The sequence below is a fragment of the Sus scrofa genome, chromosome 12 (genome assembly GCF_000003025.6).
Source record: "Sus scrofa isolate TJ Tabasco breed Duroc chromosome 12, Sscrofa11.1, whole genome shotgun sequence".
NCBI classification, from domain to species: domain Eukaryota; kingdom Metazoa; phylum Chordata; class Mammalia; order Artiodactyla; family Suidae; genus Sus; species Sus scrofa.
Window position 1 is genome coordinate 31,926,912 of NC_010454.4, and position 72,089 is coordinate 31,999,000.

At 39.1% G+C, this 72,089-nt stretch overlaps 1 long non-coding RNA gene across 1 annotated transcript; it reads right to left on the reverse strand.

Moving 5' to 3' along the window:
* Window positions 16,078-50,245, reverse strand: LOC110256030. Its single transcript, XR_002337188.1, has 3 exons — window positions 49,898-50,245; window positions 21,130-21,291; window positions 16,078-17,729 (listed from the first exon to the last, which is right to left on the reverse strand). It is a non-coding gene; the product is annotated as an uncharacterized LOC110256030 (long non-coding RNA).

The following is a 72,089-nucleotide window of genomic DNA, read 5'->3' on the forward strand; positions in this document are numbered from 1 at the left end:
TCTTTAGCCAGGCCCTAAAAGGAGTACCTGAGATTTATAAAAATGTTCAAGAAACTGCTTAGCATGACCTTTATGTCAACTCAAGTCAATGATCATGCTTCAGATTCCAGTTCAGTTGTTCCTTCCTCAGGGAAATCTTTCATGACCAGGTCAAGTTCTCCTCAAACAGCTCTGGGGACAACGTCTCTGTATCACTTACCCTGTTGCAGCCTTATGAGTATTTGGCTGGTGCCTTCCTGCTGCATAGAGTGTAAGCTCCTCAAAGCCATGACTGTTTACAAATCATCACTCTCTCAGATTCTAGTTTGGTCTATGGACCTGTGTAGGTTCTTAGTCATACTAATTCAATGGCTAATGCAACAATGAAAACATGTTTTGGTTTCTTAGATTCTTGTGTTTTCTGGTTCCTGGAATCTCTTCCTTGGCTTGGCCTCCTCACATTGATGGTCTGACTGCATATTTTGCTTGACTTTGATTTCATTTTCTACCCTAAAGACTGTCTTGGCTTTAAGGTTATATCTAATTAGATAGCAGCAGACACAGGAGCCACACAAGTAATGTGAGAACAAAGTACTTCAAAAACAAATAAAAAGGACCAGGTAAATTGATAAAAAAAATAAGGTGCTATCAACTGAATGTGTGTGTCTCCCCAAAAAATTTATGCTGAAACCTCTAGTATGAAAGAAATAGTAGATGTGGTCAATGGGAGGTGATTAGGTCATGAGGGTGGAATCCTCATGAACGGAATTGTGTCCTTATAAAAGACACCCTAGAGAGCTCTCTCCCTTTCTGCAATGTGAGGATATATCAAGAAGATGGCCTTCTATTAACCAGGGCGTGGGTTCTCACCAGACACAAATCTGCCAGCACTTTACCTTGGACATTCAGTCTTTAGAACTGTGAGAAATAAATGTTTGCTGTTTTAAGCCAACAAGTCTATGGTAATTTGTTATTGCAGCCTGAAGAGACTAAGACAATAAAATTAATTTTTATTGACATTTGGCTGGCTGTATTAATAAAGCATGGAGTTGAGGAAACTACAAGAGAAGATATTAAAGAATACCTTGAAATACTAAACACAATCATGCATGGTTGAGTCAAGGTGTTTGAGCTCATGAGTACACTTTATAACCTTAGACATTTATGACATCAGTGGCTTTGTTACATCTTACATTCCTTCTAGTTTGTTCTAAGCAGTGCCTCCAAGTTAATCTTCTAAAATACCTATTGGCAATGAAATTGCTTTCAACTCACACTCTTGCAGGACACACACAAAAAGGATATATATATTTTTTTTATAATTTTTTTATTTTCCCACTGTACAGCAAGGGGGTCAGGTTATCCTTACATGTATACATTACAATTACATTTTTCCCCCACCCTTTGTTCTGTTGCAACATGAGTATCTAGACAAAGTTCTCAATGCTACTCAGCAGGATCTCCTTGTAAATCTATTCTAGGTTGTGTCTGATAAGCCCAAGCTCCCGATCCCTCCCACTCCCTCCCCCTCCCATCAGGCAACCACAAGTCTCTTCTCCAAGTCCATGATTTTCTCTTCTGAGGAGATGTTCATTTGTGCTGGATATTAGATTCCAGTTATAAGTGATATCATATGGTATTTGTCTTTGTCTTTCTGGCTCATTTCACTCAGTATGAGATTCTCTAGTTCCAGATAATAACAGGAGACCATCCAACCAAAAAAAAAAAAAGAAAGGAAGGATATACATCTTTAATGGATCTTTGTGTTATATTTCCCATCTTGGTGTTTAATCTGGGATTAAATCATACAAATGTTGCTTATGGCTAGAGGGATGTAGACAAGATGGCAGAGTAGGAAGACCCTGAACTCACATCCTCCCATGGGAACACCAAAATTACAACTATTTATAGAGCAACTATCTGCAAGAACAACCTGAAGACTAGCAGAACATATTTCCAGAACTAAATATATAAAAAAGGGGCCACAATGAGATTAGTAGGGGGAATGAAGACACAGTATTTTCAAGACTCATACCCCCAGACAGGTGACCCACAAATGGGAGGATAACCACAAAGTGCAGAGGTCTCACTAAGAACCAAGGGGTCTGAGCCACCTATTGGGCTTCTAATCCTGGGAGGACAAGCCCCTGGAATGTCTTGTTTGAAGACCAGTAGGGCTTTCACACGAGAGAGCCAGAGGGCTATAGAAAACAGATAACCCGCTCTTAAAAGGCACATGCAAAGTCCCACATGCTCTAAGCCCCAGTTCAGGGACAGTAATTTGAAAGGAGCTTGGGTCACTTGCTGATATTGGAGAAATATCCCCCTCCTCCAGACAGTCAGTAGGCAAATGGGAATCCACATGGGGATATAGACATTGATGGAAGGTGTTTTAGGTAACTCGTACTAACATTAGGACACTGGTGCTGACGAGAACCAGTTTTGAGGCTCAGCGCCTGGCGCTTACCTGCCCACTGGAGGGATGCAACCAATCCTGAAGCCTCCTGGGCTGAGCAGCCAGCCATGTGGGGACCCAGCTCCTCACACCAGTGGGCCAGCAGGAACTGCATGAGACATGATCTAACAGCCAATCAGGCTGGGACTAGCCCTTACAGCATGCTTACAGTAGTTGGTCCTGCCACAACCAAAAGGCCCATAAAGCCACAAAGGGGGTATTCTGAGAGCATATAGTTCTTGTGCACAAAGGGGAGTGTGCTGCTGGGTCCCACAGGGACATATCCTACATTAGGCCACTTAATCAGACCAGGAAATGTAACTAACTTACCTGGCACATAGAACAGAAAGAGTCAAGTAAAGTGGGGTGACAGAGGAAAAGAATCCTAATATAATATTAAAGAGTCATAAAATCAGAAAGGAAGAGAATAAAAGAAGAAAGGAACAGAGAAGAACTACAAAACAACCAGAAAACAACAAAATAGCAATACCTATGGATAGCATACCTATCAATAATTTCTTTAAATGCAAGTGGGCTAAATGCACTGATTAAAAGAGTAACTAAGTACTCCTATTAAAAGTGACTGGATTAAAAATAAGATATCTATCTATCTATCTATCTATCTATCTATCTATCTATCTATCTATCATCTATCTATCTATCTATCTACAAGAGACTCACTTCAGACCCAAAGACATACACAGACTGAAAGTGAGGGGATAGAAATGGTATTTCACACAAATAGAAATGGAAAGAAAGCTGCAAAAGCAGTATTTATATCAAATGGATACTTTATGAGACCAGTGCTCTAACCCCTGAGCTACAGAGCATAAATGGATAGACTTTAAAACAAATCTATGAAGAGGCAATGCCTCTTATTAATCAAGAGGCATTACATAATTATAAAGGGATCAATCCAAAGAAGATATTATAATTGTAAATACATATGCATGCATATAGGAGCACCTAAATACATTAGGCAAATGTTCACAAATATTAAGGGAGAAATTGATAGTAATACGATAATAACAGGAGGTTTTTAACACCACATATATCAAGGGAAGATCTAGACAGAAAATTAATAAGGAGACATTGATCTTAAATGACACTTTAGACCACTGTGGCATCCCAAAGTGGCAGGATAGATATTCTTTTCAAGTGCATGTGGAACATGGATCCAGGATAGATGACATGGTGGTAGAGCACAAAACAATTTTCAATAAATTGAAGAAGATTGAAATCATATCAAGCATCTTTTCTGACCACAACAGTATAGAAATCAACTGCAAGAAAAAATTGCAAAAAACACAAACACATGGAGACTAAACAATACGCTACCAAATAACCAGTTGGTAACTGGAAAAAAATTGAAGAGGAATTAACAATTGAAAACAGGAACACAACAATCCAAAAATCTATGGGCTATAGCAAAAGCAGTTCTAACAGGGTATTTTACAGTGATATAAATTAGTTAGGAAACAAGAAAAATCTCAGATAAATAATCTCACCTTACACCTAAATGAACTAGAAAAGGACAAACAAAATCCAAAGTTAATAGAAAGAGGAGTTACCATTGTGGCTCAGTGGTAATGAACCCAACTAGTATCCATGAGGATGTGGGTTCAATCCCTGGCTTCATTCAGTGGGTTAAGGATCCAGCATTGCTGTGAGCTGTGGTGTAGTTTGCAGATGCAGATGTTGCTGTGGTTGTGTAGGCTGGCAAATACAGCTCTGATTTGACCCCTAGCCTGGGAACTTCCGTATGCCTCAGGTGTGGCCCTAAAAAGACAAACAAAACAAAACAAAACACCCCCAAAGTTAACAGAAAGGGAAAAAAATAAAGATCAAAGTAGAAATAAATGAAATAGAGATGAAAATAGAAAAGATCAGTGAAAATGAGTTAGTTTTTGAAAAGACTAACAAAATTGATCCATATTCATCAATAAATAAGGTCAGAAATGGAAAAGAAGTTACAACCAACACTATAGAAATACCCAGGATCATATGAGGTTACTATGAATGCTTGTGCACCAAAAAAAAAAAAAAAAAAAAAAATACAAACTAGAAGATATGGATTATTTCTAGAAATGTACAATCTTCCAAGATTCAATCAGGAAGAAATACAAAATATGGACAGACTGATTACCAGCAATAAAATTGAATCAGTAATTAAAAAACTCCCAACAAATGAAATTCCAGGACCAGATGACTTCCAGGTGAATTAAACCAAAATTTTAAAGAAGAGTTAAAACCTATCCTTTTCAAACTATCCAAAAAAGTGAAGAGGAAGAAATATTTTTGAACTCATTCTGTGAAGCAACCAATATCCTGATACCAAAACCAGACAAAGACACCACACAAAAATTATCCTAATCAATTGTCATTGATGAATATAGATGTAAAAATCCTTAACAAAATATTAGCAAACTGAATTCAACAATACATTAATAGGATTATACATCATGATCAAGTGGGGTTTTTCCAGGGATGTCAGAATGATTCGGTGTCTGCAAATCAATCAATACGATACATCACGTTAACAAAGTAAAGAATATAAATTATATGATCATATGAATAGAGCTGCTTTTGATAAAATTCAACATCCATTCATGATACAAACTTTCAACAAAAGTGGATATAGAAGGAACATATCCCAACATAATAAAGACCATATATGACAAAGCTATAGTAACATCACACTGATGTGAAAAACTGAAAACATTTCCTCTAAAGATCAGGAATAATACACTAATGCCCAATCTCACCACTTTTATTCAACGTAGTTTCGGAACTAGCCACAGTAATCATACAAAAAAAATCCAAATTGGACAGGAAGAAATAAAACTATCACTGTTTGCAGATTTCATGATAGTATATATATAAAATCCTAAAGACGTCACCAAAAAACTATTAGAAATTAAGAAGTAATTCAGTAAAGTTGCAGGATAAAAAATTAATGTATAGAAATCTGTTGCTTTTTGATATACTAGCAATGAACTTTCAGAAATTACATCAAAAAGAACAAAATACCTGGAAATAAATCTAATCAAGAGGTAAAAAACTTGTACTAAGAAAACTGTAAGACATCAGTGAAAGAAATGGAAGACAATACAGGAAAATGGAAATATATGCCACATTCATTGACTGGAAAACTTAGTATTGTTAAAACAACCAAACTATGCAAGGAAATCTATAAAATCAATGCAATCTCTATAAAAACACCAATGGCATGTTTCCAGAACTAGAATAATCCTAAAATTTGTATGGAACCACACAAGACTCCAAATAACTAAAACAATCTTGAGAAAGAAGAACAAAGTTGGAGACATCACATTTCATGATTTCAATCCGTACTACAACTACAGTAATCAAAACAATATTGATTGTTGTGTACTGACACAACATAGACACAAAACAGACACATTGATCAATGGAACAGAGAGCCCAGAAATAAATCTCCATTTACATGGCCAGTTAATCTAGGACAAAGGAGGCAAAATACACCATTGGGAAGACTCTTAATAAATATTTTTGTGAAAACTGGATAGCTCCATGCAAAAAAATGAAACCAGAACATTTTCTCACACCATATTAAAAAAACTCAAAATTGATCACAGACTTAAATATAAGATCTGAAACTTTAAAACTCCTTGAAGAAAATATATGCAGTATGCTCTTTGACGTTGGTCTTAGGAATGCTTTTCAGGTCTGTCTCCTCAGTCCAGGGAAACAAGCAAAAATAATCAAATGGGCTACATCAAATAAAAAGCTCTTGACATCAAAGGAAACTGTCAAAAAACAGAAAGCTGTCTACTGAATGGGAGAAGATATTTGTAAGTGATATATCCAGTAAGAGGTTAATATCCAAAATATACAAAGAACTCATACAGCTCAACATCAGAACCCCCAAAAACTTAATTTAAAAATGGGCAGAAGACTTGAGTAGACTTTTCAAAGACATACAAATGGCCAAAAGACACATGAAAACATGCTCAACATCACTAATCATCAGGAAAATATAAATCAAAACCACAGATATCACCTCCTTCTTATCAGAATGACTTATCAAGAACATCAAAACAAGCATTGGCGAGAATGCGGAAAAAATGGAACATTAGTTCACTGTTGGTGGGAATGTAAATTGGTATAGCCACTATGAAAAACAGTATAAATTTCCTCCAAAAAGTAAAAATAGAACTACCATATGATGCAGCAATTCCATTCTTGGGTGTTTTTCTGAAGAAAATGAAAATGCCAGTTAAAAAGGATATACGCATCACTATGTTCACTGTGATATTTTTACAATAGCCAAGATAGGGAAGCACCTTACATGCCCGTCAGTAGATGAATGGGTAAAGAAAGTGTGTGTGTGTGTGTGTGTGTGTGTGTGTGTGTGTGTGTGTGTGTTATGCGTGAACTTTTTTTTTGTTTTAATAGTATCAAAAACCCTAAAAAGAAACCAGGCACAAGAAAGTGCTATGAAAATTATAAAAGGTTATACCAGATTAAGACAGGGAGGGAACCCATTGTTAAGACTGTCACTCTTCAACTCAAAAAGGAATAAGGGTTGCGTATCAAAGTCATTAAGCAAAGTACCAATGACAAAGATTGTCTGACTACCTCATGGAGAAGTCAGAAGCTCCATGTAGTGCTGGTGGGAATGTAAAATGGTGCAGCTACTTTAGAAAAGAGTTTGACAGCTCCTCAAATGATTAATACAGAGTTACAGTATGACCCAGCAATTCCACTCCTTGGGAAAATACCCATGAGAAATGAAATCATATGTTCACACAAAAACTTGCACATGGATGTTTGGAATAAGATTATTCATAAAAAACAAAAGAGAAACAATCCACTTGATGTGCATTAGATTTCAAAAGAGGATTGCTGATTCCCCAAAATATTAAGAAACTCTGATTCAGATCTTTCAAAAAATTTCCTTCTTATAGACTTTTTTTTAAACCTAGTGAAAAAACGAAATGAATGATGTCCTTTATTCGGGAAAAGTACTTAAGAATTTGATTATGCAATTTATATTAAGAATATATTAAGAATAACTAAGTTCCAGTAGTGATAAATAGAATTTTTTTCTGAGAGGATGTAATAGAAAAAGAAATATGACATTAAATATGCCTGCAAGACTGGCATGGCATTTTTTCATTGCTCTAGGCTTATACAACATCTGTAGAAAATGTTAACAGCATGAGTTATTTATTTATAACATGGTTTGGGTTAACAATTATTTGTATTATTAAAGCACTAAATTCTTAGAAGACTGCTATGTTTCTATCTGCTGATTATACACATAATATTTATGAGTATGCCACAGTGAGTATACTTGGAAGAAATGAGTTCTTACCAATGCCTGTTATCTGAAACACAGGATTTTTTTTAAAGATTAGAAGACAGCAATTTTAAAGCATTCTGCTTAAAAGCAGAACTCATTTCTCAGTTTTAGAAATATTTTCACAAAATAAGGAAATCAAATTCTTAATTGGCAAGCTGGTAATTTAAGTAAAATTAGCAGAGTCATAGTAGTGCCATAGTATCATTTATACAAACATTCATTAAACATTTGTTTACTGAAGGTTGCTATGTCCTGGGCTGAGGGTAAAACAGTGAACAAATGAGAAGGGGCAGAGACTGCTCTAAATGGCGGTTCAAAAACCTGGTTTCTCTTCCCTTCCTTTGCTATTTACACAGAATCACCATGTCAAAAAGATTATTCTTTTTTCTTTTCTTTTTTTTGTCTTTTTGCCATTTTCTTGGGCCACTCCAGAGGCATATGGAGGTTCCCTGCATAGGGGTCGAATTGGAGCCGTAGCCACTGGCCTACGCCAGAGCCACAGCAACGCGGGATCTGAGCTGTGTCTGCAACCTACACCACAGCTCACGGCAATGCTGGATCCTTAACCCACTGAGCAAGGGCAGGGATCGAACCCACAACCTCATGGTTCCTAGTCGAATTCGTTAACCACTGAGCCATGACGGGAACTCCAAAAAGACTGTTATTTAGAGTTGTTCAAATTGATGTAACTGCATTGTAATTAGAAATACAAAATATGGAAGTTCTATGTATAGATTTCTAAGGTATCTCCAATGACCCCACAATCCCACTCTTGGGCATCTATCCAGACAAAACTCTACTTAAAAGAGACATGTGCACCTGCATGTTCATTGCAGCACTATTCACAATAGCCAAGACATGGAAACAACCCAAATGGCCATCGACAGATGATTGGATTCGGAAGATGTGGTATATATACACAATGGAATACTACTCAGCCATAAAAAAGAATGACATAATGCCATTTGCAGCAACATGGATGGAACTAGAGAATCTCATACTGAGTGAAATGAGCCAGAAAGACAAAGACAAATACCATATGATATCACTTATAACTGGAATCTAATATCCAGCACAAATGAACATCTCCTCAGAAAAGAAAATCATGGACTTGGAGAAGAGACTTGTGGCTGCTTGATGGGAGGGGGAGGGAGTGGGAGGGATCGGGAGCTTGGGCTTATCAGACACAACTTAGAATAGATTTACAAGGAGATCCTGCTGAATAGCATTGAGAACTATCTCTAGATACTCATGTTGCAACAGAAGAAAGGGTGGGGGAAAAATGTAATTGTAATGTATACATGTAAGGATAACCTGACCCCCTTGCTGTACAGTGGGAAAATAAAAAAAAAATAAAAAAAAAGAAATACAAAATAATACATTGGTGTTTAAATTTTGGAAAACCTTTGTATCACTGGTTCAGGGGGAAAAGAATTGACTTCTTGTTCCAATAAACAGGTGGTCAGTTTCAAATAAACGGCAGGCGGTTAGAACGCTTTAGCCTGTCTTCACCTCCCACTCAGGACACATTGTCAGAATAAGAATGTCATGCTCTCCTAGGAGAAATATAGCCTTGGAAGAGGATAGTGAAGATTAAGCATGTCCATCCATCTGAACTCAGAGTATTGGCAACAAGTAATGTATTTCCGTGCTCTGTGACATTCACCTTGTGACCCGGACTGGGGTCCTCCATGCAGTGTACTCTGCTGTGTGGATGATGTAGCTGGAAGAGATGGTACATGTCCCCAGAAAGACTGTGGGCTACTTTCTTATGACACTCAAACTTAAAACAGAGCATTGCAAGCGTCCCTTTGGGGGCTGGGGGCTGGATTCCTGTTCAGGACAGCAGCACATATATCAAGACATGCTCCTAATACAGTACCTTTGAAAGCATGTTCCAGACATCCCACATCTGCATCTGTCACCCTCTCCCCTCAAATGCTGCCAAGTCATGGCATGCCTCTGATAATATTTTCTTTCAGCTACTGTACATTGGTTGTTGATCCATCCACTCAGGAAGATTTGTCATGGCCTTTATAAAGGGACTAATTTGCCCACAGTTGCCTGCCTGCCATTATTGTGTTTTTTTTTTTCCAACAGTTTCCCAGGAGGCACCTCCAGGCTGAGTACCAACATGTGCCTTTTATCACCCTGCTTATACTCCTTCTTGATGTGTTGGCTGTATCTCTAGAACAGAGATACCTGTTGCTGGCCTCCACCATTTACTCATTCTTCTGTAACACTGGGAAAATGATGCACCTTTCTGTGCTTCAGTTTTCTTGAGTGAAATAGGGAGGGTCTTAGCACCTACCTCACAGGGAGCAGAGGGAGAGAGGGGACCTAGAGTACAGCGATTGGGAGTATGGATCTGAAACCAGACTGTGGGGTTTCAACCCCAGGTCTGTCATTACCTGCTGAGGGAACCTCGACAGATACTTCACCTTCATAAGCCTCAGGCTTTTCTCTTCCTCAAATGGAGATCAGAATAATCATACCTATGCCACAGAACTGAGATGATGATCGAAAGAGATAAGACTGATCGAAGGCTTAGCAAAAGGCTTGGCACTGAGTGTGGAGTGCTTGGCAAAGAGATGACTGTGATGGGGATGATGATGATGGTGATGAAGGTGATGGTGGGAATGAACAGCAGCCTAAACCTCATGTTGGTCTTGTGGGCAAGCAATTCTTCCAGTTCTTCCATCTAAAAGGCTACTTTCTTTTGTCTAAAAAGAAGAGGCAGGGAGAATCATAATACTTTGCCTTGCTCAAGTAACAAGAATGATAAAGAATAATGGGGAGCGTGAATGTACCTTGAAGACATATAAAGAACATCCACACAAATCCAAGGAAATATCCTTCTAGATACATCCTTCTCCGAGTAGAGTGGGAACTGCTTTAGGTCTCTCTGATTCAGAGAACTTGGCCTTTGATTCCTCAATCAATTTTTCCAGTAATACATTTCAAGCCCAATGCCTCTCTCCCCCAGAGACCCATCACCGTCATTTGCCATATTTACAGCACATTTCCTTCAAAGAAAATGCTTATTGAACGTTGTACAATGAACTATTTCCTGGTCCAGTGCTGAACAACAGAGATTCACAGGCCCCTTCTGCATTTCAATGAGCTATTTTTTTTTTCACAGCCTAACCAGCTCAACTTCCCATATTAGTCCCATAGAATTAACTCTTTCTACTCAAGGGAAAAAACTCTTTTTTAGCTAGCAAAAATGCATGCATTCTAAATTTGTAAACATAGCAAGATAGACCAGGTCTTTGAGTTTTCCTTGAAGATTGGTTCTTCTTCACTCAAGGATCATATCATTTGCACTGAACCAAAATGATTAGGACTCCAGAGGGCAAACCCATGTCAGTACTTCACCAGAATGATGGCAACCCTGCCCTGGACCAGCATTTAGGGATTAAGGTTTACCTAAAGACCTCAAGGACTTCATATCTATGAGTCCTGGCTACTCTCTTCAGCGGGCTCTTTAACGAACCCCACTTACTTGGTGATTCTTTCCCATTAGGCTGGTCTTTCTGGCTCCAGAATCTTGATATTGACACCAGGAAACCAGACTGCTCATCCTCACCTTGTCTGCTTTAGAACGCTGGTCAAGTGGCCACAAGACCTGGACTTGAATCCTAATGCAGATTTCCTAGCCCATAGGTGCGTGGGCAAGTCAGCTTAGCATCTTCCTTATCTGTAGAATGAGATTTCATTAGTTTCCCTATTTGGCTGTTGTGAAATTTTAATGACATAACGAGTCCCAGAGGTTGCATTTTCAAAAACTGGTACATGAGTGGCCTCAAGCCTATTAAGTGAAATCAGCTCCTTATGGCTTTCGTATCCTCCAGATCCCTCTAGTCCTTGCCTTAGATGCTTGACCCTTCTGCATTATTATTTATACCCCTTCAAGTGGATACACTGACCTTTGCATCTGATGCCTGGAAAATGATTTGTCTCAACATTCTACGTCTATGTCAATTAAAATAATTTCAATGTGTTTCTTAAGGCTTCATGGTTCATTTCTACTGGAAAAATCCACATGCAAACGAGACATCTGGTTCTCATGTACAGATCGTCCATGCAGTATTTACATCTTTGTCAAATAAAGCTAATGTGAAGCCTTGTGTAGACACAGTCCACATGTCTTCTGTTTTCTTTGTTAGGGATTAGAGAATATGATAAAAAAATGACAAGAGTATGAAGAGAATCTTTTACTCAGTCATTAATTTGTGTTTTGCTGTAAGTAGAATCATTTGGTTATTCCAAGCAAATGCTTTTTAAATTTTTCCTACGTGTGTGACACTGTTTTCAATTCTGTTCAAGGACGTTCAAGAAAGCTGTGGTGTAAACTCTGCTTAGAAAGGTAACATAAACCTTTTCACAACCCTATATGTATAGAGAGTTTTAAACTACGGATTGAAAATTATAGAGCTGTTTTTTTTTTCTAATTGGAATCAAGATTCTCAAACTCTGGATCTCATTATTAACTTAAAATCAATTAAAATTTGATGAATATTTACTAAATGTCTACTACTAGCCACTGATTATCAATAATAAAGTTCAGTTCATGCCTTTAGAAGCTTTTAGTTTAATTGGGGGAGGCAGACAAACAACTGGATGATTATATTACAGTATGATCAGTGCAAATGTCAGTCATATAAGGATTGAAAACACACACACACACACACACACACACACACATAGAGGAGCTGGTGTGGGTTTTAATCCCTGCCCAAATACCAGCTTCCTCCTCTAAACTCCCTCAACATTTTATCTGAAGTTCCATCATGGCCCCTTTCCATTTTTGCCTCCTCCACAAATATTTGTAGAATGAATGCACAATTTCCTTACCTTTTCCAAACACAGGAAGCCGGTATCTATAGCCAAATAGTTTCTGCTCAATATCTGATCCTGCATTCTAGTAGCCAAGCTGCTAGCTGAGTGATAAAATTCCTTGGAACCCCACCCTGAAAACTTATATCTTTGCATGACCCTGAAAGGAGAAGGGATTTAATGAAATGAATAAATGGTCAAAGAAAAGGACCTGCCTCTGGAAATTTTAATATGGCTGATTTGGTAACACACCTTGCTGGGGGAGAGGGTGGAGGGGGACGGTTATATGAAAGCCACATGTGGCTAAAGGGTCTTCCTAAATATTCATCCAAGAACTGCCTGCTGCTCCCTGCCTTGTTCATGGTCCCTGACTTCTCACTTTTCTTCTCCAACCTCAAGTTCACTCTGACTCTATCTTTGCTTCTGACCCTTCTCAGGTTTGGTGACCTGCCTGTTACCCTTATCAGACCTTTGCTTCTACCTTTATTCTCTGTTCTTTGTGTCCCCTTGACAACAGTATCACCTCTAGCTTCAATCAAAGGACCCTCACAAGGTGGCTTCCTCCCTGAGATATACTCACGGGCTGAGTGGGTTCCCTACTTCCCCTTAGGGAGGGACTATTTGGACAAGTAAAGATGATGGCATTGAGATGTTTGAGTCCCACATATGCCAGTTACCAACCATATAATCTTGATAAGAGACTTTACCTTTTGTCTATATTCTCACCTGTAAAAATAGAAGTAACACCTACCTCAGGTGGTTATGCGAATCAAAAATGAACATATGTATATATGCCTGGGACAAAGATGATATTCGACAAGTAGCAGTTTTTTCCCTATCCCCTCTCCCAGCTGTGGGCTCTGTTTCCTTCCAGGACCTGTTGTTTATGTGACATTCCTCTAACACAGAAGGATTAGGAGACCCCTTTCTTGGGAAATTCCAGACCCACCTGCCTTTGGTGCTTCTACCTGCTGTCCAAAGATTGTCTTCTGTTTGCTCTCTTGGTTCATCTCAGGGAACAATGGAGTATTCCTAAATCCAACTCATGCCAATCACTTTGCTGCTAACTTATGGATAGTTGAATATGACACAAATTTTTGTGTCAGTAATAGTACCAAAAGAATCAAGGTACTCTGCAAAAAAGGGCTAGTGATTTGTTACATTATTTCCAATGGTATGAAACAGGGATAGCCTGGCTATCTCATGTTTAACTTGTGCTTTCAGGATTTTATATTGCCTTTATGAAGACATAATTTTATTTACATCAACTGTTTTGTGAACATTTTTGCCTTAGTAACCTAGATCTAAGCAACTTCTTATTCCCTGAACTCAGCTTGTTGCCTTTTTGAAAAGGGAATGGTAAGCTTGGTGCAGTATGGATGCACCAAGAACCTGACACAACTTTAGAGATTTCTAAAGCGAGCAAAAATGGATCCAAGACATAGAATTAAAAAAAAAAAAAAAAGGAACCTTGTGTCAAACAGAACCCAAGTTTTCAACCATTTGATTTTGACCCTGTACACTCCAGAATGGGGGTCCATAGATATCCTGACTTCTCTCTTTACCCATACGTGGGGACTGGGAAGGAAAATGGGACGTGTCATTCCAAGTTTTAATCAGGGTTCTCCAGAAAAATAGAACATCTTGCATGTGTATATATAAGTATTAGAAGACCAGGGTCTTTGAGGAGTGTTCAATCTATTTTGGGCATGTAAATTTGAGATTCCTCCAAAATGGCAGCTAATGTAGGAGTTCAGAATACTAAGGAAGATCTAGAAAACTAGGTCTAAGAAAACCAAGAAGTCTCATGTGTAAAGCTACATAGTCTATAGGGGTGTTTTAGGACCAAAGTAGGTATTTCGTTTACCTGAATGAAAATTTTCCACCCAAAGATGATTGCAGTTTGCATGGAGTTTGGGATTAGGGCGTTCCATCTGCCTGTGCTGCTGGAAATAATGGACTTATTATTTACTACAAAGCCCTTATTTCAGATGCCTCCATTCACCATACTTTTCCTGAACATGCTCTCAACCTCCAACTCAAGAGGCTCCCGATTCTACTTAAAAACATCGCTTCCTAAAATGGAAGCTCCCTGTCTCCCTTTGTACCTTCAGAGGAGGAAGGGAAAGGGGGTCCAAATCCTGGAGTTTTTAGCTAAACATCCATGTTTCTTATGCCATCCAGCATCACTATCATGTGTCCTTTCTCTCTACCTCCAGACACCAACTTCTGAACCATCTCCTCTCATTCATTAGATTTGGGCATCTGGCTGTTTCTTTCTACCCCACCATCTGCCAGTATTCTGTTTTATCCCAATATCCCAGCCACCTTGTTGCTGTATCTCCCTAAGGGGCTCAGTGGTGTGTCAGGGGTTATATAAAACTGCTGAGAAAAAAAGAAAGAAAACATAGTATATAACTGGGGTCAAAATACTAGTTGAGGACTTTGGAGGCAGCATGGGCACATTAAAATAAACACAAGTAGAGTGTGAAGTGGAATGTAACTATATGGAGATTTTAAAGACAAACAGTAGCAACAGGCTGCTTAAGACTATGCCATCGGATACCCCAGGCTGAGTATTTCGTGTGCTCTGTTTTGAAGGATGCTTTGGTGGAGAAGCGTGGGAAGTGCTGCCCTGGATTCTCAGTTCCTTGAGTACCTCAATCTGTCACCAGTTCCCAGGGCCACACAGGATAACTCTTACTTGTCCTCTAGAACTTGTTTGTCTGTAAAGCTTTATTTCCAAACATCAGACTCTGTTGTGTAAACGTTGCCAATTTGACTGTAGGAAAATTGTGTTTTTGCTGTTTAAATTCTCATTTCTTTTGATTCCTAATGAGATTGATTTCTACTATGTTTGTTGGTCATTTTTATTTTTTATCGCTTATTTTCTTACAGAGGTATCCATTTCTTTTTTTTTTTCTTATTTCCTATAACTTTTATTTCTCATCCAAGCAAAAGGAAAAACACAAGTCTTTGCAACAAATGATGGTTTAGTATTACATCAATTTGAATAGTCTTAATTCAATTCAATATATTAGATTGTTACAGATATTTAGCTATTTTCTCATCGATTCCTTTCAAATTTAAATGTACAAAAATGTGGTGATTTCATTGGAAACTGCATTTCTGCTTAACAAATACAAGTGGCTTATTAAGCAGATTACCTTCCATGAGCAGTTTCTGTAAACTATTAGATATTAAGAGATATTAAGCCTATGTTTTCTGAGGCATTTCTCACACTGAGAACTCTACGCCTTACATTCTAAACCATTTCTTATTATTGATTAGCACTTTCACCAGCAGAAGCTTCACTTAATCTTTATTACTTCATTTTTATAAACCATTTTATTAAAAAATATCAGATTGTTTTTAATTCATCTTACTAAACTTTGTTTTTTATTTTTATTTTTTCCTTTTTGGCCACACCCATGGCATATGGAAGTTCTCAGGCCAGGGTTCAAATCCAAGCCAGAGCAGAGGCCTATGTCACAGCTGCAGCAACACCAGATCCTTAACCTACTGTGCTGGGTTGGAGATTGAACAGGCACCTCCACAGAAACAACCCAGATCATTAACCCACCCCACTACAGCAGGAAATCCTTCATCTTACTAAATTTTAAAAAAATAATTTCAAGAGTAACTGGATTTAGACTCCTGTGCCTTAAAAAAATACCATTCCTTTAGTGCTGCACTGTGTTTATTTTGTAGGTAGGGAGGTCTCAGCTGGCAATTTACTTGAGGTCAATTCTGAAATGAAACTATTTCCTACGTCTGGTAGTTATAAATATTATCTAGAGGCTCATAAAGAATACTTTTAGTTATTTTCATTCATTTTTATGTTTCAAATCTCATCTCCCTGAGAGAAGTTTTCTTTTGAGCACAGATTCTTTTTTAATGACTGTCAAATGAAATACCTAGCTAATGATATGTATAGTATCACACCAGTGCTTTTGCGGAGGAGCAGGGGAGGAACTTTGAAAAATAAAGCAAAACAAAAAACAAGTAAGTAAACTCAAAAGACTTCGGGTCCTTAAACCCCAAACACACAGGCAGTAACTATTGTCTATTTCACCAGCTGCCAAGATAGCACAAAATATTGGACCTTAGTATAAGGACCTGATACACAGCCTTCTCAAACCCATCAGTGTTCTCACCATGGAGGTAATGCCTGCTTCCCCTTGTGCTTTACGGTGTATTTGAGGCTTACTAAAACAGTTTATAGTACAAACAGTTCTTTCAGTTTTGTTTTGTCTCCCCTCTTGACGGGAAGAACATTCAAATTACAGACACGAATTAGTGCCCTTAAGCCCCAGTTCCCTTTGCACACTGGGACTTTGTTTCTGGTAAAGCCCATCTGTCTGCTGCCCTCCTTTCTTTCCCAGGGGTCCTGTCAGGACCTCCAGCACATAGCACCATGTCCAGGAGTCTGTCCAATGTTCACAGATGAGTCAGAATCCAGAGGTGGTAAGGGTCTCAAGCTAGCATCCTTCCCCAAAGGCACTGTGTATTCAAGAGCCAGAGGGCCAACTGTGGTCAGAATCAGGGAGCATAGCAGCTCCTTAGCCCCTGGAGCTATTTCTGTTCATGCAGCGCCAGGCATTTCTGGTTGAATGCTGCCACTCACAGCACTCACACAAAATCTGGAAGCCATTTGGAGTTCAAAGGCACCCACAGACTTTGGCAAAGTGAAACTGGGGACAGATCCTGGCAGTACAAAGTACAGTAACATACACATCTGTTTAAGAGGTTCAGAGGCTTCTTGGTGGTGTTTCTGGCTGCAAAGTTACTGAAGAAAATCCATGCCTGAAACATTTTCTCTAAGCCCCAATCCAGTTGAGTTTGGAACAAGACCGGGGAGCACCCTTAATGCAATTTGTGGAATGTCCAGTACAATTTATGGAGTGTCCACTCTTAGTACAATTTAAGGGGTTGACTGCCAAAGGTCAGGAAATGAGGGGACTGGCTCCACCGTCTTCTCAGCATTCAGTAGGTAGGTATTTGATCTTCCTGACTGCTCAGAATGCAAATTGGATCTCTAGATGCAATGAACCCAGAGTCTTCTTGGAGCAGGCAACAGACTTCCCATGATTCTCAGCTTCAGAATTTCTGAACCAATAACCAAAAAGAGACGTAGTCAATTCTCTTTCTTATTTAGTAACCCCTTTCCTTGTCTTCCTTCTCTTCATTTTTTTTCTCCTCTATGCTCCATCTTCTTACCCCCCTTACCATTCTTCCTCACCCTTCCTGTCTTCAGCTCCTTCTTTCCCCCTCTCCCTTTCCCCTTCCCCTGCTTCCTTTTCCCATGGCTCTTGCTGTTGATCCTCTTAGAGCTCAACTTTAGCAGAGGCTGGCACAAGACAGTTTAATCTAGACTCTTGCCACCTTCTGGATCACTGTCATGTGGTTCCTCATGACTGAGAGGGAAGGTGCTTTCCTCTGGGGTTCATGAGTCAGAGCCCTGAGACATTCCCTCTAGCCACCTTGTTGGCAACTCATCTCCCTGCAGAGAAGCTGGGCAAACTTCCAGAGTGAGACACGGAGGCAGAAACCTCTGGGGAGATCCACTGGGAGTCACCAGTGTGGGCTTTAAGGAGAGGGAGGGTGTGGAGCCTGGAAAGAAGCTGACAACTGGTGATCTAGTCACACCTTTCCCTGTGAGTCCTTAGACAAGGGATCTTCTCTCTCTTTGCCTCAGAGTTCTAGCTGCAAAAATGAAAGTGCTGGCCTCAAAGGGCTTTTCCTGTGTCTTAGTTTATTGCCATAAAAGTATAGGGTATAGGCTTATCTCCCCCCTAACAAACATTATTCTTTTTGAGTAGTGAACAGTGTTATAGTGCAAAGGCCCCTTGAAAAAATTTCCAGGCAGAGAGAGGAGAACAATTCCTGTTTGAATCTGACCCTGAGACTGTGGGCTGCTGGTTCCACCCTGTCTTCTTCCCAGCCACCCACGGCCTCTGGCTCCCGCCTCAGTAGCCGTTTTCTCACTGACACCACCCACTGGCTCCAGGAAATGGAGCTCTTTCTCTCTCCAGCATGTGCATGGGGGAAAAAAAAAATCTTGTGAGAAACTCAAAAGAAGATTTGGAGGCTAAAAATGGAATGTTTCCTACAAATAAAACAAAGAAGCTATATTTCTGAATGCAGGCTTCTGAATGTATTTAAGACCCAAGTCCAGATAAGTGAAATCTGCCATCTATGTTGCTTGAGGGGGCTGAGTGTCTAAACTAGTAAGATCTTCAGACTCTCTCAGAAGACTTATTCACTCCAGTTTTTACAGAAACTAAATTCTGGTGTTACCACAAGAGTTCTGACAATCCCCAGAGCTGGCTCAGTGATGGGAATATGACCAGTGTTTACTAGTAAAGTGGAGTCATCTAGTGGGAGAGTGGACGGGAAGAGATCAAAGATAATCCTCATTCACCACCCACTCTGCTTCCCCAGCCCACAGCTCTGGTCCGGTTGGTTGGCTGAGTTTGCTCCTCGGCTATGAATGGAGCACATCAGCCTCCCAGTTCTACAGCCAGTTACGCCTCTGAGAACAGAAAGCCAAATTCAGAAATTCATTTGGGGAAAGAAGTACTGGTTGGTTGATTTATTTCCTTGTCATCAGACTTGGTTTTTGTCCTCGTTCATCACAGATTGTTCCTGTTGCCCTGGCAGAGCCAGAGCTACGTGAGGAGGGTCAGCCACAGCCTTGGCCTTTGCTCCACTTCTGTGGCAAGGGGCTGCCAAGTGCTGCGGGGAAGGGGTGGGGCTCAGAGATGGTTCCCACTGGGGAACATAGATTACAAGCTAGGACAATGACTTGTACTAGAAAATTCACTGTTCTTTCTAGTGAGAAATGTTCTCTCTGCAGAAGTGAAGAAGAATAGAAAATAGATTCTGTTCCTGAGAATCTCAGCAGTGCAATGAGCTGGTCTGACTCTTCTTTTTACAGTGTTTTAGTTCCAGCCTATTTACTAATTAATTAATTTTTGGCTTAGCCCAGAGCATGAAGAAATTCCCGGGGCAGGGATCAAACCTGAGCCACAGCAGTGACAATGCCAGATCCTTAACCCACTGAGTCACCAAGGAACTCCTCCAGCCTTTATTGATGATGCCTAGAGAGCACTGGCAACATATACATCTGTTATGCATATCCCTGTAGGCCCTCCTAAATTATTCTCTTCATGAATTATTTCATAAGGTGATTAATGGAAATAGACTTTATCCTTGTCATTATGCCTGGAAATCTTCATCATGGAATGGAATTTTCTCCCTGCTTCTGAATGCTTTCTGATAATCATGATTGCTCTCCAAACTTTTGGAGTTATGTCAATAAACCCTGCTTTCCTTTCACAGGTGGAAAAGCAAGGTCAAATGACTCATGGCTAACTGTCTGGACCCCTGTGAGAAATGAGACACCATCAAAAGCTGCCACCTTCTGATACTTGCCCTGCTTTGAACCCCAGGAATGTGAAAGACTGTTAGATGTAAATGTTTTAATTTAATTTAGATTCTATTTCTAAAGTCCAGTGAATGATGCAAAGTGCATAATTTCTAATATAAAACAGACACTGAAGGGACTGCGGATAAGATGTTAACTCTCAGGAAGACCAATGCTAGGAACACTTGGGATGCAAGGAGGTCCCTTAAAGTCACAATTTGTTGAGCATTTTTATTTGAGTAACATCCTGCCATTGTTGTCATCCAGTCCATGAAGGTTTTATTCTCCAAAGATGATGCTTCTGGAAATATCATTCTGACCCATGAGTGACTTCTCCCCTATGTGTCCTTGTGCCAGATGGTCAGAGGGCCACCTTTACTGTAGTGTGTGGAAATAGCAGGCTCATGAGTGGACGTGCCCGGACTCACTGCTCACCTCAGCTCCGGCTGCCTCAGTGGTAGTCACACCATCGTCTCCATTGCAGCTTCCTTTTTCAAACTACCTATCACTCCCTCCAGGAACCTTCCTCTCCCTTTGAGCTAGACATCGCTCATGCTCTTCCTGTACCCTGAGATATCACAGACAAACAAGTCTTTCTAGATGCATCTCATTTTTATAGTGCTATGTCCATGCAAGACAGGTCTCCCCAAAATGCAATCATTCTTGACTTGGCAGTCTCCTAGATTATGCCCCCCCCCAAACTCCTAGACCAAAAAATTTCCTTTCAAAGCATAGACCTCCCAGGGTGAAAGTCTAAGAGATACATCTCCAGTATGTTCTTCCAACTACTGTGCCACACTTTGTATTTCTCTCATCAGAGACCTCTGTAGGTAAATTTTTTCACACAATTTCTACAAATCTTCATTTTTTTTTACCCATCATGCACATCACCAGCCTATCTGAATGACACAGAACTCATATTTCTGTATGATATTCAATAAAAACATACCTACCTATAAAACATAGTTTTATTTAAATTAAAATAGATATGTATGCATACAGATGTGTATATACACGACTGAGGACATGTACAATAGGATGTGTACATACAGAGAGTTTTACTTTAAAGAATTTACTCACACTACTACAGAGTCTGGCAAGTCCAAAATCTTCTGGGTAACCTGGCAGGCTGGAGATCCAGGGAAGTGCAGATGCTGGAGTTCAAGGGCAAAACCATCTGCTACAGAATTCCTTCTTGCTCAGAGGAGGTCTGGCTCTGGTTTATTATAATAAGGCCTACAACTAATTGCATGAGAGAAATATGCTTTATTCAAAGTCCACCAATTTAAATAGTAACTTAATCCCAAAACAGTATCATGGAAACATCCAGAATTATGTTCAACAAAATATACCATCACAGTCAGTCTTTCTATCAGCTTCTTCAGACTTAGGTCATAACCCATTGGAATGTGTTTTAACCTGGAAGAGAATGTCCTAGAATGAGATGTATTTTTGTTTTTTATTGTCCTTTGATTATAAAAACAGAAATCTGTAATTTCTGATACCGACAACCAACTCACTACTGAACTGTATGTATGTTGTGGCAAGGTTACACTGGAACTGGAAATTTTATGCACAAGTGATATTAAATTTGAAGACTTCTTTGGATTCCAGAAATTCAGTCTTGTGAATTTCTGCTCCTTAAGAGTTATTAATTATTTAGATAAACATATCTTGGGCATCTGGTCTCAGCCAGGAATTGTCTTAGCCATTGAGGGGATATAACATTTCTTATGTCAAGAAACTTACAGTCTAATGAGGAAATAGACAAGAAAAATTCCCTACAGTTAATGCTCTGAAAATATTTGCACAGTATGCCAAAGGAAGCACATTCTCAAGGATGACCCTGTCACAATTCATTCCCTTTTCATGTTTATTGCACAACCTTTCTTCTAAGATAGAGAGGCAAGTATCCTTTGGCTGGCTTGCTAACCTTTCTCAACTCACTCTATCACAAGTTCTCTGACTCCAGAACCCAGTTTCCCTATAGTGGTTTTATTAGAACAAAACTAATTTGACATTTTCCAGGTGCAATGTAGACTGAAGAATGAAGAATTCAGTTAGAGAGTTTAACTCATACTTCATCTAGGGAGGGAGGCACATGGATTGATTTAGGTCCAGAGAAACACAGCCTCCAGCATCTATAGAAGCCCCTTTCAGGAAAGAAGCTGGGTATTTGCTGGATTTCTGAAATAAGGGTTCCATTGGTAGGTCATTGTGTTGTACTGTTATGTTAGCAATTATCATAGAGGAAGTTAGTCTGGTATTAGGACCAGATTTTCCAAAGCTGGACTTGTAAATACCATGGAAGTGGACTTTCCTGTTGGTGTTAGAAAGAAAGATTGACATTTAACAGCAGACTCTTGTGCAGCAATAACAAGTCTGATTATTCTGAAGGTTGACCAAGTGCATGGGTTGATTAGATTATGGGTTAGTGGGCATTTCAATTTCTAGTTCACTGAGAGCTAGATTTAAACCATGGGTCAAAAATTTAACCTCTGATTGTTTCATGCACCACTAGCCCAGGTGGTCTCTGCAGGTGAGGGGAAAGTTCTAGATTGTGTCAACTATGTAAAATTAAAGAGACAGTATAGCAGGGGCTGGTAATGGAAAGTTTTGTTATGGAAATGTAAAGTTTCGTCATCCTAAATGAACAAATAGTTCTCCTGAAATCCATTGCACCTTTGTTCCAGAAGAATTTATGCTCAAGTTAAGAATTTAAAATTAAAATTAAAATTTTAAATTTTAAAATTAAGCAATAAGTGTATTCATTGAATATTGGGAATGAGAGAGCGAATATTTATTTTTTTCAAACTCAAAACAGAATGAACCAAACATTATTCTGTAAAAGAATATAGTCTTTTCCTTTCAAATAGGCCATAATATCTGGAATAGATTAATAGGGTAAGGAGCTTAATATTTACTTTTGAGCCAACAAAATAAAGCATTGCTAGAAAATAGGCCATATTACCCAGAAGAGAGAGAAATGGGACAGATGTCCAATTAGGTCAACTCCAAAGAGTTACTTTACTAACTTGTCTTGGATTCCCAAGGGGAGAGCTAAAAACATTAATAAAAATATTACCATAATGGCATCTATAGGTAAGCTTTTGATATTATTCAATGTGTTTGAAAAGAAACATTCAAATATAACTACGTTTCACAGTGGCTGATTAGCTACAAAGCAGATTTAAGACATTCTGGAAGGGTTTGCAAAAATTGACTATCATTAATCAATTCTTTCAAAATATTGTGGAATAAATTTGTAGACAAATGGTGAAACATATGTTTTAAGATGGAGCAGAGACTGATTTGAAGTCAGTCATGATCCTAGTGTAAAAAAATATTGTTCCTAATAGCATGTAAAATTATTGAAATTAATACTTTTAGAACCCAAATGGACATGCTGTTTTGCTGGGTGATGTAAGCAATAGCATAGATTACTATTTGCAACCATGAAAAAATAAGACTAAATGATTATTATATTGGCAGTTTATCCTTGGGAGAGTCTTATTGCTCTAAGAAACAAGACAAGGGGTGAGACAAAACTGAGAAATATATATATATATATATATTTTAAAGATCATTTTTATTTATTTATTTATTTAGTCTTTGCCTTTTCTAGGGCCACTTCCTGCGGCATATGGAGATTCCCAGGCTAGGGGTCTAATCAGAGCTGTAGCTGCCAGCCTATGCCAGAGCCACAGCAACGCGGGATCCAAGCCGCGTCTGCAAATTACACCACAGCTCACAGCAACGCCGGATGGTTAACCCACTGAGCGAGGCCAGGGATCAACCCGCAACTTCGTGGTTCCTAGTCTGATTCGTTAACCACTGAGCCACGACGGGAACTCCTAGCCTTGGGAGTCTCTTATTGCTCTAAGAAACAAGACAAGGGGTGAGACAAAACTGAGAAATATTTTAATTAGCTGTGAGTTTCAGTAAAATCTATGAAGTAATTGGCTTTATCCAATTACTTAACACTAAAACACACCTCAGAGAGCTTGGCAATTGTGATTTAGCAGCTCAAATGTTTGAGTATGAGCAAAAAAATAACCAAAATAAGGTTTCTAGAAAAATACTAACAGCTAATAGACATGAATGAGAATGTGGTATACTTTCTGTAAGTCCCAATTTGTAGAAGTAGTATAGAAATTTGAAACTGTTCTAAAGACGTCACTTCTTCTTCTTCTTCTTCTTTTAATCCCATTGGATCCTTTCCTTCAAACTATGAATATTTTAAATTACGGTGGTTTAAAAAATTTATTGGGGGAGTTCCCATTGTGGCTCAGTGGGTTAAGAATTAGGCATAGTATCCATGAGGATGTGAGTTCAATCCCTGGCCTTGCTCAGTGAATTGAGGTGATGGCATTGCTTCAAGCTGCGGCCCAGGTGGCAGGTGCTAGGGCTCAGATCTAGCATTGTTCTGGCTGTGGCATAGGCCAGCAGCTGCAGCTCAGATTCAACCCCTAGACTGGAAACTTTCATATGAAGCAGGTGCAGCTGTAAAAAGAAAAAAAAAATTGAAGTATAGTTGACTTACAATGTTGTATTAATTTCAGGTGTACAACAAATTGAGTCAGTTATATATATACATATATCCATTCTTTTTCAGATTCTTTTCCCCATAGGTTATTACAGAGTATTGAGATTTCCCTGTGCTATACAGGAGGCCCTTTTACTCATCTATTTTAGAGGTAGTAGTGTGCATAGGTTAATCCCAATGTCCCAATTTGTCCCCTGCCCCCACATTGCCCCTTTGGTAACCATAAGTTTGATTTCAAAATTGTTTGTTTATGTTTTGCAATTTTTTTAGAAAGCTCCCTAAATATAGTTTATATTTCTAGCTTTTAGTTGTACATTTCCATTAAACATATGAAAAATTAGCATACTTTCATTATGTGTACTTCCTTACCTATATCACTTTGAATTTACTAAAATTTATTTTCACAATAATTGTTCTTTCTCAAGTCACCAATGACTTGTTCATTTCTAAATGCCCAAATCAGTGGGTTATGTCCCAGTCCCACTTGATCTCCAAGGCACTAATACTACCACAGTCTCTTCTTTTAAAACCCTCTCCTTCTTTGAAACCCAGAGAACATTTCCTTTTTGCTCTTCTCCTGTTTCTGACTCCATCTTCTTTCAGTGGGTTTTGCTTTTTCTCCCTTAGATATTCATATTCTGGTAGGTGCCTTCCTAGTCATTGTGAACAATTTCACTTCTCCTATGACTTGTTCCCAGCCCACAATTCTCAAAGTTCAACATCCATTCATAAATTCAACAATTATTCATTGAGCAACTTTTATGTGTGAGTCAGTGGGGATACAATGAAGACAAGGTATCTGACTTCAAGGCTCTTAAAACTTAAAGTAGAAAAAATACAGATATGTTATTTACAGAAGGATACATAGAATTATGCTGAAAAAACTATCTGAACAGAGAGAATCACCTCCTTTAGTGCCTATCTCCCTTTTGAACTTCATATGTATATTCCCAGCATTTTTAACTGGATAGTGCTTTTTTAAAATTTTTTTAAATTTCCCAAATACATTATTTTTTTCCTACTGTACAGCATGGTGACCCAGTTACATATACATGTATACATTCTTTTTTTCTCACATTATCAAGCTCCATCATAAGTGACTAGACAGAGTTCCCAGTGCTATACTGGATAGTTCTGTTACCACAGGCTTGACTTGCTGAAATGAAAATTGTGTATTTCTCCATACCACTTGCCCAATACCCTAAGCATGCATCTTACACTGTTTATTATCTTATTAATAGTAAAAGGATGTCAGTAATTATCTAAGCTTGAAGTCCCATAAACTTTTTTTAAACCTATATTTTATAATTTATGTCATCCCCTAAGTATCTCTCAAAGACTTTCTTCTTCTGCCTTTGCTCTGTGGTGATATCTCATATGTGAGAAAGAACTGGGAGTGAGCTGGCCCCGTTGACTCTCACTTCATACTGCCCTCCCCTCCATTCTCACTCTGTGCCTCAGCCACTCAGATTCTTCCTGTCTTTGGTACTTTCTGTGCTGCCTTTTGGCCTCAAGGCCTTTGCACATACCGTTGCTTCTGTCTGAAACCCACCTTTCATCCATTACTGTTAACTTATTCACGCTTTAGGTCAATGGTTTTCAAATGTATGTGTATATATGAAGGGGGTTGTACCCTTAGGACAATCTAGTGGATAGAGGCCACTAAACATCCTATAACACAAAGGACAGCACCCACAACGTAGACGTATCTGGCCCCAAATATCATTAGTGCTGTGATGCAGAAATTCTGCTCTATCTCACTCAGGGGAGATTTCTTTGACAAAACCAGAGCCCCCTCCTTTTCTCTCAAAGTGCACCATTGTTTTCCTCAAAGCACTCACCTCTCTGTGATAATGTATCATTTAAGAATAGGGGCCATATCTATGTTATTTGCCATTTTATCCTCACTGGCTGGCTCAGAGTTAAGTCCAATGAATATTAGTTTGAAGGAAGGAAGAAGGGGAAGGGGAAAAAGGCAAAGGAAACAAGATAAGAAGAGACATTTGTGCTTTATGAGCTCTAAATCTGTTATTAATTTGCCGATATAATTAGCCATATTTTTTTGTTCTCATCTATTAAACAGAATGATAATTCAGTCTTTGCTTCAGTGGTGGCTTGACTTGGATAAGGAACTAGCATGCTTCTTTCTGTGATCAAGTGCAGAAATCATGAGGAATGATAGTGAGATGGATGAAGAATTGGATGCAGCAAGGTGTACAAAAGGCAGATCAGGAGAGAAAGCAGTAGAAGAGCGTGAAAGGTTAGTATGGCTCAGTCTTAACAGAGAAGAGGCAACATTACTCCAGGAATTAGATAGTCATAGATCTGAATGACCTGCATAGCCTGGCAGGGTTGGCCAAGGGCATGGCAAGCACCATCTATCTGCGGGTAGAAGGCAGATACAGATATTCAAGGAGGAAGAAGAAGAAGAAGCACCAAGGGAAAGTAAGGAAAACACCCCCAGAAAACTTCCTATGAGCATTTCAATATCAAGAGTAGATAAAGAAATGGAAATGAATAGAATGAAATAGGAATGTCAATATCTAGTAGATAAAAAAAGAGAAATGGAGGTTTCTGCAAGGCACGAACTCTAAAGGATCTCCTTTAAAATGTGGTGAGCTTGTAACAAGATGTAGAAATTATGATTAGTTGACAGGCATTCCTGTCTGGGGAAGGTGAGCTGAACTGGTGGGAGATGAAAAGGAGTGAGGTTAGCAGAAGGCGCTTAGAATGCTCCTTCCAATGGGTAGCATGTTGGGGGAAATTCATACATACGTAGTATGGGAGACAGGAGGCAGCAGGGCAGAAAAGTACCAATCAAGGAGCTGGCACAGAAATACAGGCATGCACTATGATCACTCTCCTGTGACATTCCCACATTTTGCATAAGTTTTTCAATATCACAACATTCTTAGGATTGGATCTCTTGTGGAAAAGAGAGGAATGATGGAATTTAAGTTCTAAGTGTAGCCCTGACAAAAATGCAGGAGCTTAGGGGAAGAAGAGAGATGCTAAAAAATGGCAAATAAAATTGTGGGGTGAGATTTTGGGTCCTCAGGCTTTGCCCTCAGATCTGAGGGCCTGGGTGGATAGGCTTCCATTGGGATGAGGGCTTATATTGAGTGAAAAATTATGTAGTGAGGTCATTAAGGTTCAATTACATTGTGACACAACACATAAATATATGGAAACTTCAGTGAATTCCAGATTGAAAAGGAAACAGGATTTAAATTGTGAAAAAGGCTTAGTAGTGCTGGAATTAATTTAAGATACAGAATCAGGCAGAATATCATAGTTATTAAAGCAGTTTGTATAAAATTGTATGAGTTGTGTGTGTGTGCATGTACAGATGCATAAAGAACTATAGAGGAGGCTGTTCCTTCAATTAGCATTGGCATTGTGTTATGGTATTTATATTTTTATTTTGGTGATATTTATGTTTCTGGTTGATACTGCTTTAATTTTTATGGTAAAATACTTTACTTTTATAATAGAAAGCAATAAAGCTACTCTTTTAATTTGGAAAAGGAGTTTCTGTCATATGTAAATCTATTTTCTAAATACATATTATCTCTCTATTTAAATCAATGTCTATGCAGTTATAACAAACAATAGACAGCATTGTCAAAAAAGAAAGTACTTAAAAAGTCATATATTTTTCTGTTTTCAAGGAAAATAAAAGTTTACCACAGTCCTACTGTGTAGTATTCAATATTTGTAAATATAAGACACTGAATATTGCATTCAATATTTGAAATATAAGGCAAAATATGAACATGCTATGAGAAGAATGCAAAGAGCCCAAGGATTGGATAGGAATGGAATGTCCATGCCAGTGGCAATACCAAGAAATGCACTCTCCAGGAGAAGTCTTACAGCTGCATCTCACTCTCTCTAAGGAACACTACATAGGGACATAAAATTTCTCTCAAGACTCCAAATACTAGGGAGATTGGTATACATTCAGAAACTACTATTCCAGGAACTATTATAGGCTATGAATTATTAATTTAATATTTATAGGAAATCAATGAGATATATGTTTTTCATCTCCATTTTATAAGTAAGGAAGTGGAGTTTAAATGATACATAACTTAGCTGACTTCATGCTCCAGTAGACAGCAAAGCCAGAGGTGGAACTCAGGCCCTCCTGACTTTATTGCTCTGGCTCTCACACATCTCTAAAGCCTCATCCTTAAGGGGCTTTGGCATATACTAAAGAGGAACTTAGTGTTTGACAAACATAAATGATGTATATGTAGATCAGTCACAATCCCTATGAGAAGAGGAAGGGCATTCTGTTAGGTCATTGAGAGTTGAACAAAGGAACCATTTATGAAATCTAGGCAACAGCAGAAAGCCAGTCATAAGGAATGAATGGCAGAGTGCTCAGGATTAGTAGCAGAGGGGAGCTGTTCCCCCCTAGGTCCAAAGGGGCAGAGGAAGAAAGGGGTCACCAAGACTTAAGGCAGAGAGCTATGTGCAGAGGGCTGCCTGACTGTTGAAGTATGCTGCCAAAAAATGATGAGCCTGCAGGTGGGAATCCATGGGAATGAATATCCTGATCCCACATTCTACTCAGTTTCTGATTTCTTTCTGTGATTTCTGCTATCCAAACTCAACTGGAAGTCTGGGGGAAAGGTAGACCTTGGGAGAGGCTGGCAAATAAGAGAATGAGGAGCATAGAAAATATGTGAATGTATCATCATGCTACTTTGGCTGAGAATAGCAGGCATGACATTTCTTCTGTCCTACACACAACAATGAGTTTTCAAACTAGCCTGATAGTTCAGTCTTTTGAGTTTCAGGACTGTATCTCAAACGACTTTCCATTCCCAATGTCCAGCATGAGGCCTGGGTGTGTTACTAGGCTCTCTATGCATGCTTATTGAATGAAATTAAATTAATAGAGAAACTGGGCTTCCTCATAGCTGTGAACCTAAATTAATTTAGAAATATAATTGTCATGGGAGGGAAGAGGTGCTCCCAAATATCTCCCACTTTCAGATTGATAGTAGGACTAGAAATTGGATAAGGTCTTGAAAAAAATGTAACCGGATAGCCAAGAGTGGGTCTCAATACAGTGCTATGAGACTAGAAATAAATCACAAGAAAAAAAAAAACAGCAAAGCCTAAAAACTCTTGGAAGCTAAACAATATGCTTCCAAACAATCAATGGACCATTGAAGAAATCAAAGAGGAAATTAAAAGATACATAGAGACAAATGACAATGAAGACACAACAATCCAAAACCTATGGGGCACAGTAAAAGCAGTTCTGAGAGGAAACTTTATAGCAATACAATCTTATTTCAGGAAAGAAGAAAACATAGAAATAAACAACCTAATCTTACACCTTAAGTATTAGAGAAGGAAGAACAGACAAAGTCCAAAATTAGTAGAAGGAAAGAAATCATAAAGATTAAAGCAGAAATTAATAACATAGAGACAAAGAAAACAACTGAGAGGATCAAAGACACCATTTATCCTCTTTGATTTGTTCTTTGAAAAGATCAACAAAATTGATAAACTGTTAGCCAGACTCATCAAGAAAAAAAGGGAGAGGATTCAAATCAATAAAATTAGCAATGAAAAAGAAGTTACAACTGACACTGCAGAAATACAAAGGCTCATGAGAGACTACTATGAGCAACTGTATGCCAATAAAATGGACAGCCTAGAAGAAATGGACAGATTCTCACAAATACACAACCTACCAAGACTGAACTAAGAAGAAATAGAAAAAAATAATAGACCAATCACAAGTACTGAAATTTAAAATGTGATTTAAAAGCTTCCAAACAACAAGTCCAGGACCTGATGGCTTCATGACTGAGTTCTGCCAAACATTAAGAGAAGAGTTCTTTGAAGCCACCATTACCCTGATACCAAAACCAGACAAAGATCCAACAACAACGAAAAAGAAAATTACAGGCCAATATCACTGACGAACATAGATGCAAAAATCCTCCACAAAATATTAGGAAACTGCATACAAATATACATTAAAAAGATCATACACCATGATCAAGTAGGATTTATCCCAGGGATGCAAAGATTCTTCAAAATCCCCAAATCAATCAATGTGATATACCACATGAATAAACTGAAAAATAAAAATCATATGATCATCTCAATAGATTCAGAAAAACTTTTGACAAAATTCAACACCCATTCCTAATAAAAACTTTCCAGAGAGTGGGCATAGAGTAGAACTACCTCAATATAATAAAAGCCATTTATGACACACACAGCTAACATCATTCTCAATGACAGAAAACTGAAAGCATTTCCATTAAGATCAGGAGCAAGACAAGGATGTCCTCTTTCACCAATGTTATTCAACATAGTCTTGGAATTCCTAGCCACAGAAATCAGAGAAGAAAAAGAAATCAGTGGAATCCAAATTGGAAAAGAAGAAGTAAAACTATTACCATTTGCAGATGACATGAGTCTATATCTAGAAAATCCTAAAGACACTACCAGAAAACCAAGAACTCATCAATGAATTTGGTAAAGTCACAGGATACAAAATTAATACACAGAAATCAATTGCATTTCTATATACTAAAAATGAAAGAACAGAAAGAAAAATCAGGGAAACAAGCCCATTTACCCTTGCATCAAAGGACTTTCCATGTGGCTCACAACATACCATTGCATCAAAAAGAATAAAATACCTAGGAATAAACCTATGTAAAGGGATACAAGATCTGTACTCTGAAAACTATAAGACGGTGATGAAAAAAATAAAAGACAAAAATAGATGGAAAAATATAAAATGCTCTTGGATTGGAAGAATCAATATAGTCAAAATGACAATACTACCTAAGGCAATCTACAGATATAATGCAATCCCTATCAAATAACCAATGATATTCTTTACAGAACTAGAATAAATATTTTAAAATTTGTATGGAAACACAAAAGGCTGTGAATAGCCAAAGCAATATTGAAAAGAAAAAACAGAACTGGAGAAATCAGGCTCCCTGACATTAGACTCTACTACAAAGCTACAGTCACCAAAACGATATGATACTGGCAAAAAAACAAAAAACAAAAAACCAAAAAAAAAAAAAAAAAAAAAAAAAACAAAAAAACCCAAAACAAAACCAGTAATATAGCTCAATGGAACAGGATAGAAAACCCAGAAATAGGCCCAAACACCCATGGTCAATTAATCTGTGACAAAAGAGGCAAGAACATACAGTGGTGGAAAGATAGTCTCTTCAAAAAAAGATGCTGGGAAAACTGGACAACTCCATGTAAGATAATGAAATTAGAACATTTTCTAACACCATACACAAAAGTAAGCTCGAAATGGATTAAAGACCTAAAAGTAAATCCAGATGCTATAAAACTCCTAGAGGAAAACATAGGCAGAATGCTCTTTGACATAAATCACAGCAATGTCATGTTTGACCCCTCTCTTAGAGTACTGAAAATAAAAACAAAAATAAACCAATGGGACCTAATTAAACTCAAAACCTTTCGCACAACAAAGGAAACCATTAAGAAAATGAAAAGACAACCCACAGAATGGGAGGAAATTTTTGCAAATGACTCAACCAACAAAAGTTTAGTCTCCAAAATATACGAACAACTCATACAACAAAAAAACCAAACAACTCAATTGAAAAATGGGCAGAAGACCTAAGCAGACATTCCACCAAAGAAGACTTACTGATGGCCAGCAGGCACATGAAAAAATGCTCAACATCACTAATTACTAGAGAAATGCAACTCAAAACTACAATGAGTTACGACCTCACACCAGTTAGAGTGGCCAACATTCACAAGTCAACAGAGGTGGAGCAAGACGGCAGAGGAGTATGGGGTCGTGCACATCTTCTCTCACAAACACATCAAAAAAACACATGTACAACTACTCACACAGAACATCAACTGAACACTGGCAGAAGAACTTAAACCTCCAAAAAGGGCAAGAAACTCTTGACTTAACTGGGTAGAACAAAAGAAAAACAAAGAGAGAGAAAAGGAATCAGGACAGGACTAGCATTCCCAAGAGGGAGATGATAAGGAGAAAAGGAACCCACCTCCTGGGAAGCAACCTAACTGATGAAAGATCGGCTGAGTCGTGGGACCTCAAAGTCACCTAGAAAAGTGTAGCAGCTGAACTGAGAACAGCCAAACAGAGTGAGAACTGCACAGATCATCTGAACCACTAGCCTGGACACCATGGCCTGAGATGCTTGGGTGGGGTCTGGGGGCTGAGACTCAGGCTCTTGAGGTCAGTTGTGGGGAGAGGACTGGGGATGGCATGAGAGTCTAAGAAGCAGTGCGCCACGGGCTAAGGAGGGGAATACCACGGCAGAGGGAACCTGGGAGAAGGTCTGGACCCACAGGAGAGGCAAGGCACCATTGTTGGGGAAGGAAGAGGAGGAGAGACCTGTCACCATAGGAAACTCCCTGAGCAGGAGCATGTGCATGCCCACAGGCTTAGAGGGTGGGGCAGCTCTGCGGAGGCTATGGGAGGCGAGAAGCCTCTTGCTCATTTAAGGGAGATTAGGTGCTTCTTGTGCAGGCTACCGGTGGCCAGGCACCTATTGTGTGGGCTAAGGGCAAAAGAGGGTTAAGTGTGACATGGCACCTCTTGCACGATCTACAGGTGGCAGGGACAGACTGCAGTGGTCATCTCAGAGGCCAGAGGGAGGCGTGGCTTGCCACCACTGGGGGCCTGTGAGTGGGCTCCACCAGTGACCCCAGTCACCGCAGGGGTTGTCAAAACAGAAAAAAAAAGAGGACATTGCAACCAAGCACCATACACTGTTGCTCTCACTCCCCTGGGAACACACCCATCCTGCAGCTGCCACTGCCAAATGCTCTGGGTGACCTCCAGACACTTGGTCACTGTCCCTTCCCAAGACCCTACAACTAGGAGCAACTGGTGCAGCACCTCCTGCATGGGCTAAGTGAGACAGGGTGCTTCTTGAGTGGTCTGCAGAGAGTAGGGGCAAACCACTGTAGTTATCCCTGATTCCAGAGGTACACGTGGCCCACTGCCATTGGAAATATCTGAACAAAAATCGCTTGCAGCCCCATTCACCTAAAGGGCACCACAGAGGAGGGCATTGTGACTGAACACCACCTGTTGGTGCTCTCACACCCCGGTAACACACCCACCCTGCTGCTGCCACTGCCAAACGTTCCGGGAAGTACCCACACAGCTGATCTCTGTCACTTCCCAGGATCCTGCCACTAGGAGCAACCTTTATAATACCTCATATGTGGGCTAAGTGAGACAGGTTTCTTCATGCATGGTATACAGGTGGCAGGGCAAACCACCACAGTTATCACTGACTCTAGAGATCGTTGTGGCTTGCTCCCAATAGGGGTCCCTGAACAGGCACCCCCTGCAGAGGAAGGCACTGCAATCAAACACAAGCTGTTGTTGCTATCACTCCCCTGGGAACTCATACAGCCTGCTGTTGCTGCTGCCAAATGCTCTGGTCACATTGAAGATCTGCCTAGAGCTTATTACCACTTCCCAGGGCCCGGCAACTAGGAGTAGCCTGAGCCATCATCCTGCAGATCCTTGCTGCTATTGAGAGCCCAACAACCAGGCACTGACTGCTGGCCCTACCCATTGCCTCCTTCTCCCTGAAAACAGACTGAGCATCCTGGGAACAACAGCCTGCTCACACTGAACAAAGAAACAGCAAATATTCAAATTCCCACACCAAAAATAAATAGTAACTCCCCCCCAAAATACAAAGGGGTATTTTTGCATAGAAGTAGCCTTACAAGACTACAGTTTGGCTTCCCGGAACTCACAGAAAAAGAAAAACACAATCAAGATGAAGAGCACAGAAACCATTCCCAGTTAAAGGAACAGGAGAATTCACCTAAAGCAAACAATAATGAACCAGACCTCTGCAGACTGACAGACACTGAGTTCAAAAGGGAGGTATTGAAAATACTGAAGGAATTAAGAGAGGATATTCACAGTAATGCAGATTCCTTTAGAAAGGAAGTAGAAAATATAAGTAGGAGCCAAGAAAAACTATAAAATTCATTTGCAGAGATACAAACTGAGCTTAAGGCAATAAAAAGCAGAATGAATAATGCAGAGGAATGAATTAGTGATGTGGAAGATAAAATAATGGAAATCACCCAATCAGCACAGCAGACAGAAAACCAAATGAAAAAAAAACATGAAAGCAATATAAGAGACCTATGGGATAATATAAAGCGGGCCAATCTATGCTTAATAGGAATTCCAGAAGGAAAAGAAGAAAAGAGGATTGAAAATATATCTGAAGAAATTATTGCTGGAAACTTTCCAAATCTAAAGCATACTGATATCAAGATACAGGAAGCACAGAGTGCCCCAAACAAGCTGAACCCAAACAGGCCCACACCAAGACATATTATAATAAAAATGGCAAATGTTAAAGATAAAGAGAGGATGCTAAAGGCAGCAAGAGACAAGCAAAGCATTAATCATAAGGGAACCCTCATAAGGCTATCAGCTGCTTTCTCTACAGAAACTCTACAGGCCAGAAGGAAGTGACAAGATATATTTAAAGTGCTGAGAGGAAAATATTTGCAACCTAGAATACTCTAGCCAGCAAGAATATCATTTAAACTAGAAGGGGAAATTACGAATTTCTCCAACAAACAAAAGCTAAAAGATTACAGCAAAACTAAAACCCTAAAAGAAATACTGAAAGGGCTTCTCTAAGTTAAAGAAAAAGAGAGACAGAAGAAAGAGAAAAAGAAGAATTAGGATGGAGGAAACCACAATTGGGAAGCAACCACCTAAATAAGCCAGCATACAGATCTAAACGTGAAGATGTTTAAAAAAAAGGACATCAAAATCATACAATGTGGGGAAGGAAAGTAAGAAAATATAGATTCTTTTTTTTTTAATTTTAATGATGTGTCTGAGACTATATGACTATCAGGCAAAAGCAAGCATACATAGGAAGGGCTTAATGTGCTTAAAAAATAGGGCAACCACAAATCAAAACCAAACATTACATTCACAAAAACTAAAAACAATAGTAAGTAAGCATAAAATAAATGGAAACCATCCAACCCAAAAAAGAAAAGAGAAACATAGAATCAACTGGAAAACAATGTTTAAAATGGCAATAAATATGTATCCATCAATAATCACCTTAAATGTCACTGGACTAAATGCTCCAATCAAAAGACAGATTGGATGAAAAATCAGACTGGATAAAAAAGCAAAAACCTTCAATCTGCTGCCTACAAGAAACTCACCTTAGAGCAAAGGACACATATAGACTGAAAGTGAGGGGATGTGAAAGATAATTCATGCCAATGGACAAGACAGGAAAGCAGGAGTTGCAATACTCATATCAGACGAAATAGACTTTAAAATGAAGGCCATACGAAAGACAAAGAAGGACACTATTTAATGGTTAAAGGATCCATTCAAGAAGAGGATATTACACTTGTCAATATATACGCCTCTACTACATGAGCACCCAGATACCTACAACAAATGCTAACAGACATAAAGGGACAAATCGATGGGAATATAATCATAGTAGATTTTAACACCCCATTCACATCAATGGACAGATCCTCTGGACAGAAAATCAATAAGGCAACAGAGATCCTAAATGACACAATAGAAAAGTTAGACTTAATTGACATTTTCAGGACATTACATCCAAAAAAAATCAGAATATACATTCTTCTCAAGTGCACATGGAACATTCTCAAAAACTGATCACATACTGGGGCACAAAGCTAACCTCAACAAATTTAAGAATGTAGAAATTATTTCAAGTATCTTCTCTGACCACAATGGCATGAACCTAAAAATCAACCACAGGAAAAAAAATGAGAAAAAACTAACTACATGGTGACTAAACAACATGCTACTAAAAAACCAATGTGTAAATGAGGAAATCAAGAAGGAAATTAAAAAATACCTTGAGACAAATGATAATGAAGACACATCCGATCAAAATCTATGGGATACCTCAAAAGCAGTGCTCAGAGGGAAATTCATAGTGATACAGGCCTTCCTCAAAAAAGAAGAAAAATCTCAAATCAACGATTTAACCCAACACCTAAATGAATTAGAAAAAGAAGAACAAACAAAACCTCAAGTCAGAAGAAGGAAGGAAATCATAATGATCAAAGAGGAAATCAATAAAATAGAGATTGAAAAAACAATTGAAGACGTCAACAATACCAAGAGCGGTTCTTTGAAAAGGTAAACAAAATTGACAAACCTCTGGCTAGACTCTCCAAGAAGAGGAGAGAAAAAACCCAAATAAACAAAATCAGAAATGAAAAAGGAGAAGTCACAATGGATACTATAGAAATACAAAAAGCCATAAGAGAATACTACGAACAATTGTATGCTGACAAATTTGAAAACCTGGAAGAAATGGACAACTTTCTAGAGACTTACAGCCTACCAAAACCGAATCAAGAAGAAACAGACCAATTGAACAGACTGATCATTAGAAATGAAATTGAATATGTCATAAAAACACTCCCTACAAATAAAATCCCAGGACCAGATGGCTTCACAGGTGAATTCTACCAAACATACAAGGAGGAATTTATACCCATTCTCCTTAAACTTTTTCAAAAGGTTGAAGAAGAAGGAACACTCCCAAAGACATTCTATGATGACACCATCATCCTAATACTAAAACCAGACAAAGATACCACCAAAAAAGAAAACTATAGGCCAATATCTTTGATGAATATAGATGCAAAAATTCTCAACAAAATTTTAGCCATCCGAACCCAACAACATATCTAAAAGATCATACACCATAACCAGGTGGGATTCATCCCATGTGCACAAGGATGGTTTAACATACACAAATCAATCAACGTCATACACCGCATTAACAAAAGAAAGGTCAAAAACCACATGATCATCTCAATAGACGCAGAAAAAGCATTTGACAAAGTCCAACATCCATTCATGATCAAAACTCTTAGAAAAGTGGGTATAGAGGGAACATAGCTTAACATAAAGCCATTTATGGCAAACCCACAGCAAATGTAATACTCAGTGGAGAAAAGGTGAAAGCCTTTCCACTAAAATCTGGACCAAGACAAGTATGCCGACTCTCACCACTGTTATTCAATATAGTACTGGAAATCCCAGCCACAGCAATCAGACAAACAAAAGAAATCAAAGGCATCCAAATAGGAAGAGAAGAGGTAAAACTGCCACTGTATGCAGATGACATGATACTATACATAGAAAACCCTAAGGACTCAACCCGAAAACTACTTGAACTGATCAATAAATTCAGCAAAGTGGCAGGATATAAGATTAACATTCAGAAATCAGTCACATTTATGTATACTAACAATGAAATATTAGAAAAGGAATACAGAAATATGATACCTTTTAAAATTGCACCTCAAAAAATTAAATACCTCGGAATATACCTGACCAAGGAGGTAAAGGACTTATATGCTGAGAACTATAAAACATTAATAAAGGAAATTAAAGAAGATGTAAAGAAATGGAAAGATATTCCATGCTTCTGGGTTAGAAAAATTAATATTATAAAAATGGCTATACTACCCAAAGCAATCTACAGATTCAATGTAATCCCTATCAAATTACCCATGACATTTTTCACAGAACAATAATAAACAATCCAAAAATTTATATGGAACTATGAAAGACCCAAAATTGCCAAAGCAATCCTGAGAAACAAAAAACCAAGCAGGAGGCATAACTCTCCCAGACTTCAGGCAATATTACAAAACCACAGTCATCAAGACAGTGTGGTACTGGTATCAAAACAGACATACAGATCAATGGAACAGAATAGAGAACTCAGAAATAAATCCAGACACCTTTGGTCAATTAATCTTTGACAAAGGAGGCAAGAACATAAAATGGGAAAAAGAGTCTATTCATCCAGAATTGCTGGCAAACCTGGACACCTGCATGCACATCAATGAAACTAGAACACACCCTCACACCATGCACAATAATAAACTCAAATGGCTTAAAGATTTAAATATAAGACAGGACACCATCAAACTCCTAGAAGAGAACATAGGCAAAACATTCTCTGACATCAACCTTACAAATGTTTTCTCTAGTCACTCTCCCAAAGCAACAGAAATAAGAGCAAAAGTAAACCAATGGGACCTAATCAAACTGTCAAGATTTTGCATGGCAAAAGTAACCAAAAAGAAAACAAAAAGACAACTTACAGAATGGGAGAAAATAGTTTCAAAGGATGCAACTGACAAGGGCTTAATCTCTAGAATATACAAGCAACTTATACAACTCAACAGCAAAAAAACCAACAACCCAATTGAAAAATGGGCAAAAGACCTGAAAAGGCATTTTTCCAAGGAAGATATGCAGATGGCCAACAGGCACATGAAAAAATGCCCAACATCTCTGATTATTAGGGAAGCAAATCAAAACTACCATGAGATACCACTTCACACCAGTCAGAATGGTCATCATTAAGAAGTCCACAAATAACAAGTGCTTGAGGAGGTGTGGAGAAAAGGGAACCCTCCTGCCCTGTTGGTGGGAATGTAAACTGATACAACCACTATGGAGAACAGTTTGGAGATACCTTAGAAATCTATACATAAAACTTCCATATGACCCAGCAATCCCACTCTTGGGCATATATCCTGACAAAACTTTCCTTAAAAAAACACATGCAGCCGCATGTTCATTGCAGCTCTATTCACAATAGCCAAGACATGGAAACAACCCAAATGTCCACTGACAGACGATTGGATTAGGAAGATGTGGTATATATACACAATGGAATACTACTCAGCCATAAAAAAAGAATGAAATAATGCCATTTGCAGCAACATGGATGGAACTAGAGACTCTCATACTGAGTGAAGTAAGTCAGAAAGAGAAAGACAAATACCATATAGTATCACTTATATCTGGAATCTAATATATGGCACAAATGAACCTTTCCACAGAAAAGCAAATCATCGAGTTGTAGAATAGACTTGTGGTTGCCAAGGGGGAGGTGGAGGGAATGGGGTGGTTGCAGAGCTTGGGGTTAATAGATAGAAACTATTGCTTTTAGAATGGATTAGAGATGAGATCCTGCTATGAATCACTGGGAACTATGTCTAGTCACTTATGATGGAGCATGATAACGTGCAAAAATAGAATGTGTACATGTATGTGTAATTGGGTCACCATGCTGTACAGTAGGGAAAAAACGTATTGAGGAAATAACTACTAAAAATAAAAAAAACCAATCAGATTGAAAAAAAGAAGAGAATTAAAGAAAAAAAAACAAAAAAAAACCCCAAAACCAAAAAAAAAAAAAAACCAAAAAACAAAAAACAAAAAAAACAAGTCAATAGATAGCAAATGCTGGAGAGGATGTGGAGAAAAAGGAACCCCCTACACTGTTGGTCAGAATGTAAATTCATACAACCACGATGGTAAACAGTATGGAAATATCTCAGAAAAATAAATATGGAATTACCATATGACACACCAATCCCACTCCTGGGCATGTATCTGGACAAAAATTTCACTGTAAAACATACATGTTTATTGCAGCACTATTCACAATAGTCAAGACTATTTTGAAACAACTTAAATGCCCATCGATGGATGAATGGATTAGGAAGATGTGGTACATATAGACAATGGACTACTACTCAGACTTAAAAAGGACAAAATAATGCCATTTGCAGCAACATGGATGAACTAGAGACTCTCGTACTGAGTGAAATAAGTCAGAAAGACAAATACCAAAAGTTATCACTTATATGTGGAGTCTAAAATATGGCACATATGATCTATCTACAATAGAGAAAATATCATGGACGTGTAGGACAGACTTGTGTTTGCCAGGGGGAGGGGAAGGACTGGGATGAATTGAGAGTCTGGGGTTAGTGGATGAAAGCTATTGCATTTGGAGTAGATGGGCACTGAGATCTTGCTATATAGCACAGTGAACTATATGTCTAATCACTTGTAACGGAGCATGATGGAGGATAATGTGAGAAAATGAGTGTATATATATATATATATATATATATATATATATATGTATCACTTTGCTGTACAACAGAAATTGATAGAACATTGTAAATCAACCATAATAAAAATTAAAAAATAATAAATTGTCATTTGGAGACATGGAGTTTTGATTTATTTTTCATGAGGTTCCCTGGGAAGGGGAAAAGGAGACTGACTCAGCATTATTGCATCTTTAGTCACAATCACTGAACACATGCACAAGGGCAAAGATGATGCTGTCAACGCCTCCTCATGGAGTAACATGGACCATTCCAACACAGTGTGTGTTGCTGCAGACAGACCCTCCAAGTGATGTGTATGGGATAAAATGTGATGGAGACCTCAGATTCCCCTCTCTGCTGCCCATGTGTTTGTGTTCCTGGAAGACACTCTCAACATTTCTCACTCTTATTCACAAGAAGCTATCCACAAAACTAAAAAATCAGAGCATTCTAGATCCAAAGTGTCCTTAAGTGTCTTTTGTTGTGTTCTTTCATTCTGCTGCAGAGGAAACCAAGGCTCAAAATGAAGCATTGCCAGAATGCCTTAGTTGCACCAAACCCAACAAAGTCAACATGTTCAAACCCATATCAAGCAAATAGGTGTTGTGGAAACCTGCCCTTTGCCCTCCAAATTCCTCTGACTGATGTGGAGTACTGTTTTCAGCCGGCCTTAGCTGTCTAAGCCTCAATATCTTCATTTTATTGAGTATCACAATAGTTTCCTCCTGGGTTTTAATGATAAAAATCGTGAATGCATTTAAGTTTTGTAAACCCAAAAATGTAACGAAAAATCATTCAGTTATTTGCTAATAAGTGAACATCATCCACTGACAGCTCGCTCTACCATCTTCCACTTGGGCTTTGGAGACCCTCTTCAAGGATTTTGTTCTTGAAAGTTATCTTTCTTCTGTTTCATTCTTTTTCCCCTAAATAACTGTTTTATTTATAGTGATTTAAATTCACAGGAAATTGAGAAGAGTAGAGAATTCCCATGTTCCCCCCACCCTGCCTTATTTTTCTGTCTGTCTGATCCTTCTGTCAGTATACAGATACTTTGCAGTGCATCTCATTTTATAACAAGATGACAACACCTCCTCCCGTCACACCCCCTTCAATTATTGTTTCATTCTTCCACTTCACGGCAACACCATTCAGTTATTTATCTCCATTAATGGTCTCTATGCCATCCTATTATCTCCATAACCCATTTTTGTCCCTATGACTCTACTGACTTGCAGTTGTCAAAGTCGCAAAATCATCTATAGACTATTCCAGTGGTCAGTTCTCTGAATTCATTTTCATCCACCTGTCATCACCATTCAACTCAGCTTCTCTCTCCCTCCTTATTGAAAACCTATCTTTTCTTTGACTTTGATGATACCATACCCTCTTATTTCACTGGTGGCCCCTCTTCAATGTCTTTTTACAGCTGCTCCTCTTCTTGCTCTCTGAATGTTAGCAAGACTCCAGTTATAATCAAAAAGCCTTCTGTTTTCCCCTATCTATATATTCCATGACTAGGAGATCTCATTCACTTTCATGGCTTATCCATTTTATATCCAAGGATTCATATTTCCACCTTGAGGACTGAAATTGCATATTAACTTGCTGAGTACACATATCGTCTTAGCTGTCTAACAGTTATCTCAAGTTTCATGTAGTCAGAACAGAAGTCCTGGTCACTCTCTGCCTCAATCTGTACCTTTCCCAGTCTCTCATCTCAGCATATGGCATGATTTAGTTGTTTAAGCTAAAGAGCTAGGATTTTTTTCTTGATTTTTTATTTCCCTCAACCCTTCACATCCATTCTACCAGCATGTCCCTTTAACTCCGCTTAAATATATATCCTCAATCCATCCACATTTTCCATCTCTATACATACCACTCTAGTTTAATTCCCCATACAGAGCCCTGCCTACTGAAATGTCTTCCATAGTGGTCCCCCTTCATCCGCTTTTGCCCCCTCCTCTCCCAATAACCCACTACTTCTTTCTTTATTTTCTTTTTTTGTCTCTTTTTAGGGCCAAACTCATGGCATGTGGAGGTTCCCAGGCTAGGGATTGGAGCTACAGCTGCTGGCCTACACCATAGCCACAGCAACGCCAGATCTGAGCCACCTCTGCAACCTACACCACAACTCACAGCAACGCCGAATCCTTAACCCACTGAGCAAGGCCAGGGTTTGAACTTGCAACCTCATAGTTCCTAGTCAGATTCATTTCCGCTGTGCCACAATGGGAACTCCAATAACCCACTATTTCATATTACCATGCGTTTATAACTATTTTCAATTTCCTTATTCATTCATTTGTCTTCTCTCTCTAATGCCAGCCTCTTGAGAGAAGACAGCCTATCTATCTTGTACATTAACCCCAGGGCCTTGACGTGGCCGTTACATACTAAGGTGCTAATTAGTACACGTGCATTGAATAAATGAAAGAATGCGCTCAGCAGTGGAAAAACAAATACAAAGAATGGAGATTGCTTATATTGCCTTTGCAACAGGGTACTTTTGATACTGACCAAAAGTATCCAAACCCTTTAGAGCCATGCAGGAATTCCATTCTGCCTGGCCATCCAACTTCAGAAAAAGAACGAGAAGGTTGTTGAGAGCTGCATAGTGGATTAGTGGAGGACGGGCGACTTCCAGACACTCGTAGGAATCCTGGATAAGATTCAAAGTTTTAAGATATCAGGTCTGTACATCTCCTGGGCAGTGCAAAGGCATAAACCTGCTAACTGAATGTGTGTTCTGCACTGGAAAACCTGGTCAGTGCTTCTTTTATCTCATCTCATTGAATCATCCCAATCATTCCACAAGGAATTTTTTTTATTAACCCCACTTTTCAGATGAAATAGAGGGATCAAGTACATTGAAAAGAGTTAGAAAACTAGTCAGTGACAAATCAGAGTTTCAAAGTCTGATTTCTCTGCATTGCATATTATAATTTTGAGAACTAAGAAATATTCCCAGGTTATAATGGTAGGAAGGTGAACTAAAAATTGGATCCCAATTAAGGCTAGAATTACCCAAATAACTTCTGTCTGCGTTGAATTCAAAGCATCCCAGGTATTGGTGAGAGGAAGGGTTTTTTTGTGAGAAACTGAAATGATCATTAAAAATATTTCACTATTAACAATTGGAATGGGCATTTCCCTCCCCTTTAGTCATCTCCTGACTCCCAGTAAATATTTACTCATTGCCCACTCTGTGCCAGGCACCTGACAGATGCTAGGAATATGGCATACTGACATAAAGTCCTCTGGAGATTTCTTTTGGAAGAAATGAGGCTACATTTAAATCTTCACCAACTATATCATCTGCTTCCAGTTCCTTAATAGAAGTAGGATTCTACCATGGTCTGGAATAAGCCAGGCACTTGTGGACAAAAGGGTTCTCTGAAGTTTTCCATGGAGATGGAACATCAATGTTGGAACCAGATGGCACCATCCTAGCCAGGCCATCTCTGGTTCAGCTTAGGAGTGTGACTTCCTTTAGTTAGTTAAGCTCTACAAATATTTTCTTACAATGGAGAAAACTTCCCTGGTACATTGCAAATGTACTGCCTGGTTTTGGGAAATGTTTAGGAAGTGCTATTGCAGGGCTTTGAAGAACTGACTGGAGATGATGGGATAAAGAAATGGGAAGAGTCAAGGATAACTTCTTGGTTTGGGGTCTGAGTAACTGGGTGCTTGGTCCTGTCATTTGGTTAGAGGAAATGCACTAGGAGAGGGGTGTTTTGTTTTATATTGTTTTGGAGAGAGATTATGAAGACAGTTTGGATCTGTTAATGGAGAGGTGCCCTATGAAACACTCAAGTGTGACATTCAATAGGCAGCTGAACACACAGGGTGGAACCTCAAAAAGAGCTGGAGAAAAAGGCTGGGAAATTATTGAAAATAATAATAAAACCATGGGAATGGAAAAAAATGTCTTATGAGAGGTGAACCATGGAATTCAATCATCCAGATAGAGGGACCAGTTTTATATTACTCAGACAAGTCATTTTTAATTCTGTGGATTTGTTTCAACATCCAAATTTCTTCCTTTGGAAAAAAAAAACAATAAAAAAGTGAAACAAACAAACAAAAAACCTCAATACCCTCTTCTCATCTAATATTGTCTTTAAGCTTATCTTGCCTAGTTCTCTCAGCTGCAAGTCAGATAATCATTCCCTCCAAGGGAAGGAGGAAATCATGGAAATTGAATTAAATTCTAACAAAATGAGCCAGTATGTTTCCCCTCCACTTACGTGGAATTGTGTTTCATCCCAGTCATGAGATTTCCGATAAAAGAACACACACCTGTGGGTGATTTCAACAGTGTTGTGCAATATTTCATCTGCCATGATCAAACCTTTTGTATACTTTTAACATTGTGTTTCTTATAAAGGAGCTTTTTCATTTTTGCTTTTATCTGTGAGAAAATGATGGGGTACGCATGAACTTTGAGACAAAATGTCTTGTGTTCCTTCCCCACTCCATGTCTTTCAACTGAGTAAACTTTGGTCCCTTCTCTCAGAGGTGATAGATAACATTTGCCATCAGGAGGTGCAGGACTCAATGGTGCCTGGTACAAGGAGGGAGCTAGTTGTAGACACAGTTAGTTGCTTGCCCAATGTCTCTGCTCTCCTTCTTTCTTTCCAATGGAACCCCAACTTTCAGGGCGGCAGTGTGCCGAACTCTTAGATTGTAACATGTAAAATTGCCTCTTTGTCAGTTAAAAATGCAAAGATATGGGCAAATTTATGTGGTTTATTTGAAAGTAAATTTACCACTAGAGTTGGCACAGAGTACTTCTGGCCAATGAGATGTTGAAGGAGGTTGACACCTTTCCTAAATAAAAAGATGAATCCCATCTGATCCTTCCAAGAATATAGAAAGGATGCCTGAAAGAGCAACTGACGTGTACCACTGTGGGGATGACAGCCATGCAGTACAAATGGTGGACTAGGAAATCGAGGCATCTAGGTCAGTGATAATTCCCTCCACAAATAAACCTCTTACTGGTTTACTGGTTTAAGTCACATATTAATTGGGTTTTTGATCCCTGGAGCTGTTTGAAATCCTTTCTGATACTGTACTCGCCAGCTAGATGTTGATTTCTCTTCACCTCTCTTCTAATAATTTTTTTTCTTTCTTTTTTTAGGGCCACACCTGAGGTGTATAGACATTCCTAGGCTAGGGGTTCAATTGAAACTGCAGCTGCCAGCCTATACCACAGCCATAGCAACACGGGATCTGAGCCACACCTGCGACCTACACCACAGTTCATGGCAATGCCAGATCCCTAACCCACTGAGCGAGGCCAGGGATCGAACTCACATTCTCATGGATTCTAGTCAGATTCTTAACCTGCTGAGCTACAATGGGAACTCCCTGATAATTGTTTAAATTCCACAATTCCTGAGATAGGCATCTTCTCTCAGAAGTGAGTAAATCCAAGCTACTGGATGGAAAGAACTCAGTATGAAGTGGTTATTTGATGAATGACCTCATCCTAGGTCCAACACTAACAATTCTTGGGCACATATGAACTGCCAGGCATCACATTAAGCCCTTTGCTCATGGCTTCATTGCATCCTCATTGAATCCTCAAAACAAGGCTAGAGGAAAATGACATCAATTCGTACCCATATTTTATAGATAAGAAAAGCAAGAAAGAGATGTTAGTCAAAGTGTTCAAACTGTACAGCTTTTAATAGGCTGAAACTAGACTAGAATTCACATGTCTTTCTAGCCACAGTGACACCCTGCACCCGTTCATTCCTCGTGCTATGACCAAGCCTGCTGAAGGCTTCCCTCCCTACAGAGCTATTCATTTCATTTCTCTACCCCACCTTTTCCTAATGACACTGTTCAGTACAACTTTCTGTAGTAATAGAAATGCTCTATTCAATACTCTTTCAATACTTTAGCTGTTGGCCATATGTGGTCATTGAAGACTTGAAAGGCTGAGAATGCAACGAAGATTTGCATTAGCAAAATCTATGGGATTATTTAGGAATAAGTTTTATTTTCCTTTATTTTACGTATTTTTCCAGTTTTATTGAGACATAGACATATATTTGTCTAAGGTGTGCAACATGTTTCGATACACATGTGTATTACAAAATGATCACCACAATAAGTCCAATTAACATCCATCACCTCATATAGTTATAACTTTTTCCTTGTGATGAAAACTTTTAAGATCCAGCAACTTTAAAATATATAATACAGTATTGTCAACTAGTGTCACCACACTATACTTTATATCCTCAGAACTTATCTTACCTGGGGATATACTTATATCCCCAGAACTTATCTTATGTCACCATACTATACTTTATATCCCCAGAACTTATCTTACAGTAAACACTTACAGAGAAGTGTTTACTGCTGCCATTTGTCCCTTCACCCATTTGTCCCATCTCCCCATCCCCAGCCTCTGTAACTACAAATCTGTTCTTTGTTTCTGTGGGTTTAATTTTTTAGTTTCCATGTAAAATTGAAGTCATACAGTATTTGTCTTTATCTGTCTGACTTATTTCACTTATTAACACTTAGCACAATGCACTTAGGGTCCATCCATTTTGTCCCAAATGGCAGGATTTCCTTTTTGTGATGGTTGAAGCATATTCCATTATAATATACCCATTCATCTGTCACTGGACACTTCAGTTGTCTCCATGTTTGAGGGTTGTAAACAATGCTGCAATGAACAGTATAGCTATCTCTTTAGATAGTGATTTCATTTCTTTCACCCAAAAGTAGAATTGCTAAATTGTGTGGTAGTTCTATTTTTAATTTTTTGAGGAACCTCCACACTGTTTCCCATAGTGCACCAATTTGCAATCCCACAAATAGTGTCCAAGGATTTCCCCCCCCCCATATCCTTGCTAATGCCTATTATCTCTTGTCTTTTTAATCTTTAATTTTGTTTAATTTTAAGTAATTTAATGAATAGGCAGGAGTTCTTGTCGTGGCTCAGTGGTTAAATCTGACTAGGAACCATGAGGTTGCGGGCTCAATCCCTGGCCTCGCTCAGTGGGTTAAGGATCTGGCATTGCCATGAGCTGTGGTGTATGTTGCAGACGCGGCTCGGATCCCACGTTGCTGTGGCTCAGGTGTAGTCCGGTGGTTACAGCTCCGATTTGACCCCTAGCCTGGGAACCTCCATATGCCATGGGAGCGACCCTAGAAAAGGCAAAAAGACAAAAAAAAAAAATTGAATAGGCATGTGTGGAAGCATATTGGAAAACACAACTTTTGAAGACTCCTATCAAGACAGAGTTCCTAGGTGCCTGTTCCTGAATATATGTCTTTGACATTACTGATATTTCCTGGGGTTCATAGTTGTCTTCCACAGACCTTGCTTGTGGAATTAACTGGAAGGAATCAAGACTTTCAGTAACACACACATCTTTCCTCAAACTCGGTGCTGTGAAAATTGACGTCTTGTTTCAGTGTGTCATGTGTGACTCGCAGCAGGGGTAAAATATCAAAGTTGTCATGGAATAATGGTAAAACATGACATTTTTGTGAGTGACAAAAGAGACCATCATTTCTTAAGGTGAGTGACTTATCTGAGGAGAGCAAATATTTAAAAGGCAAAATTATATGAAACGACAGCCAAAAGAAAGTCATAAAATCCCACAAAACTTCTGTATTTTAAAGTTAAAATATCACCTATAATTTTCCCACTTGCAGCCCAGGTATTAACCTCACCTTTATTTTATAATTGGGTTCTGGATAGTTTCTGACACTACTAGTTGGATTTTTGCATCAGGAAGCAATTGAATCTAGTCAGCGGAATTTTTAAGAAAATTATCTATTTATAGTCAAGTAGCTGAGACTGCTACACAGGTATCTGAACTTCCTTCAAACCATCAACTTGGAAGGAATCACAGAGCAGTAATGGGGATTGATATTTTATCTCACTAATTGAGGCAGGAACTTACAGCTGTTAGATGTAGAGAACTAGAAAGAGTGCCATGTAAGGAATTAGGAAAACTGGTTTTCTACTAATTTGCCTTAATTTGGGACAAGTAATTTAATATGTCGCAACTTTAGTCTCAACATACATAAAAATTGGGAGAACGAATACAGTCTTTCCAACTTCAAAAGCGTGAATTTTATGGTGAATGGTGCAGACTGGGATAGCAGTAACATAGTGCATTGAGTGAGCAGAGAAACACTGCAAGAATCCAGAAACAGTTGCAGCGGCCCAGTGGATAGACTAAGATAAGAGGGAAGCTCATGAGGGCTCATATGACTAAGTTGGTGGTTCAGATTTAGGAAGAGACAAACCACTAGAGCAATAGCACACCCACAGAGGACATACAAAGCCCTGGTTTTTGCCTGTTTGACCTTGACAAGGGGTACAGGGTAAAATGTCAATGCAATGTTCGAAGAAGGGAAAAGAATGATTACTCTGGAAAAAATGTGGAGGAAGAGATGGAAGGGCATAGCAAAGAAAGAACACAATAAGAGAAGAGATCACAGAAGGAAAATCTAAGAAAAGAGAGTGCCACCTACACTGTTCGTGGGAATGCAAATTGGTACAACCACTATGGAAAGTAGTGTGGAGGTACCTCACAAAACTCAATATAGAACTACTGTATGACCCAGCAATCACACTCTTGGGCATATATCCAAACAAAACTTTCCTTGAAAAAGACACATACACCCGCGTGTTCTTTGCAGCACTATTCACAAGAGCCAGGACATGGAAACAACGTACATGCTCATTGACAGATAAATGGATTAAGAAGACGTGGTATATATGCACAATGAAATACTACCCAGCCATAAAAAAGAACAAAATAATGCCATTTTCAGCAAAATGGATGGAACTAGAGACTCTCATACTAAGGGAAGTAAGTCAGAAAGAGAAAGACAAATATCATATGACATCACTTATATCTGGAATCTAATATACGGCACAAAGGAAACTTTCCACAGAGAAGAAACTCATGGACTTGGAGAAGAGATTTATGGTTGCCAAGGGGGAGGGGAAGAGAGTGGGATGGACTGGAAATCTGGGGTTAATAGATGCAAAGTATTGCATTTGGGGTGGATAAGCAATGAGATCCTGCTGTATAGCAGTGGGAACTATATCTAGTCACCTATGGTGGAACGTGATGGAGGATAAAGTGAGAAAAAGAATGCATATATGTATGTGTGACAGGGTCACTTTATGGTACAGTAGAAATTGACAGAACACTGTAAACCAACTATAATGGAAAAATAAAAATCATTAAAAAAAGAAAGAAAAAAAAAAGGAAAGAGAATGCTACTTACCATGTTCATCCATAAGTACCTTGTATCATAGCTCTGGGTATGTACCAGTTCGGGCCATGGTCTTCACCTATCTGGGTTATTGCAGTACGTTTCTAACTGGCGCCCTTTCCATGAGTCCAGCTCCCTCCAATCCATTCTGTGTATGCAGCCAAAATGATTTTCCTGAAACACAAACCTGATGAGCAGGTCATCCCCATGCTTAAAATCCTTTATCAGCCTTTCCATTGCTCCTTCGAATGAAGTATAAATTCTTTAGTAGGGTTTCCCAAGATCATTGTGCTCTGGCTGTTTTACATCCCTATAGCAGTGGTTAGCAAACTTCTTCTGTAAAGAACTGGATAATAAGTATTTTTTGCTCTGCAGGCCAAATGGTCTCTGTGGCAACTCCTCAACTTGGCCATCAGAGTAAGAGAACAACCACAGATAATTTGGAAATCAAATCAGTGTGGCTGTGTTCCAATACAATTTCACTTATAAAAACACTTGGCCCACCTGCAGGCCTTAGTTTACTGACCTTTGCCCTACAATCTCAAGATCCCTCCCTCACCCAACCTTTAATCCCCTGCACTCAGGACCCACTGAATTACTTGCAATTCCCTAGTGGTACCCTGGTCTCTCTCAATATTATGTTTTTGCACATATTCTTCCTTAGTCTAGATCACTTTCCCCCATATCATTGTCCAGTTAAACTTCACTCGTGCTTGTGATTCAGTTTAAACCTTCTTGACCAGCCTTACACCAACACTGCATTCCCACTTATCACACTGAAGTGTATTGACCTGTTGGCATGTGTCTCTCACACCTCACTAGCCTGCATGCTGTTGGAGGACAGTTATGTATCACTCATTTCTCTCCTGATTTTTGATAGAAACTAAAATCTGGAGTTCCTGTCATGGTTTAGCGGTTAACAAATACGACTAGGAACCATGAGGTTGCAGGTTCGATCTGTGGCCTTGCTCAGTGGGTTAAGGATCTGGTGTTGCTGTGAACTGTGGTGTAGGTCACAGACGTGGCTCAGATCCTGCATTGCTGTGGCTCTGGCATAGGCCAGAGGCTACAGCTCCCATTAGACCTCTAGCCTGGGAACCTCCATGTGCCATAGGTGTGGCCCTAGAAAAAGATAAAAAGACAGAAAAAAAAAAGAAACTAAAATCTATTTATTATTATAATAGTTTGATACCCAAGGTATCCGTTGCTCTTTTGCTTAGCTATAGATTGTGTGCATGGTACTGACTCTGATGACTGAGTTTGGAAGAACACAGACTATGTTTTCTATAATTCTAGTTCCTAGAGGTAAGAGGTTTGATATGAAGTCATAGAAAGGAGAAACTGGCCTTAAGTCTCTTCAACTTATCTTCCTGAATCCTAGTTTACAAAATGAGAAAGCCAGGGGGGTTGGGGGAGTAGGGGACAAAAATAAAAACAAACTACAGCAGAAAATCAACTATATTTGTCTAATAGGATAACTTATAAGAATTACATGAAAAAAATGTGTAACCCACTAGGATGATCTTGAGGAATTGAGTAAGAACTCAATAAATGGTAGCTGGCATGTAATAATCTTTAATAATGATGATGTTGGCCTTGAACAAATTCAGATGGTACAGGATCAACTTGACTTCTGAGTGTAAAAAAAGTGGTGGGAAAATGGGCAAAAGACCTGAATAGACACTTCTCCAAAGAAGATATACAGATGGCCAACAAACACATGAAAAAATGCTCAACATCACTGGTTTTAAGAGAAATGCAAATCAAAACTACCATGAGATACCACCTCACACCAGTCAGAATGGCCATCATTAATAAATCCACAAATAACAAGTGCTGGAGGGGCTGTGGAGAAAAGGGAACCCTCCTGCACTGTTGGTGGGAATGTAAACTGTACAGCCACTATGGAGAACAGTTTGGAGATACCTTAGAAATCTATACATAGAACTTCCATATGACCCTGCAATCCCACTCTTGGGCATTATCCGGACAAAGCTCTACTTAAAAGAGACACGGCACCCGCATGTTCTTGCAGCACTCACAATAGCCAAAACATGGAAACAACCCAAATGTCTATCAAAGATGATTGGATTCGAAGATGTGGTATATATACACAATGGAATACTACTCAGCCATAAAAAAGAATGACATAATGCCATTTGCAGCAACATGGATGGAGCTAGAGAATCTCATCCTGAGTGAAGTAAGCCAAAAAGAAAGACAAATACCATATGATACACTTATAACTGAATCTAATATCCAGCACAAATGAACATCTCCTCAGAAAAGAAAATCAAGGACTTGGAGAAGAGACTTGTGGTTGCCTGATGGGAGGGGGAGGGAGTGGGAGGGATCGGAGCTTGGGCTTATCAGACACAACTTAGAATAGATTTACAAGGAGATCCTGCTGAATAGCATTGAGAACTTGTCTAGATACTCATTTGCAACAGAAGAAAGGTGGGGGAAAAACTGTAATTGTAAGTATACATGTAAGGATAACCTGACCCCCAGTGGGGAAAAAAAAAAAGTGGTGGGAACTGCACCCTGGCTTTCTTCTTCACTGTAGGTTTTCATCAAAATATCCAACAGAGTAATAAAAAGACGAAAAAACTTCAAGAGTGTTTGAAAACAGGAAAGAGTGCCATCCAAAGGCAGTAACTTTGAGGAACCCCCAAGAGATATACTTCAGATGGGACCAAATGTACTTGCCTTAATAATAAATAACACTCTTCATTAAAAAAAAATACAGTCATAGGAAAGTAAGTTGAGGAAACCTCTGAAAATGGATAATTAAGAGAGGACAGTAAAGGTCAAGAACCAGAAGGGCAAAATACTAGTTGATTCATCACTCTTTATAAAAATTAGTAGTATTCAAAGCAGTCTCTGGAGAGGCTCTGAGACTAAGGTCTTAGTTATCTTAAGAAGGAAGCTGGGGGAGTTCCAGTTGTGGCTCAGTGATTAATGAACCTGATTAGTATCCATGAGGAGGTGGGTTCAATCCTTGACCTTGCTCAGTGGGTTAAGGATATGGTGTTGTGGTGAGCTGTGGTGTGGGTTGCAGATGTGGCTCGGATCCCACATTGCTGTGGTTGTGGTGTAGGCCTGTGGCTACAGTTCCCATTGGACCCTAGCCTGGGAACCTTCATATGCCATGGGTGTGGCCCTAAAAAAAAAAGACAAAAAAAAAAAAAAGAAGAAAACGAGCCAAAACATGGAAACAACCTAAATGTCCATCCATCAACAGATGATTGGAATAAGAAGATGTGGCACATATACATAATAGAAAACTACTCTGCCATAAAAAGAATGAAATAATGCCATTTGCAGCAACAATGATGCAACTACAGATTCTCATATAAAGTGAAATAAGCCAGAAAGAGAGAAAAATATCATATGATGTCACTTTTGCATAGAATCTAAAGTATGGCACAAATGAACTTATCTACAAAATAAAAAGAGACTCAGAGATAGAAATTAGACTTGTGGTTGCCCCAGGGGTGGGAGGTAGGAAGGAGTGAGATAGACAGGGAGTGGTTTCGTAGATGGAAACTATTACATTTAGAATGAATAAGCAATGAGGTCCTACTACACAGTATAGGGAACTATATACAATCTCTTGGGCTAGAACATGATGGAAGATAGTATGAAAAAAGGAATGTAGGAGTTCCCATCAGGCTCAACAGTATTGAACCCAACTAGTTTTCATGAGGACATGGGTTCGATCCCTGGCCTTGCTCAGTAGGTTAAGGATCTGGTGTTGCCGTGTGGTGTAGGTTGCACACGCGGCTTGGATCCTGCATTGCTATAGCTGTGGCTGTGGCAGCAGCTAAGCTCCAATTTGACCCCTAGCCTGGGAACTTCCATATGCTGCAGGTATGGCCCTGAAAAAAAAGTAAAAAAAAAAGAATATATGAATGCAGTCGTTGATCTCAGACAAAGCTGAAAGATGTCAGTATTTCTAAGCTAATGACACCGTAAAATGTCAAAGCAATATTCTCTTGTTTAGAACAATAAGGATGTGAAAGCAAAAATACTAACACAACTCTGTGTCATCAGCAAATAGCCCCAGGTAGAATAGATATAATTTAAAGATGAATGAATAGCAAAAAGGCAAAGTACTCACACAAATACTACCAAAACTATATGGGGGAGACGCAGAATTCTTCCAGCAAATAAAGAAGGAACACTTCCCAATTCATTTAATGCTAGCGTAAACTTGATATCAAAACACATGTAAAGGACTTTACAGAAAGGACTTAAAGACTTAAAAAAATAGAAGCATGTATAATAATCATGAGCTGATTGACTCAATATTATGACAATTTTTTCCTCCAGATTAATCTAGAGATTCTATACATTTCTGATCAGAATTCTGGCTTATATTTTTGTGGAACCAATAAACTTATTGAAAAATATATTGGAAAATGCAAAGGGCCAAAGAAGAATAGAATTGGAGAATACATATGGAAACTTATCATAAAGCTACATAATTTTAAAAATTCTTTTCCATTATGGTTTATTACAGGATGTTGAATATAGCTCCCCACACTGTATAGTAGGATCTTGTTGTTTATCCATTCTATGTAAAAGAGTTTGCATCTTCTAATCCCGAACTCCCAATCCATCCCTACCCCACCCCCTCCTTTGACATACACAAGTCTGTTCTCTGTGTCTGTGAGTCTGTTTCTGTTTTGTAGATAAGTTCATTTTCATTATATTTTTAGATTCCACTTATAAGTGATATCATATGGTATTTGTCTTTCTTGCTCTGATTGACTTTGCTTAGTATGATAATGTCTGGGTCCATCCATAAGATACAGAAATTAAAGGCACTTGAAATTGGAACAAGGGTAGAAAATAACAAAAATAACAAATAGAATAAAAAAATCCAGTAATTGACCCACATCTGATATGCAGTCATCTAAGTTTATGACAAAGGTGCTAACATAATAGTGTGGGAGGAAGGATTGCTAATTGTGTATATAGAGAAAGATCAGGAGTTCCCGTCGTGGCGCAGTGGTTAACCAATCCGACTAGGAACCATGAGATTGCAGGTTCGATCCCTGCCCTTGCTCAGTGGGTTAACGATCCAGCATTGCTGTGAGCTGTGGTGTAGGTTGCAGACGCGGCTCGGATCCCACGTTGCTGTGGCTCTGGCGTAGGCCGGTGGCTACAGCTCCGATTCGACCCCTAGCCTGGAACCTCCATATGCCGCTGGAGCGGCCCAAGAAATAGCAACAACAACAACAACAACAACAAAAAACCCTTACAGTAGAGAAAGATCAACTGAATATCCATGTTTTTTAAAAAAGAACTTTTATCTTCCACCATTTCTAATAGGAATGCTAAATGGATTACAGACTTAAATGTGAAAGGTAAACTAGTAGAGCTTCAGAAGATTAAAAAAAAAAAAGTCCCCATGATTTTAGTAATGAAAATTTCTTAAACTTGTCAAAATATTTATAGGAGTGACAAATGAGTTTTATTAAAGTTAAGAAATTTAAAATTAAGAATAGCAAAAGACACTCAAGAGAGTGAGCAGGAAGACAGAATGGGAAAAGATATTTTGAATCCATACATCTGACAAAGGACTTATATCCAGAGACATATAATTATACTTAAAACATATAAGTATACCTAAGACAACAGAAATACTAAAATCTACCAATATGAAAAAGAAAGGAACAACTAATTAGAAAAGCAGAATCATAAACACTATAAGGAAAGAAGAAACGTTGTCTAGGGAGAGATACAGGTGACATAAAAAAAAGAAATTTCATATAAGCTTATATGACATGATAAGAAATGTTTGTGGAAATTTGGTTAGATTTTCAATGAGAAAATAATATAAATTAAAAAGTTATATTTGGTATGTAAATGTCATTTATTGAAACAATGACAAGGATAAATATTAGAATAGATGGGAATGTCGGAATACTATTAAGTACTACCTGTTTGGATTTCGACAACCAAGTTTTTTGGAATTCCTTAAAATCATTTTGGAAGGAATACAAAGTTGGATGATATTTCTAGCCTTGCTAGCTCAACTTAAAGGCAAAACTGAGCTAAAATAAACAGAATATCTTGTGTTATCAATCATTTGTGCACACAGAAGTTTATGAATGTGTCTGACATCTTCCAGTTGCTTTTCGAGACCTACTCTCCACCCTCCCTCCTTATTTGGTCCTTTCTCTGCCCCAGGAATTGACTTCAGCAACCCTTCTGGCTTCCACGCATGTAGTCATTGAGATGTGCTTTCAGGAGATTGTAGGGAAGGAGGAGAGTAAGGTCCATGGGGTTATTTCCCTCCATTCCTGCAAGTTGCTGCTGACTGGTCACTGCTCTGCTCAACTGGCCATCTCTACAAATGTATCTCCTAGGATTTCATAACTGCTGCTTCTTCTACCCCTTTGAGCCTTGGATGGTTACTATGTCCGAGGAAGCCCACCCATACCTTTGAGAATAGCCCCTTTATGGACCTTACTCAAATCATCTGATTTGAGTATGACCCCCATCTTCTGCTTGATCTTTAACTGAGAAACACAAGGCAGGTATCACTCAGAACATATAAATCAGTCGCTTCTGCTTTTAGATAGAAACATACTTTTGAGAGCCTAGCTTAATGCTTTCCTATTCTTTCCTAATGATTTTTAGGGAAAGAGAGTTAATGTTTCCCCTCAATAATACATCCTGCATTAAATCTTCCTAATAACATATCAGCATTAAATTAATCCTTGCTGATATAAATTTATACTTTATATACAATGAAAATCTATCCCTCTTACCCTTTTCAGCTTGTCACCGAGATCATAGGATGTCAGTGCTAAGGAGGGACTTTGGACACCATCAAATCCAGAGGTTTCCAAACAGGTGTTCCAGTTTGTGCCCTAAAATTTCAAAAGGATAAATGGAAATTATCCATTTGTCTACAATATGATCACATGGGTTATTCCATTGTTTGCAAGGTATTTAGTGGACAAAAGCTTTCCAAACACATAGGAAGAGTCTGGGGTTCACCAATTTAGTTTAACCTCCTCCTTAGAGCTTGGAAAGGTTATAGCTTATCCAAATGCACCCAGTTAGTTTGTTGCATAATTTGGAATACAGCCCTGGTTTCTTTGCTCTCAATTAGTCCTCTTTCCATTACACAATCGTCCTTCTTAGATGAAAATTTCCTGCCCCAAAGTAGCTTTATTATCCAAGTTCCCTTGGGATAAATCTCCAAAAAGCCAATTGCCAGGGAAGCAAAATGCCACATTTGAGTAGCAAGATAAATGGAGGCTTGCTACTCAAAATGTTGGTCTGAGAATCAGCAGCATCTATATAACCTGGGAGTTAATTAGAAGAAACGTAGACTCTCAGTCCCCATCCCAACTTGCAGCCTGCAACATCTTCACAAGATCCTTTGGTGGTTCACAGAAACATTAGAATTTGAAACCCTCTAGCCTGTGATCTTGAAAATTTCAAGACTATGACAACACCTGTAAGAAGTCCATCCCCAGAATTCAGATGTACAGGTAAAAATGACTATTTTCCCCACCTTCATCACCGTAGTAGAACTGGCTGTAAGAAGGCTACTAAGGAGGAGGAACGGTTTGAAACCTTTTTCTTCCCAGAACACCAGGTTTGATGGTGCATTAATACGACCCCACCAGCCACCTAAGAGTTCTTTGCTTCTACAGTTATATATTTCCATCTTGCCCAGTGCTGTCTTTAGGAGTTAGAGCTCCTTGAGAACCTATGTTTCTTCCACCTGATTGCCTAAAATCTGCTAGTGGAAAATAGGAAATTAAAATTGATGGAGGTAGGGGTGGGGAGAGGGAGAAACCCAGCTGGACAAAGGGAAATCATTTGGAAATTAAAAACAAAGCAAAGTAGGAATCCAGGAGTCTGGGAGTTGAAAAGGGAAGTTTTATGTAATTCTAGCCAGTTGATGTAATTGTAGCCCATTCTTTGACCGACTAGAGAGGCCAAGGGGAGGGGGAAGTGGAGATGGGAAGGTCCTAGACATTCTCCTTTGGGTCTTATGCATGCAGGATGAGATCAATGAGAACAAAGGGATGTGTCTGAGCAAGAGCCAGAGCTATTTCCCTTCAGAGATGATTCCGCAATCCAGAAGAGCAGCCCACTGTGAGTTAAAAGCTCTGTCATCCCTTCTGACGCCCCCCCCACCAGTCTTTCTGTGGCCTCCAGAGCCCATTCTCAGGGAGGTGATCCTCCCAGGCTTCTGGCTCATCTGTGTTCAGGAATGGGAGGGTCGGGGCCACTGACACACACCGGTATCCTGCAGCCTATTATTTCCTGCCTGTCCTGGCCCTCCTCCAAGGCCCAGCATGACAGGTGGATGGAGTTCACGAGAGAGCTCAGCAAAGAGCCAGTTTTCCAGGAATACTGCTGCTAACTAGATTCACAAACCAAGCCACCCTGCACCACCCCAGGCTGAATGGAGAGCCAGCTGAATGGGGCAGAGATTTTTTTTTTTCTTTTTTTCTCCTCTGTCTCCAGTCTGGATCCTGTGATTGTTTCAGCTGGTATAAGCAACTCCCTGCTCAGGTTCCAGGGTTCGAAGTGCTTCCAAGGCCCTGCCAAGAACAAAAGTTCTTTAACTCAAGCCTCCACTCCCAGCTAAAGGTCTGAGGTTGAGGAATGGAAGGAAGGACAGTGCCCCTGGGAATGTGGGGTCAGGGGGCATGAAGGCCTCAGACCAGTCCAGCAAGAAAGGTCTCAGGGAGATTAGCAATCTGACTGTGGAAGGAGGAGACAGGAAAAGCAAAAACAGAGCACAGCTTTTAATAGGCCATCCAGAAGGATGTAGAGAGCTAGAGTAAAATTAGAGAGATAAATTCTTCCTTTTGAACAGGGCTTGAGATTGTAAACATTTCTGATCTTTCAATATGCTTGTCTTTTTTTTTCCCCAAGTAAAACTGAGCTAATAGAACAAATAATGATGCAAGATCTTCTTGTCCATTGCCTTAGGCTGAAGAGTTTAAAGCAATCAGTCAGCAGAGAATTCACTGAGCATCTGATCTGTGCCTCCCACTATACTGAGAGGGAAAGGAGATGTACATATAAATACATATAAGTTCCTCCAGCCCTCCTGGAGCTCACAGGCATGCAAAAAAGACACACTCATGTGGGTAAATTGTAATATAGGTATAGCTAGTGTTGAGGTGAAGGCATGTGCAAATGCCATGGCAATACACAGGAAGGAGACAGACACAGGAAAGGATACCAACGCTGAGGGAGGGAGAACTGCATTCTTTCTGATTCTGGGTAAGATAAGCCAGAATGGGCAGGCCCCACTGGATTTTTTTTTTTTTAACTCTGTTTTATTTTTATTTTTTATTTTTAAATGAATTTTATCGAGTATAATTGACTTAGTTGTGTCAGTTTCAAGTGTACAACAAAGTAAATCATTTATACATATACATACATCGGTTCCTTTTCAGATTCTTTTCCATATGGGTTATTACACAGTATTGAGTAGATCACCTTGTGCTTTACAGTAGGTCCTTGTTACCTATCTATTTCATATATAGTAGTGTGTATGTGTCAATCCCAATCCCCTAATTTATCCCTCCTACCCCAATTTCCTTTTTGGTAACCATGAATTTGGTTTCAAAATCTTTGAGTTAATTTCTGTGTTGTAAGTTCTTTCGCATCATTTTTTGTTAGATTATACATATTAGTGATCTCATGATATTTCTCTTTATCTGACTTACTTCACTTAGTATGATGATTTCTAGGTCCATCCATGTTGTTGCAAATGGCATTATTTCATTCTTTTTTATGGCTGAGTAATATTCCATTGGATATATGTACCACATTATCTTTATCCAATCCTCTGTCAATGGACATTTAGGTTGCTTCCACATCTTGGCTATTGTAGATAAAGCTGCAGTGAACATTGGGATACATGTATTTTTTCAGATTATGGAACCTAATTAAATGTAATAGATTTTACACAGCAAAAGAAACCATAAACAAAACAAAAAGAAAACCACAGAATGGGAGAAAATATTTGAAAATGAAGCAAATGACAAGGGATTAACCTCCAAAATATACCAATTCATGAAGCTCAATAATAAACAAGCAATCCAATCAAAAGATGTGCAGAAAATCTAAATGGACATTTCTCCAAAGAAGACACACAGATGGCCAAAAAAAAAAAAAAAAAAAAAAGAAAGAAAACAGAAAAGAAAAATATGCTCAAACATTTCCTAATTATTAGAGAAATGCAGATCAAAACTATAATGAGGTATCACATCATGCCAGTCAGAATGGCCATCATCAAAAAGGCTACAAACAATAAATGCTGGAGAAGGTGTGGAGAAAAGGGTACCCTCCTACACTGTTGGTAGGAATGTGGATTGGTGCAATCACTATGAAGAAAAGTATGAAGATTCCTTAAAAAACGAAATATAGAATTACCATATGATCCAGCAATCCAACTCCTGGGCATATATCCAGAGAAAGCTCACTGGATTTTAAGGCAGAAAATCTTCTTTTGGAGGGGAGTCAGGAAAGGTGACTTTGGGTAAAAGAGCAATCTGTGGGTATCTCTTTGAATGCTAAATAATTAACATCTCTTCCTGTAAGTTCCTGTGAATGAAGCTTTTGTGGAGGTCCTTAGAAAGTTCCCACCAAATCAGCATGGCTTCTGGGGGAGCTAGTTTCAGACTTTATAAGATGGGCTAGAGATCTGGAGGGGAAACGGGAAAACTGTATATATCCCAAGATCCTGACCTATAGCTAAATGATTTATATTTTTCATTTTTAAAATTATAGTTGATTTACAATGTCGTGTCAATTTGCACTGTAGAGCAGAATGACTCAGTCATATATACATATACTCATTCATTTTTTAAAATATTATTTTCTGTTACAGTCTATCCCAGGAGATTGTATATAGTTCCTTGTGCCATAGGATATTATTACCTATACATTCTAAATGTAATAGTTTGTATCTACTAACCTCAAACTCCCAGTCCATTCCACTCTCTCTTTGCAACCACAAGTCTGTTCTCTATGTCGGTGAGTCTGTTTCTGTTTAGCTGATGTGTTCATTCGTGCCTTATTTTAGATTATACATATAAGTGAAATCATATGATATATGTCTTTCTCTTTCTGACTTATTTTACTTAGTATGATAATCTTTAGGTCCATCCACATTGCTGCAAACAGCATTATTTCATTCTTTTTATGGATGAGTAGTATTCCATTGGATATATGTACCACATCTTCTTAATCATCTTCTTAATCAATCAATCTGTCGATGGACATTTAGGTAGTTTTCATGCTAAATGACTGTCTTCTACTGGTGCCTCTGTGGTTAAATACTAAGTGTATCTTTCCAGGGTTACAGCATCAGAGCAAAGGAATGGACCAGAAGAGCCAAACATCCCACATCCCAAACTGCTTCTTGAGGTATGAACCTTGCATTTCCAACTTCCTACAGACACCTCTCCATGCAGGCCTTTCTAGTGCCTCAAACTAATGGAATGTACCTAGACTAATGGAAGTCACCATTTCCCATCAAACCTGTCCTTCATATTTCTTTCCATATTTTTGTTAATTATATCTATATCATAATCATATATAATATATCTGTTAATCATATCATCGTTCTACTAATCATCACATGTTCCTTCCCAGCCCTTATTCCAGCCTCCACTGATACCTGGCAGAGGTCATGAGACACCTTCAAGGTATCCCCAGATAGGAATAGAAGCACTTGTATCATATAACAGGTGCAGAGAGCAACAATCCACTCCAAAATTCCTTGGAGACTTTCTAAGCCGAGTTGCCTGTCTCCTGTTTATGCTTTTTCTAGTCTGCAATTCTTGGCTCCTGATCCAGACTTAGAATCTGCTTTTATCTTTGATATTTGAGGATCTAACTCAACTTTTCTAGACTGAGGATTAATGGCTAATCTCTGGAACCTCAACTATTTCAAATACTCATTAACTGATCCTTTCTTCATGTCTTCCTGTCTAATCCAGCATTCCAAAGGGATCACCTTAATCATCCAAATAATTCCTTTAGTAATAGTACATCTCTTTGGGTAAACCTCAATAGCTCTTCCATTGTCTACGGCATAAATACTAAATTATTTTGCCAGAAATTGTATTCCCTGGTTCCTACCTGTCTTTCTAGACTTATGTCTCATCATTCTCCTAGATGAAGTCTTTGCTTTAATGTCAGTCTAATTCATTTACTCTTTAAGTAAAGTGTTCTTTTATCTTTGGCTGTCCAACAATTCAACAACCTTACCTTCTTATTTGGAGAAGGATCACACTATTATGTTATTCCTGATGTGAGAAAAGGTGAAATGCACCATCTCTTTCCTCCTTGTTTCCACTCTAGGAGTACTGACTTAGGCTTAGCTAATCAGATGCTCCCATCTAGGACAATGACGAATACCTGAGTGATGCAAAGATAGAGAAGCAGTTAGAGTTTACTTATGGTGGTGGTGGTGGGCTTGGCTGAGTCTTTAGGTACTGTAGCACCAATCTGGCTAGATTCTTTTTGCTGAAAGACTATTATGCTGCTTGCTTCTATGATTTTGCTTCTTATCTTTTTCTAAGCCTGGTCCTCCAGCTTTCCAATAATGATGTAAGCCACTGATATTATCCCAATACATTTCATTTGCCCTTGTTGCAGGCAGAGATAGTTTCCATTGAGTTTAATCTTAAGAATCCTCATTACCTATCCCCCAATGTGCCTTGTTGTTTTCACCATTGTCTCTTTGATATGCTAGTTCTGTTTGTAAAAATGCCTTTCTTACTTCTCTTTGCTTTTCCATATCAAGCTCAAATCTTTCCTCTCTTCCTCCCTCCCTCCCTTTCTCTCTCCCTCTTTCTTTCTTTCTTTCTTTCTTTCATGGCTGCACCCAAGGCATATGGAAGATCCTGGGCCAGGGACTGAATCTGAGTGTGGCTACAATCTAGGCCACAACTGCTACAATGCCAGAACCTTTAACCAACTGTGCTGGGCCAGGGACTGACCGCATCTCCATAGCGGCCTGAGCCGCTGCAGTGGGATTCTTAACCCACTATGCCACAGTGGGAACTCGAAATTTTACCTTTCTTGATCACCCCTAACTTGTCCTAAGTATATACCCTATGAATCAGATCCTGGGCCAGGAATACAGAGAGGAATACACTATATGGACACTGCCCCTCTGTTCATGTTGGTGTCATGCTTAGTGAGAGACAAACATGTAAAAAGCAATTACATTTGAAAAAGATTAAAAAAAAAGCAGAATGAAGGTATCAGTATGTTTATTAGGACATGAAGGGAAAAGTTCTTACTTGTGCTAAGCTTCAATAGAGAGGGACTTGTCAGTATGGAACTGGAGGAAGGGCAGTACAGGCACAGAGCAAACATGAGCAATGGCAAGGAAGTGTGAAAGAACACGGAATTCTGGGCAATGGCTGAAGTTTAGTGAGTTTATAACATAGGATGTGAGGGGAGGACAGTGGTGGGAAGTAAAGCTGGGGGAGTGGTACCCACCTGACAAGTTCAATGATGTGGGCTCCATCCTCTTGGCTGTTGTATCCTAGCATTCTTGATCATGCATAGCATCAAATTATTATTATTTTTTTTTTCATCTTTTTGTCTTTTCTTGAGCCACACCCACAGCATATAGAGGTTCCCAGGCTAGGGGTCTAATCGGAGCTGTAGCTGCTGGCCTATGCCAGAGCCACAGCAATGCGGGATCTGAGCCACATCTGCGACCTACACCACAGCTCATGGCAACACCAGATCCTTAACCCATTGAGTGAGGCCAAGGATTGAACCCACAACCTCATGGTTCCTAGTTGGATTTGTTAAGCACTGAGCCATGGCGGGAACTCCCCATCAAATTTTTTGAGTTTCTCCCCAAATATATGGGCACCTAGTTATAAAATTTCTACATTGTTTGGATGGATTCAAATATGAAATATGTTACATTAATTTCATATTTAACTTAAAATTAATAATACATACAACATTAATATGGTCTTCCCACATGACAAAATGTTATCTTGCTGACCTCAATTTTTGTTTTTTTGGCTGCCATGCCATGGATCAGATCCAAGTCATGGTTGTGATATACACCACAGTGGCAATGCTGGATCCTTAACTCCTTGTGCCAGGCTGGGGATCAATCCTGAATCCCAGAGCTCCAGAGATGCCGCCAACCCTATTGCACCATAGCAGGAACTCCTTCAATCTGTTATTAGAAGGGTTTATTAGAGAGCAAAAGCATGTTTGCTTTTCTATAATTCCACCAGCAGAATGGAAAAAGGACTAAAGCAAAATCCTTGAATTTCAAAGTGTGTGCAATTAACTTGGATTACTTTAAAAATAAGAGTCCCAGTGAGTTAACAGAACTGAGCAATGTTCATAAATAGCCACTAATATTACAAAAACACAACCAGACATGTAGTGCCCCCAGATGGAGCTGTTCAATACTTCCCATCACCTAGCAAGTATGCTCAACAACAAAAAAAATCAAATCTGAATCTGGTCAAGGCTTGAGAGTCCAGTGGTTACAAGGAAATTATTAGGAATTATTATATAATTATGAATAAGGTAGATAATAAATTGTAAATTTAATTATTATTTAAATTATTACATAAATTAACAAAAACACAAGGGTCAAGGACATGTTAAATAACTCCACAAAGATATAACCAACAAAATGCAGACTGTGGGAAACTCAACAAGACAAACAACCTAATTTTTCCAATAAATAAGGAGCAAAGGGGGGTGATAGAGGAGGAGAAAAGGAGCCAAGTGATGTATCAGTCAATTGCAATGTAGGAAAGTTATTTTGATTTTGATTCTTAAAATTGTGAGGAAATATGGGAAATTTGAATACTGACTAGATGTTTGATATATAGAAAATGTGCTTAAAAGAAATGATAATTATATTTAGAGTTTTAAAAAGTCTTTATGATTTAGAGATAGACACAAATATTTACAAATGAAACGATATGATATCTGGCACTCTCTTCAAAATAATTTGGGGAAGTGATGTTAATCAGATGATATTGGCCCTGACTTGATAATAATTAAAGCTGGTGATAAATCCATGGCAGTTAGTTACTATATATTTCTCCTTACTTTTTGAATATGCTTGAAACTTTCTTAATAAAAATATTTTAAATTTAAATTCCTTGTTTTCACTCCCTGGAGATTCTGAGCCCATAGATCTAAGGAGGTATTTAGAAATCTAATCTAAACTTTTTTTTTTTTTTTTTTTTTTTTTGTTAGGGGTGTTTTAGGGCTGTACCTGCTGCATATGTAGGTTCCCATGCTAAGGGTCAAATCATACCTGCACCTACTGGTCTATGCCACAGTCACAGCAATGCAGGATCCTAGCTGTATCTGCGAACAACACCATAGCTCATGGCAATGCTGGATCCTTAACCCACTGATCAAGGCCAGAGATTGAACCTGCATCCTCATGGATACTTGTTGGGTTCATAACCTGCTGAGCCACAATGGGAACTCCTAGAAATCTAAACTTTTAAGAGGTGCCATAGGGAATTTGGAATTAGATGGTCCCTAGACCATAATTGAGAAAATCAGTGCTGTGACTTGAAGGAAGGAATCAAGCAGGAGAATGTGGCAGTGTAAACTATAGTGGAGTAGGTTCTCAAGATAAATATCTGGAGTTCCCATCGTGGCACAGTGGTTAAAGAATCCAACTAGGAACCATGAGGTTGCGGTCTTGCTCAGTGGGTTAAGGATCTGGTGTTGCCGTGAGCTGTGGTGTAAGTCGCAGACGTGGCTCAGATCCCGCGTTGCTGTGGCTCTGGCGTAGGCCGGTGGCTACAGCTCTGATAAAACCTGTAGCCTGGGAACCTCCATATGCCCCAAGTGCGGCCCTAGAAAAGGCAAAAAGAAAAAAAAAAAAAAACCAAGGTAAATATCTGCCAATTATATTGCAAAATTATTTACAAATAATTGCCCCAGATCTTAATAGTGTTTTGTAACAATCATCAGGGTGTGATTACTGGCACTGGGCCTTTTTTTCTATTAGATTTTTTTTAAGAGTCTTCTAATGTGTGCTTCATGAACCAAGGCTCATTCCATGATTAGATAATCATCCTTGTGAATGATTTCTTCCTAATCGCAATGGTAGGAGAGATGTCGCCAGGCCTTCCAGGAAGGGAGAGACACCCAGTAGTGACAACTAAATTGGCATCAGCTCCCACTCCACCCCTTCCATGAGGAAAGGATCTTTTAACCCTGGAAAGGGGATGGGGCAGAGAGGTAACCCAACCATCCCAGTGCTGTCAGTTCCCATCCTCTCCCCCCACTTTTTCTTTCCAAGTTTGAGACTTTTTCAACTGGAAATTTTTCTTAAGTCCTGAAGCTGGGTGTGCATTGAGGATAGAGCTGGTTGTGTCATAAGGCAAACTAACTGGAAAGGGGTACGTCCCACCAGCACTCTCAGAATACGGGTACCACTCCAGTGGGAAACCTGCAGGTGGCAGACCCAGCAAAACCAACACAGGCTCTGCTGCTGGCTGAACCTCCCTGGGATTGTGACCATGTTTTCCATCAAAGAGAAGCTCTGCTGTCCTGCCAGCAACTAAAAAGCAATCTTCCCAAAGAATCTCCTCCTTCTCTTGAGTGGTTCAAGTCTTCAGGTCAGCTCACGTCAAGGGTGCTGGATGGTGGCTGCATTACACACTCTCCTTCCCCAGCACTGTGAACTGCGGTGGCCTTGCTGCTCCAGCACCAGCCAGGAAAACACATTGTGCCCTACGGATAAGGTAATGAAACAACAATAGCCAGAGATGGGCACTGTTCATATTCTGAGTTTATAGACAAAGAACTTGACATTCAAGGTCTCAATGATTTATTCAAGGTCACTCAGCTCAGGGTCAGAGCCAGGATCGGGTAATCTTGCTTCAGGCTTTGTGCATTTAACTCCCTTCATGGTTGTCTGCTATTTGTCTTGGTGCAACCAAATTGTCTTTTTTTAAATTAAAATATAGTTGATTTACAATGTTGTGCCAATTTCTGCTGTATAGCAAAGTGACCCAGTCATATATGTATGTGTGTGTATATATATATATACATGTCATATATATATATATATATATATATATATATATATATATATGTCATATATACATATATGTAAGAAAAGGAATATATATATGTATGGTCTTCCATTACGATTTCTTCCAAGAGACTGGATATAGTTCCCTGTGCTATGCTGTAGGACCTCATTGCTTATCCATTCTAAATGTAATAGTTTGCATTTACTAACCTCAAACTCCCAGTCCATCCCATTCCCTTCCCTTTCCCTCTTGGCAACCATAAGTCTGACCTCTATAAGAGAGGTGAGTCTGTTTCTGCTTTGTGGATAAGTTCATTTGTGCCATATTTTAGATTGCACATATAAATGATGTCATATGGTATTTGTCTTTATCTTTCTAACTTACTTCACTTACTATTAAAATCTCCAATTGCATCCACATTGCTGCAAATGGCATTATTTTGTTCTTTTTATGGCTGAATACTATTCCATTGCATACATGTACCATATCTTCTTAATCTATTAATCTATCAATGGATATTTAGGTTGTTTCCATATCTTGGCTATTCTGAGCAGTGCTGCAATGAACATTGGGGTGCATGTGTCTTTTTTTTTTTTTTGGTTTTTTAGGGCCACACCTGTGGCATATGGAGGTTCCCAGGCTAGGGGGTCAAATCAGAGCTGTAGCCACTGGCCTATGCCATGGCCACAGCAACACCAGATCTGAGCTTCATCTGCAACCTATACCACAGCTCATGGCAATGTCGGATCCTTAACCCACTGAGCAAGGCCAGGGATGGAACTTGTGTCCTCATGAATGTTAGTCAGATTCATTTCCACTGAACCACGATGGGAACTCCACATGTATCTTTTTGAATGAAAGTTTTGTCTGAATATGTGCCCAGAAGTGGGATTGCTGGATCATATGGTAGTTCTATATTTAGTTTTCTGAGGCAACTCCATACTGTTTTCCACAGTGGTTGTACCAATTTACATTCCTGCTTAGAGTGTAGGATTTTCCCCTTTTCTCCACACCCTCTCCAATATTTGTTTTTTGTAGACTTATTAATGATGGTCATTCTGACTGGTGTGAAGTGGTACTTTATTGCAGTTTTGATTGAACTTGACTTTTAAATCCTGTTCCGCTCCTGCCATTGTAGTCTGTGTGCTTTTCCCTGAACATGTCCCCCTTGTTCTCATGTTTCCTTTTTCTTTCACCTTTCTTCCCAAAGTGCTCTCTTCCGCTCAACACTAATTTTACTAATTGAACTTCTACCTGAGCTTCGAGGGCCATGCCAATGGCACTTCTTCCAAGATGCCTTTTAGGATTCACTTCCCTGTCCCCATTCATAAGGGACATTTCCCTCCTTTGCATCTTCATCACTTTCTGCCCATAACATTTGTTGTCGCATTTGTTTCCTTTTGTTGTATTTTACTTATTGTGGCATGTGGCCATGTGCATACTTGCCTTAAGGGTCCTGTTAGTTCGCAAATTCTTTGAGCCCAATGATCATCTATTATTCAACTTTTTATTTCCTGCAGCATTTGCAACCGTGCTTTGTATGTATTAGGAGCTTAAAAATCCATCGAATGTATGCAATCATGAAATATATAATTTTGGTTTCATTGATCAAGATATAGTTAAATGTATGGGGGAAAGTGAGATGCTGCAAAGATTAACCCCATGATTAATCCTTACCCAATTACAACAAAAACTTCTCAAACATCATAATTTATGTCTTTGCTAGATCTGTATTTTCATATATTGCACACACTGCAAATGGGCTTCCAGTGTATTTTGAATATCTTGTCCCCAACTTCTCTGCTTTAAGTAGATAAGAAAGTAGAGACTAGAAGGCAGAGCTATCGAGCAGCCCAGGGAAGTTGATACTTTCAGATGCTCGCCCCCAACCTTCCTTGCCCTTTTGTGATTCCAGATTGGATTGGGTGTGTGAGGAGGGAAAGGGCAGCCCTCTGGGGAGATTAATAATAAGGTCTGAAGGATGAAGATCAAAGAACAGCTTTGGCTGAAGACCGTGTCATAACCCTAGTAACTGGCAGAAACCCTCTGATCTCTGTATTCCTCCATCTCCCCCCCGCCGCCTTTAATTTCAAACTGCATTTTGTACCCTTTCCTGGGGTCGGGACCCTTCTCAGTTACATTCCACCTTTATTCCTCCTAAGTGCCACCTCCTGCAAGACTGTAGTTCTGCTGTTTACCTGCCATCAGACAGCACAACTAAGAAAAGTTTTACAAAACTAATGTGAAACCAATTTTTCATTAGTATGGTAGTTCAAGCAAAGTTTGCCTAAATATTCCTTAGCCTGTCTATCCAAAGTGAATTATCCTAATTGGTTTTCTATAGCAATTAACTCATTAACCACTCATTAACCAAGTCCTAAACCTTATAAGAGTCTGCCTTTTACTTTTTTTTTTTTTTGTCTTTTTGTCTTTTTAGGGCCACACCTATGGCATATGGAGGTTTTCGGGCCAGGGGTCTAATTGGAGCTGTAGCCACCAGCCTATACCACAGCCACAGCAACGCCAGATCCGTGTCACATCTGCAACCTACACCACAGCTGATGGCAATGCCAGATCCTTAACCCACTGATCAAGGCCAGGGATCGAACCTGCAACCTCATGTTTCCCAGTTGGATTCGTTTCTGGTGCGCCACGACAGGAACTCCAACTTTGCCTTTTAAATCATCTGTTGCATGTTGTTTGGGATTTACTTCAAACTAATCAGGTGGTAAATGGGTGCTGGGAGAGGTGTACATATGAATCATAATGGGCCATGAGTTGATGATTATTGAAATTTGGTGATGGGTTGCTGGGTTCATTACACCACCTTCTTTTGTTTTAGAATGTGTTTGAAATTTCCTTGTAACTTTGTTTTTCTTTAAATATATTTTGTCTTCAAATTCTGCTTCCACACAATTCTAGCATGATTAATGTTTCCGTTTTAGAAAATGGAAATTTGCTACCTCTGTCTTTCTCATTTTCCTAACTTATCTCGTCTTCTTTCCCTGACCTGGCTGGTGAAACAGGAATCTGTCTGCTTGGTGAATCCCAAGTACTATCCACCAAGTGGCCCAGGAACCCTGCACATTGCCAGTCCAAATGCTTAGACTCCTTTCGTAACTACTTAAGAATATGCCATGGTAGCAGGAGTTCCCGGCTCCAGGATTCAAATACTGCCACTGAACTGCAAATAGAAACCAGGATGATGGCTTGTTTGCAAAAATAGCTATGTTCTTTTTTCTCTTCATTCCTTCCCTCTCTTGTTTTTCCTCTATTGAATGAGCATCTCTTGATGGGCAGTTACCAAGTCAGGGATACAAAATCTCTCTAGTCTGATGTGGCTACTAAGGTAAATCAGCACCCTGCATCCTCTTTTTGGAGAATTAAACTCTACTGTTGATTTGGGAGGAAAACAAACCTAATAGGCAAATGTGAGACCTTATATGAAAGGTGATGTTCAAATTGTACTTCACAGGTGTTTTGGTACCAGCGAGTCAAACCAGGCATATCTGAAATCATACCAGCAGATGGACTTGCAATGTGATCCACAGCAGAGCTTGTCCTGCACAAATTGCACTCAAAAAATTATTCTGCTAAGTGGCTGAGTCCCAGCAACCTGCCACTGGCTGGAGGCCCTTGATAGCTGCTCTCAGGAACTTCTCCTGAGGTGTTGCCTTTCTCTACAGCTTGTCTGATGCCATGAGGCTAGGGACTCCTTGAACCACCAAGAAAGGCAAACTGAAAAAATAGAACGGTCTGACTGGTTAGAAGTCCAGGCTGTGGCGGAAGATGGCCAAAGAGGCTGGATTTACAAACTGTCAATCACCCGTCTCATTTTGCACAAGAAAGACATTTCTTTAATCCACCTGTTCAATTATTTATCATGCTATGTGTTTCCTCTTAATTGTCATTCCGGCAAAAGCCTTTATGTTGTAAGGTGACACCCTAGTATTTTTTAATGACCTTAGGCAAAGTATTGACACTGGATCCTGGAGTCAGATGTTCCTAGTGACGCAACTTGTTCTCCCAGTGGCAGGAAAGCTTCCTGCCATGATTAAGTTAGAACTGTGAAAGCGCTAAAATGTGTTGTCAGCCTTCCTCTGATGCAAGCACTTTTATTATAGAGTCTAGCTGCAGAGAAGGGAAGCAAGCAACACAAACCTTACGTCCAAATGTCCCTTTTCTCTCTGGACTAGCTGTTCTCTGTAAAAAGGCAGTATGTGCTACACACTCACCACACTGGTGATCACAGTCACACCTTCTTCAAACCTTCCGTTTTTCTGGCTCCACCCCGCCCTTCTTTTCTGTTTCTTTTTCTGGGTTCATACGACAATGTGATCACAACTGATTTCTGTCTGGCAGGCTGCCAGTCTCTGAACTCTCATTAACTACCCCCATCAAGCAAAACAAAAAGCCATCCACTCTGTATTTGAACTTGAAATGGAAAATCATCTGTGTTTGCTTTTCTCAATAGGAGGCTGAGATGGAGCAAAAGTGTAATTCTATTTTTTTTGGACGTGGCCTATACTTCCCGATGAAAATGCTTGAGAACCCAAGGGCGCTGAGTGTCAGATCCACAGTGACTCATGCTGGATGGTCTGTTCCCTGTTAAAACAGCACAAAGGGCTTTCTCAACGCCCCTTGCCTGGGTTATCTCTACTGCTATTCAGGGTTCCTAGGTAAAGATATTTTTAGGTCGTGGCTGCCTCCCCAGTGAATAGTCTCAATTATTACTGATTCATTAATATCCCAATGTTTGTACCACAACTAATGCAACGAGACCAAAACACACATAAGGCTATGTCCTATGAACACGTGTGATTAACTTAGAAAGGAAGGGTAAACTAATAGACTGTTGTACTGCTGTGACTTTTACACTCAATTCTCTTGTAAGTCTATATTTCGAATTACCATAGACAGTATGTTCCCAATCGGTCTTTATATCAGAGGTACTGGAATCCAAATATATGAGTTAAAACATAGATTGGGAAGTTGGCCCTGTAGGTTTTTACTCTTTTTGTAGGATTATGCCTGAATACCTGAGTCTGACTTAATTCAATCAATTTTTTTTTCCTCCACTGCTTAAATTTCCAATATCTTGATGTGAGTGTTCAGTAAATATTGGGTAAATGAAT